The sequence below is a fragment of the Coffea arabica genome, chromosome 11e (genome assembly GCF_036785885.1).
Source record: "Coffea arabica cultivar ET-39 chromosome 11e, Coffea Arabica ET-39 HiFi, whole genome shotgun sequence".
Classification (NCBI taxonomy): domain Eukaryota; kingdom Viridiplantae; phylum Streptophyta; class Magnoliopsida; order Gentianales; family Rubiaceae; genus Coffea; species Coffea arabica.
Genome location: NC_092331.1, coordinates 36,033,967 through 36,106,055, shown reverse-complemented (window position 1 = coordinate 36,106,055; position 72,089 = coordinate 36,033,967). Strand labels below are relative to the sequence as shown.

The 72,089-nt window shown below is 37.0% G+C and overlaps 2 protein-coding genes and 2 long non-coding RNA genes across 7 annotated transcripts; 1 reads left to right on the top strand and 3 right to left on the bottom strand.

Moving 5' to 3' along the window:
- Positions 1–18,779: 18,779 nt before the first annotated feature.
- On the bottom strand, positions 18,780–21,289 carry LOC140021773 (uncharacterized). Its single transcript, XR_011825753.1, has 3 exons — positions 21,099–21,289; positions 19,680–19,738; positions 18,780–18,951 (listed from the first exon to the last, which is right to left on the bottom strand). It is a non-coding gene; the product is annotated as an uncharacterized lncRNA (long non-coding RNA).
- A 16,187-nt stretch (positions 21,290–37,476) lies between these two features.
- Positions 37,477–51,817, bottom strand: LOC113719335 (protein CLT1, chloroplastic-like). 4 transcript variants are annotated; one of them, XM_072072407.1, is made up of 12 exons: positions 51,715–51,783; positions 50,496–50,972; positions 47,116–47,261; positions 45,707–45,744; positions 44,112–44,227; positions 43,369–43,465; positions 43,246–43,281; positions 42,770–42,820; positions 42,566–42,689; positions 41,679–41,741; positions 39,895–40,020; positions 37,477–37,929 (listed from the first exon to the last, which is right to left on the bottom strand). In XM_072072407.1, exons 1-12 carry the CDS (start codon positions 51,753–51,755, stop codon positions 37,781–37,783), a joined length of 1,464 nt encoding a protein of 487 aa, XP_071928508.1. In that variant the 5' UTR covers positions 51,756–51,783; the 3' UTR covers positions 37,477–37,780. The 4 variants fall into 4 exon arrangements, with proteins under 4 accessions (XP_071928508.1, XP_071928509.1, XP_071928510.1 ...); XM_072072408.1 differs by lacking the exon at positions 43,246–43,281 and having other exon boundaries at positions 51,715–51,787; XM_072072409.1 differs by lacking the exon at positions 41,679–41,741 and having other exon boundaries at positions 51,715–51,770.
- Positions 51,818–59,540: 7,723 nt separating this feature from the next.
- LOC113737845 (uncharacterized) lies at positions 59,541–60,058 on the top strand. The gene is made up of 3 exons (XR_003459997.2): positions 59,541–59,629; positions 59,732–59,804; positions 59,911–60,058. It is a non-coding gene; the product is annotated as an uncharacterized lncRNA (long non-coding RNA).
- Positions 60,059–67,699: 7,641 nt separating this feature from the next.
- LOC113718213 (protein FAR1-RELATED SEQUENCE 5-like) lies at positions 67,700–69,070 on the bottom strand. Its single transcript, XM_027243129.2, has one exon. The coding sequence runs from the start codon at positions 69,068–69,070 to the stop codon at positions 67,700–67,702; it is 1,371 nt and encodes a 456-aa protein (XP_027098930.2).
- Between the last annotated feature and the right edge of the window lie 3,019 nt (positions 69,071–72,089).

Here is a 72,089-nt window from a genome sequence, read left to right as displayed (position 1 = left end):
GAAGTTCACTGGGACAGTTCGGCATTTGAGCGACATTTCCACCATGACCATGAGAGTTATCATTCCCTCAGGTTTCATCGATAGACCTACGAAATCAATCAAGGGAGTTCGGACGGGGATGAGCTGCTTGTCTGCCAGTTGCAATTCTTTAAAAGTCCTGTAATATAGCACGTCAATGGCACTCCCATTGTCTATGTACACCTTCTTTACTTTGTAGTTGCACGTTATAACCTCTATCACGATGGCCTCATGATTATTGGAAGCCAGGGGTACTGCATTCTTAGGTCTGTAAATGATCTCTTCATACATCTTTAATCATTTGTTTGGGTTCTCTCTACTAGGGAGTGGGTGGTTGCTCTGTCGAGCTGCATGACTATCTCCTCCGACAGGTTCTCCCGAGATGGTGTTGATTACCCCTGCTAAGTTCTGTACTTCCAATTCGGGAGTTCTGTCTCTAGCACCCCGAGATCGGTCCCGTGAGTAGTTCGCGCGTTCTCATTTGTACTCCCCTCTCCTCTGGTCAGTTTGTCCGTTTCGTATGAACTATCTTAGGTGTCCTCGTTTGATCAACTCTTCGATGTCCTTTTTGAGGTCACAACAGTCTTCGGTATCATGCCCCACGTCACGATGGTAAGCACAATACAAGCGTTGATCTTTTCTATTCTTATTACCAACCAATTTTTGGGTGGATCGAGAGAGACCTTCCTGGTCCATCACGGCGAGGACCTGAGCCTTGGTCGCTGTGAGGGAAGTCCATGCCCTCTCCCTTTCAAAGGACCTGTTCCTTGGCAAATGGTCGAAGGTATTCTTTCGTGCCCGACCTCCTCGCGCGTCCCCTGAGTCTACGTTCTTTCTTCGCCTTTCATCCCTCAGTCTTTCCTACACGCTTTTCAAGCGATTGGCTTCCTCTGCATTAGCCTTCTCGTGAGCTCAATCTAGCATTTTTCGAACTGACTTGGGAGGTTTTTCAATGAATTTGGTGTATAGTTTCTGCGTGAGCAATCCATTGATAAAGGCGGCCATGACAACTTTATCGTCCCGATCCCGAACCTGGAGAGACTCGTTGTTGAACCGCATCTTGTATTCACGCAGTGACTCCTCAGGCTTCTGCTGAATTGTCATCAGGTGAGCAGTGCTCTTAGAGAAGGCTCGCGACGAAACAAACAAGCTACAAACAGTCGCGCGAGGTAGCTAAAGGACAAAATTAACCTAGGGGTAATCCTTGGAACCATTGACGCGCACTTCCTTCCAGGAACATAGGAAAAGTTTTACACCTGATTGCATCAGCAGCTGTTTGTAGGCGCATTTGTGTCAAAAATGCGAACAGATGATCCTCCGGATCCGTGGTCGCGTCGTAGGATTTTATGCTTGGTATTTTGAACTTCGCGGGCAGCGAGTAGTTCTTGATGTTTGGCACGAAGGGGGAGGCAGAATATTTATTCGCCTCCGGATCTAACAACAGGTCCAGTTCGTCCCGTATCTAATACTCTTCTCCCCTTGGAGAGTACTCCCTCTGTGGGATTCCCCAAAAGGGCTCAGGATACTCTGTTCGGGAGTTCATGTGAGACGACTCCAAAATCTCCCTCTAATCGTGAGGTGACTCCTTTCGTGCCCGTTTCGACCGGGGGCAAGGGCTCCCGGTTCTGGACTGGGACGGTTCTACTATATCATTCTCCGGGACTTTAGGCTCCTGGTCGTGATGGTCTCCGGTCCGACCCTTCACGTAGTTCACAATCACCTCAAAGGTGGGTAGATTTCCCACTATCGCTTGTCGTAGCTGTTCAAGCGAGATCCACGAGAACTCCGTTCCCTCCTCTCCAGGGGTTGGACCCTGATGCAGATCACTACGATCGTTCCTCTTGGATTCACCAGCGTTTCTCTGAGATCTGGTCCTTGGCATGTTTTGCAAGAGAGAGATTGTGTTCCCACAGACGGCGCCAATTGATGCGACTGCCGAGAGCGCGGTCCGAACTGAGCGAACTGAGGGGAGCGAGTTGGTGTCAGCGAAGGGCAACCTGAACTGGCCTATAAAAGAATGAGCGGTGGGGCTAACTCCCCGTTGTGACTCCGACGGTCAAGTTAGTTATAGCTACGAGTAGAGTAATGGTATTGACTACTGTAGACGGCGTACCTTGTCTTTTCTTGTAATGCTATATTTATAAGGCTCTTGATAGTAGTTTCCTTATAGGATTATGAGCCCTACTAGAGAGGGAGTCCTCTTAGGGCTCCGTTTGCCGGCTCCGAAAGGGTCGGGAGCTGCGGCCCACTAGGCACATCCAGCTGGGAGGCGGCGGCCCTGTGCGAACTGTGACGACCCCACCTCCCCTAGGGCGTACCCTAGGGTTTAGCGAGTCGCCAGCCCAACTCTCGCCAGGACTCACTCACGTTTAACTCAAGAAAAGAACTTACAACCATAGAAAAGAAATAATACAACGATTCCAGGCTTAACATATACATTGATGCTCAAATCTAGCTACAAGGCTTATAACGCCCAAATATATCAAGGTGTTTACAATCCAGGTGCAACCAACCCTAGTCAAGCACTAGCGCGAGTACAATTGTAAAATCCAAAAAAAAAACTAGACTACGCTAGCCTGTACAAGTCTCACGCCTCGCTCGTGTCCCCTGTAAGGAAAACAAAACTAAAGGAATGAACTAAAAACCCAGTGAGGTTCCATACACATAATCAAGCAATTAAATCCCGGACATTAAACATGTAATAGCAACTAATCCAGAAAACATTTAACATATAAAAGCAATGATAACACACTCATTAAAAGGATACATGCACACGTGGAGCCATTCGTTCATTCATTCGCCAACCATTTTCCTTATTTCTCTAACATTAGAAAACATTTGCAAGTGAAAACTCCACCAATGTTCTTGACATTCATTCATTGATTTAATTTCCCGCCACTAGCCAATTCACTGGTCAGTCTCTACCATTCTTCGTGATCATACTCGAGTATACCAAACATTATCCCAGGGTCACCAGCTGCCCGACCGAGTCCGCTTCTGGCTCGAGTCGACTGGCAACGAAGGGCAAGGGCCCAGTTCAGCCAAAAGGCTTACATTCATGCACAAGTAGCATTTACTCATTTAATCATTGAAAATTTCACGTTCATTTAGGTCGAGTGCGATAAAGTATACACTCGCCTAGCAAAACTTCATTTTAGCAATCATTGAAAACATTTAACATTTAATCAAATATTCACAAATAGTCACATAGTCACTTGTTGTACAAACACACAAGGAACACTCACCAGTTTAAGCAAAATAACATCAAAAGTTTCCTTCCAGATTATGCACTTGATCACTGACAAACCCTAAGAATAACCAATCCCAAATTGAAGTGAGCAAAGGTAATTCAAAGTTTTCGAGAGAAAACTAACACATTTCATCTTAGTTGATACCAAATCTTGGTCAAAACAACTCATATACTAATAGTGAAATGCATTCAAGGATACATATGTAACTTAAGATCCAACTAACCCTAAACTCAAACCTTACATCTCACTAATATTCATAAAAGCAAGTAATAGAAATTTGGGCAGCATGCCCTTCGTATTTTACTATTTTTCAGCCATTTATGGCTTCATTATTTTCCTCAACTCAACCCAAATTCACACATAAGAAATCTTAACACAATAGCCCTTCAACTAGGCTCAATGTCATACAATTACAAGACAAGTCTAGCAATGCGACCGAAAACCAATTTTAAAGGCAAATAGCTAAACAGCAGATTTGATGTCTTATAGCATTTTGGTCACAACTGAAGCTACGCTTATCGGATTGGGGTACAATTTATGCTGTTTCGAAGCTAAGACATAGACCTACAAGTCTTATGGGGACATCAATAGCCAATTCATTCATTTTCAAGGTCAAAATGTGCAATCTCAGAGAAAATAGTACACTGCCTGCGCAATAGGGCATTTGGCAGTCAGGGGTAATTTTGTCATTTCACATGTTACAGTCCTCTAATTGTGGTGAAATTTTACAGGAAGTTATATAACTCCATTCCGTACAACTTTCATGTTTTGACCTAGACCTGATTCAGCCTCTGTCATACTCGACTATACAGGTCAGGAACAGGACAGATTGACCTACAATTTTTGGAATTTGATGATTCAATGCTTGAAAATCACATTTATGTCTTGAATCACTACCTTGAGTCCCTATCCAAGAATCACAACTGAAAATATCAAACCCTTGCTAAACATTCCATCATATCATGCAAAACTCACTAATTAACCATCATAAACCAAGATTAAGAGCTTCTATCCAAACTTTAGCAAGATTAAGAAGAGAAAAAGGAAAGGCAGCCATGATACCTTCCAATAATTATTTGTAAGTGTGAACCACACCCCATTCTTCTCAAACTTTTAGCACCCTAAGTCTTCCAAGCACTAAAAGGAAAGGTTAATCGGTTTGGCTTGGTTGTTTTCTCTCAAACTAAGATGATTCAAGGTAGAAGTTGGAGTTTTCTCACTTGGTGTTTTCTCTCTTCAAGCTCGGCCAAAATGTGCAGAAATGAAGAGGAAATGAAGTGAATTTGGTGATAAAAATGAAGGAAATTGGTTGGTCAAACAACCCTTGGATGGTTGCCACTACTCACTACAAGATTAAGTCTTTAATTTTTCTTCTTTTTCCTTTCTTTTTGGTCAACATTTTCGACCCTCTCTAGGATAATTAAGGGCTGATATTTCTGAAATATTAACAAGGATATTAAGGTAATAAAGTGGTGTTCAAGTGGTGCACTCATTCGGTAGCAAACGGTGCACGTCGGTTTAAGCCAATTTTCCTTATCTCGCCCTTACTAGTGTTTTAACTTGTGATTGACTAACTTATTAGTAGCACTTCAAACACATACTTTCTCTTATCTAAAACTCACTCTTAACCACCAAATTTAATACACACACCTCACCAATTAGTCATACCACAAAAATACACAAAAACCCTAATTTACACTAACTAAGAAACTAAAGATTAAACTCTTGATACTATGATTTATTGCAACTACGGAGGATGTAAATGAGTAGTAAATCTATTATAAAGTAATTTATTCAAAATAAAAGGGAATTTTAAGAAAATAAGAAGAATTTTGCGAGTTCTCACACTCTCTCCCCCTTAAGAAAATTTCGTTCTCGAAATTTTTAACTTCCATCTCCTCAGAAGACTCCGGAGTCTATTGCTTGTCCAAGGCATATACCCGTGCTGGTACTTTTGGTCGGCTCCCTCTTTCAGTAGCTTGTTTCGGTTTGGTTCTATCCAATTGTTGAACGATATTCCCTCGCGGCTGTTTCTTCGTGCAGTTGCTAATTTGATGATTGTTACTTCCACAAATCAAACACTTTTGCCCTTTCCTCCAACAATCATTCTCAGTATGATTTGCCTTCCCACAATATCCACAGGCCAAGTGAGAAGCCACTTTTTGGCCTTCGCGGGAAATTTTCTCTTGTCCTATTTGACTTCCTTTTGTAGGCCCTTCATCTAGTGCTCATAGTGTCCATGATGGGTGAGGTAAATGGTTCACTTTTTGAACTTTGGAAGGCATTACCTTTTCTCTAGGTTCCTCATGTATACTACTAGATGTACCCCTTTTTCGTGTTTGGAAAGCTTTTATTTGTGCCTTCGCATTCTCAATTCTTTGAGCTTTCTCAAGAGCTTCCGTAAAAGTATTAACTTGAACAGCCGCTAAAGCTTCCTGGATTTCCAAATTTAATCCTTGTATAAACCGTCTCACTCTCCTTCGCTCCGTAATCACTAATTCAGAAGCAAATTTAGACAGTTTAGCGAATTGTGTTTCATATTCGGCCACACTCTGGGTTCCCTGATACAACCTAATAAACTCATTCTCTCTCTTTTCTTGGACCAAAGGTGGGAGGTATTTCTCATTAAATTCCCTTATAAAATTTACCCATGTCCATGCAGTCTGTTCTCTCTCCCACTTTGCCATAATAACATTCTACCATGCCTGGGCCGGTCCCTCGAATTGAAATATAGCAAAGTTCACCTGTCTTTGCTCCGTGTAGTTCAAAGCTGCAAAGATATTAATCATAGCCTCTAACCACTGCTCAGCTGTCTCCGGATCAGGCCCTCCAAGGAATTTAGGAGGAACAAACTTTTGATACTGCTCCAGGGCCCTGTCCTCTCCTATCTCGGGGTTCCGGAGTTGATTCACTGACATTTGGCCTTGTTGGTCTACCATTCGCGCTAAGATATTGATCATTTGTTGTATCGTTGTCGCCCCTTGGTCCCCTGCTTCAACCTTCGGTCCACGATCTTGCTCAGCTGCTATTTCTCTTTCTTCTCTTGGTTCTTGAGCTTGCCTAGCCCTACGGCCACAACTAGCTCAACGTCCACTACTACGTCTCCCCACCATACACTTTTCTCTCTTTTATTTTTTTCCAATGGTGATATAGTACGTAAACAAAATAAATTGGCTAAAGTGGCAAGATAAAGATAATTTTAAACCATAAAACGAAGGATAAGGAAACATGCTTAGCACATCTATAACATACCAAATTCACAAAGATACATAGCAAGTTGAACAAAATCAAGTGCATCAAGTACTATACATGTAAGCATTGACATGTCACGAGCAAAATACATACAGTGGCAAAACAAGAAGAAAAACACGACATGCCATCCCAGCCACCCTAACTTACATCCTACAACATCAAGGTCTTACGTTTCTACCTTAGGTCATCACTAAACCAACTGATTTCACTTTTCTCTGGCTGATATTATCCCACACTCGGTTAAAATATTCTCCGTCTGATCTCTCACTTCTCTTACTACCCAAACTAAACGTCCATTCACCTCTTGCACTTGCTCTCGCAAAACATTAGACGGTTCTTGTGTGACGGCCCCACCTCCCCCTAGGGAGTACCCCAGGGTTCGGCGGGTCGCTTGCCCAGCTCTCGCCAGGACTCAGTCATTCACTACAGTCCTCAATTAAAATCGGAATAAATCACAAGAATAAATTGGGCAGCGATCCAAACTTAAAGCGTACATTGTCATCCCAAAAGAAAGTATAAAGATCGAATATACAAAGGTTCTCAATCCTTCATGCGTCCAGCCGGTGCCAAGCACTAGGGCGAGAACCATTACAAAAAACAAAAGAACTAGACTAGGCTAGTCTATGCTCTCATCCTGCTCGCCGTCCCCTGTTAAGGAAAACAAAACTAAAGGGGTGAGGTAAAAGCTCAGTGAGGTTCCGAACACATAGTCAGATAGTCAATTCAATACATTAAACATGGAGTATCAATAATTCAAGAAAAATTTACAATGGAAAGCGATAATAACACATTCATTAAAAAGGATACGGGCTCACATGGAGCTATTCATTCGTTCGTTCGTTCCCCTGACATTTCCCCTTATTCCTCCAATTATTTGAGAATTTCCTTTTTGAGAAGTAAAACCCTCGTGCCTTCGTTCGTTTATTCATCCCCTTCCGGACGTTGACCGGACACCACCCATCCGGACGTTTGCCGGACTCCACCTATCCGGACATGGCCGGACTACAAGGTAATACTCGAGTATACCAAATTCACCCAGGGTCACCATATCGCCCGACCGAGTCCGCTTCTGGCTCGAGTCGATCGGTAACGAAGGGCAGGGCCCAATTCAGTGAAAAGGCTTACATCATGCGCAACTAATGTTTCAATCATTAAATCATTGAAAATTTCACATTTCATTTAGGTCGAGCGCGATAAAGTACACACTCGCCTAGAAAATTCGTTTTGGAAATCATTGAAAACAGTTAACACGTCATCAAACAACAACAACAAGTCATGAAGTCATGGAGAATATAACAAACAAGAAACACTCACCTATGTATGCAAAACAACGGGTAAAATATCCTTCCGGATATTATCCTCAGTCACCGAGAAAACCTAAATTAAACGAGAAAGAATATTACAGATCATCTAGTACAACAATTAGGTACAATCAACGAAACTCGACAATTATTGAGTAGAACGGACAAAAAGATTTTAAAGTGAAATGAGGACATTTGGACCCGTGGACAAAATAACTAGGGTTTCATAGACCAATGGTAAGTATACCAATTCAAATAGAAACTTAGTCCTCGAGCGAAAATTTGGGCAGCATGCCCTTTGTATTTTCCTATTTTTCAGCCATTTATGGCTTCATCCTTTTACTCAATCAAACCCAAGGTTATCCATAACACAATTTCAGTTCAATAGCCATTCCATAGGCTCAAAACAATACAAGAACAAAATTAAGCTAATATCAAGTGCGGAAATGAAGTTTACAAAAGACAGTTTTGACATCATTTTGCGGTTTTGGCACCATTGGCACTACGATTATCGGATGGAGGTCCAATACACACTGTTTCGAAGCTAAGAGATAGAGATACAATGTTGAAGAAGGCCACTCAGTCCAGTTTCTAGTGCAACTAGGCCAAAAATGCAGGAGACTAAACCAGATCCGCAAAAATAGGTGAACAACCCGCATTCTGGTTAATAAACTGTAAGTCAGGCTACCTAAGTCCAAATCAAGTGATTCCAAAGCCATTCGAAAGCTAAGACATCAGGATACATTTCTTCAGAAGACCTCAACAACCAATTCAGAAGTATTCCCAACTAAAATAACCCATTACAGAAGCAATTCTCAAATTCGGGTAGAAACATGGCAGCAGGGGTAATTTGGTTGTTTCTCAGGTTACGTTACTCCGATTGAGCTGAAATTTTGTATAAACCTATAAAATACCATTCTATACAACTTTCATGTTTTATGTCAAGCTTAATTCGGCCTCTAACATGGTGAAATAAAACCGGACAGAAAGAGGGGAAATTTTTCCAGAAATCTGAAATTTTTTGGTTTCAATGATACTCTCTTCATTTCTTGCTTCACTTGCTACCAAAACCCCCTAAATAATCTTGGATACCACATATATTAACCATACACCAAGTTTGGGCAGAAATTCATCAAACCCTAACTCATGTACCCACAAGGAAAAACAATACCCAAGGCATGATAACAACCATTATACACCACAATTTTGAGTTGCTAAGCTAATTGGAACAAGATTAAGAGTAAAATTTGGGGAAACCATCATCCTTACCTTGCTTAGTGTCTTCCAAGAGCAACCCTAGCTTTCCCCTTCAAAAATTCACCAACACTTCACTAAACTAACACTCAAGGATAACTTTAATCGGTTTAGTTTTCTTTCTTCCTCACTTGGTGACTAGATTTCAAGAAGAAATGGTGAACTCTCTCTTGGGATTTTTCTCTCTCTCTCTCTCAGCCAAGACCAGAAAAAATGAAGAAGAAAGATGGCTGAAATGAAGGATAAAAAGGCAAGAAAAAAAATTAATCAAGGAGCCATGAGGTGGTGACACTTGGCACCACCAAAGCCATGCAAATTTTTCTCTCTCTCCCTTGCATTTTTGGCCACAAATTTCGGTCAAAGGCAGCTGGAAATGAGGGGATATTTTGCTCAAATATCAATGAGCTCATGTGGTAAGAAAGTGGTGGTCCAGTGGTGCATTCAATCGGTAGTGCGCGGTACTCGTCGGTTCACGCCGTTTTTCCTTAAAACACACGTACTCGGGTTTTTTCTTCCCAATCACTAACTTTTTATCATGGCTCCTAATCACATATTATTTCTCACCTAAAAGTCACTCTTAATCACCAAATTTGAATCCTTGCTCCGTACCGAAAAATCATCCGGCGAAAAATCACGAAAACCTTAGTTTGCTCCAATCCTGAAAACGTAGAGTGAAACCCTACTTTCTAGGTTCATTTGCACTTATTGGAGAATGATTGGGTAGTAGGGCTTTAATAAATGAATAATTTCTAAATAAAAAAGCATTTTTGAGAAAAGTATAAAAAATTTGCGAGTCCTCACATCTTGTTCCCCGCGGTGGAGATCTCACGTCCTTAGCATTACCTTCAACTCTTGAGTATTCGGGTACAAGAATCCGAAATAAGATAATTCACAACTCGAGCCAGCCGGTCCCAAGAATAAATCACCACATTTGAGATTCTTGCCCGACATACATATCTAATTTTCCCCAAGTATCAAAATAAATGGTTTATACATATCACATTCATGATTCACAACTTATGCTTTAAAATAGTACTTAAGCCTTACTCATTCACTGGTCCAAACTCACCCCGTGCAGAGACCACGTGAAGTAGTTCTAATACCACCTGTGACGACCCCACCTCCCCCTAGGGTATACCCTAGGGTTTAGCGAGTTGCCAGTCCAGTTCTCGCCAGGACTCACTCACGTTTAACTCGAGAAAAGAACTTACAACCATAGAAAAGAAATAAAACAACGATTCCAAGCTCAACATATACATTGATGCTCAAATCCAGCTACAAGACTTATACATGCCCAAATATATCAAGGTGTTTACAATCCAGGTGCAACCAACCCTAGTCGAGCACTAGCGCGAGTACAATTGCAAAATTCAAAAAAAAACTAGATTACGCTAACCTGTACAAGTCTCACACCTCGCTCGTATCCCCTGTAAGAAAAACAAAACTAAAGGAATGAGCTAAATGTGACGCCCCCACTTCTCCCAAGGGCAAACCCAAGGGTATCGGCGGAACGCCTGTCCAACTCTCGCCAGGACTCGATACAATACCATTTCAAACTTAAAGGGACAACAATTAAATACACAAGTTGAAGTAGAGAAAATAAGTCGCTTCCATGCATAGATATTCAATCTTACATCACAAGTTTCAAAGTATATCAACTTCCCCAAAATTTACAACTTTCAAAAGATGTCTAGTCAAGTACATTCCCAAAATTCTAGTCAAAAAAGCCATCAAGTAGGCTTTTCCATAATTCCTTCCAATTCAGCTCCTGTTAAGGAAAACAAATCTAACGGGGTGAGCGGATGCTCATGAGGCCAAGAAAAAAACAAAACATGCACATACGAACACATAGTTCCAGTAAAAAGTAACGATAACATCTGTACAAGAATTAAAGTAAGAAAGTTCAAGTAATTCACAATGTCTAATATAACACATATGGGAGCTCTCAGGAGCTAATTTCCATTTGCTTCGCCGGGTCTCGATCATATACCTCTGCGTGATGACACTCCGTCATCCGAGTAGGTATTTTTAGTCCGTAGAACTCCACTTTACTTCACGAATCCCGTTCACCATTACACCCCCTGTTCCGGGCCCGCTCATCATTTAGAAGGCGATACTACTTGAGTATGCCAAGCGAGATCTCTCAAATAGATCAAACTTTACGAATAATCTCATGGATCACCAAACTTCTCGACCAGGCCCATGCCGGCTCGAGTTACAAGGTTAGCCTATGAGTTTGGGCATCCCCCGAATATGAATACGAATACGAATATGAATACGAATATAAGTCGATGAGCAGCGCTCCATTCGACGATTCCAAATGCTTACCACAAATACGAATTATGAATACGAATCATAAGAATAGAAGTCGATGAGACAACGCTCCAATCGACGGTTTCAAGTATGATGCACATAGCCAAATTCGAATAAAATTTTCATTTGAAAGAGAACAAGTGCGATAAAGTACATACTCGATTCAAAATTTCCAATTTCACATAATTGATGCAAAATAATTAACGTATTTAATCACATAACATGCACTTGACACTCACCAATCAAAGTAAGGGAGTAAGTGCTCAAACAAGTGTTTAGGCGTCCGCTTCGAGATCCTCTTGAAGGTTCTCTTGAGCGCCTGAGCAAATAATAATTGCCTATCACATACTATTACTTATAAACCCCTTGTTAACAAGGAAGATTGTACACTTGTACAATATTAAGAAAATGTCATGAAAGAGAGCGTTAATTACTCGTAAATCAAGACTCAAAAGTGGGGTTTAATAACATAAAAGGAAAAAATGATTTCTTCCATGAAATCAAGTTTAAAACGGTCAATCAACTTCAAAGGATGGAGAAGAGTTTCTAAAAACTCATTTCCCATCAAGTCGGAAAATTTCAGTTTTAAGTGACAATCTTTGAAATTTCATATCTTTCACTCAGTACGTCCAAAATTAGAAAACTTTGTAGCGTTGGAATCTTGGTTCAAAGTAATAAAAGTTCATAGAAGACACTTTTCCAAGATTCTAAACAGAAGACATTCAAATCTCAGCTCAAAGTGGCTGACTTGAGCATACAAGACAGTTTCGATCATGTTTTTCGGCAAGCTTTGGAAATTCGGCAAAATTCACAGGAAGTGAACTAGCCTCTGAAATTTGTAAAACAATGAGAATTTTGATCAAGGTTTCAATTAAAAAAATGGAATTACATTCGGAGTTTTGAGTGTCAAGATATAGTAGCTCAAAGTTGGAAAATTTTCATTACTAAACAGTGAATTTTCCAGATTTGAAAGTAAACTTTGGGTCATTATTTGGGTATCGAAATGGTCTTGGAATAATACCAAATTTGGTACAATTCAACTTCCATATGAGGACTAATTCTCTATCAAATTTCATGTAAAAAATCGTACGGGAAGGTAGTTAACAAAACTACCAAAGTTCAAGAATTTCCCAAAGCAAATCTGCCTTCTTGTTTTCTTTTCCTTTTCAAACACTTTACCCTATAAAATCAGTCCCATTTTGGTTCATTTGTGAAACCAAGGTCCAAGAAATATTTCATAACCAATTGGCAGTTGGTTGACATCAAAATTTCAAAATAAAACATCTCACAAACAACCAAACCAGTCGGCCAGCAAAAAGTAGGGTTTTCCAGCTCAGATTCAGTTTAAAAAATGTACCATATCTCACTCAATACAACTCAGAATTGAGAATGGTTGATGGTGTTGGAAACTAGAATCATAAAGCTACATTTCATCAGAAGAAGTCATTTTGAAAATCAGTTCATAGGTAGTTTGAATTCAGGCAACAAGATGCATCTTACCACTGTCATTCGAACAGAACAAGAAACTTTGGTGAATCATTACGGATCACTCAGTTTGAACTAGATGGTGCATTTTATACCGTTGGAAAGCTACAAATGTCTAGTTTCAAATGCCATAAACTACACTCGATTTTGACTTTTGTACAGAGAGATATGTTCAATTAAAGAGATACTGTTCATCAGCCCAGAACACGTTTTCCAGTTTGCCTTTCATTTCGAAATTTCAACTTTTACTCAACCAAATCAATTGATTTTTGGTAGAAACTTTCTACACACACTATATAACATATATACATCAGTTTCACAATCATTTGAGCCCCCAAAATTTAAAATACAGGTATGGTAAAAACAAGACAGATTTGCCTAGCATTTCTGCGAATTTTTTTTCGATCTTTCCTTTGATTCTCTATCCACAATCATCTTAAACAACACTTAAACAACTCAAACCAAGCATTATATCATCATATCAGCCCATACAACCAAGGTGGGAATTCATAGAGCCCACTTCAACCATTCCAATTCAAATAATAACATCAATAATGAAGCTACAAGCTTCATAGCCAAGATTAAACCCACTAAAGCCAAGATTAAAAGATTGGATGATTACCTCCCAATCCTTGAGAGAAACCAGAAATTTTTACACCTCTAAAGCCCAAGAAATACCGTGAGATGATGCCTATCTCCTAGCTTAAGTGAATCTCCAAATGATATGGAAGTTGTGTGACGATTTGTGAAGGATTTGGAGCAAGAATTGAAGTGAAATTGTGAAGAGCTTTTCTTCTTGTTCCTTGCTAAGTTTTGGCCAGCTATGGTGAGTGAGGAGAGAGAGAGAGCTGATGAATGAAGCTTCTTGGAGAAGCTAGAGTGTTTGTGGTTAAAAGTTTGAGCAAAAGTCAACTACGAATAGTACTCTCGCGCGCACGTGTCATGTCTGTTTTCTCTCGGGTTTGTTTCACTTATGCACTAAACCTCTAATGTACTTCCTTTAACATTATAATTATGCACTCTTAGTAGTCTAGTATTAATTTCTTAAATCTCCATTGGGTCGATTTGATGCGAAAAACGCGAACTTCCAATTCGCATGTGATAAATCGAAACTTAAGAGAAATTCATGTAACGATAATATAACTCACTTATACTAGGGTAAATAATCCTAAAAATAACTATTTTTGAAATAAAAACATGAGTCCTCACAAGTATTAATTCCTCAAATTTCCAATTAGTTTGTACAGGCGCGACTTTCAGGAAACTTTCGACGTGCGCACGGTATAAGTTTAAATTTTAACTCACTTACATCTAATCTCTAAATCAACTTTTCTTAGTCTACTATTGATCATTCTTAATTCTCCAAAAATTATTGCACTCTCAAATCGAATTTTACCTCGAAAAATGTGTACTCGTTATTCCTTACTAAACGGGCCTCTGAAAAATAAAGTTTACTAATGAAACGTTTTAAAAACATAAGTAAGGTATTGTTCCATGTAAATGGATTTAAAACGGTTGAAATAAATTATTTGGAGAAAATGGGTGAATAAATAATTAAATAAGCCAGTAAAATAAGATAAAAATAAGAAAATTTTCGGGTCCTCACACTAAAAGCCCAGTGAGGTTCCATACACATAATCAAGCAATTAAATCCAAGACATTAAACATGTAATAGCAACTAATCCAGAAAACATTTAACATATAAAAGCAATGATAACTGTGGCAGCCCCACCTCACCCTAAGGTGAACCAGAGGGTTCGGCGGGCCGCCTGCCTAGCTCTCGCTAGGACTCACGCAAGGAAACCGACTAAACCCCTTCGACGAATAACTTAAACCAAAACAAAGTTCGCCACCCGAACAAGCCAAACCTTTAAACAACCAGAATACTATGGACACATTAACTTCAGAGATAACATTGCCATTGGACGTCTGAAAGTTCACTCTTAAGTACACCTCCAACCAGTTTAACACACAACTATATTTATACATTTCAAACCACAAAGTGAAATCATAAAATTCAAATACATTCATACAAATCAAAATAAAACTTAGGGTTTGCACTTTTCCAGCTTCAAGTGGCAACCCAAGACAAAAGATACATAGTCCGATTCAAAACAACATTCACAAAAACTAAAGGCAGACTTCAAGTCTCTCGAATGCCAAAACCTGTTCAGGAAAACAAATAACGTGGGGTGAGCTAAAGCTCAGTGGTGCCCCAAACATGCAATCATATAATTAATCGCAGTTGACCCTCCGTCAACTCTCACTATCTAAAGTCTATGTAGATTCTTTTTTTTTTCTTAACATGCTCCAACCAACTTACTCCCACCGGGCCCGTCCTTCACACGAGAGAGTTTGGTATTACTCGAGTATACCTTTTATAGCCTAGTCGAGGGATTCACCCAACGACGTCACACAAGTGGTTACCAAGTCAGGATAAGAGGCCCTCCCACCCTAAGGTGTGGTACATTCTCCTGCCTGGTAGTTGAGTTGACGAGTCCACGCTCCAGTCAACAATTGCAAGATTTTGGTACTTGAGTTAGGATAAGAGGCCCTCCCACCCTCAGGTGTGGTACATTCCCCCACTCAGTACTTAACTAGTGCAAGCAAGGTATTCGAGAAAACATTTCAAGCAATTCACCACTCGAGAGGCTAGTGCGATAAAGTACACACTGCCCTCTTCGATGGATCAGAAAAACCACATTCCAATTATCACATAACAGTCAAGAGAGCACTTTAACAAGATAAAACATAGAACAAGCAAGGACACTCACCAAAAGTTAAGCTCAAAAGTCGAGTTGGGAATCGAAGTCCACGTCCTCGCTAAACCCTAAAAGGCCAAGTTTTAAATCTATAAGTTTTACTATACAAGTTCTTGATTTATATGTAAAAGATTATCTGATATATAACTAGTTTATTTCCTCGAAATAAATCAACAATTCTCTTAAAATTAAAACTAGTAAAAGTGATAAAATATTTCGTATGGTTTCTTTAAAGATACATTTCTTTCTAGAGGTGCAACTAGAACTAATCTACTTCAAATAAGTTTTCTTGCCGAACAAGTTTTCTAAACCTTTTCATTTAAAGTTATTGAAATCTCGTGTTTTTGACAGTTTTCCTCTAAAACAACTAGTCAGGGACAATTTTATGAAAAATTTAGAGTTTGAAAGTTAGTGTAATTAATTCCTAAAAGTAATAAAGCTAGTTTAAGCGAAGGAAATAATTAACTAGTTAGCAAGGTTTTAAAAAGTCTCGACACCTGAATTTTAGCATTATCGTACTATACTCAATTTCTATAGCTTGATACTAGGACAAAATATTTCAACAAAGCTTGGTTTAAAAGTACCCGAATTCAAAGAACCAAAACGGACTTCACGATTCCTATTCATTTGCACATTATATTCCAATTTGCCAATATAGCAAAAATCACAATTCCAACATCAATTTCACTAGGGCTTCGTCAATCATTAGCCCTAGGTCGCAGCAAGTTCAATTCTAATCAAAATTAAACAAAGGAAGTCTAAGACGTCAAAACAATTCCAAACCACAAGTCATGGCTTTCCAAGTGCATTTCGGCCAAATCACTTAAACAATTCCACCAAAAATTTAACTCTTGTAAAGATTACTCAAATGGCCAAGAGCTTCATCAATCATTAGCTCTTGGCATCAAACAATCATTTCTTACTTTATTATTTAAACTATCAAAATCAAATTTGACCTTAATATATAAATTTAACATTCTTAATATTCATTTTTCCCTTTTATTTTCAAAACTTATTAACTTTATCATTTTCAAACCATGAAACATACCTATCTTCAAGTTTAACTTGTATACTCATTCAGTCCAATATACTTTCTCAATCCAATATTAATTATGGCTTATAGAAACTCCACTCCCTTTTTCAACTAAACTTTAAGTTATTTGTAATTTAACTTAATCCACAACCTTCACCTCTCACAATTTATAGTCTTTGAATTACTAAGAAAGCCAATTTTAAGCGATTAGAAGTCACTTCATGAATGCGGCTATAACAATTTACTTAAGAGTTTCTAAAATATCAAATAAGTTTTAACTCATTGCCATATGACCTATCTACCTAAATTCAGCAACAAAACTTCAAGTTTTCATCCAATAACTTCATTTTCCAATTGATTAAACTACAGAGTATCAACGAATATTATATGTGGAAGTTCACAGAATTGAAATTTGAAAGAAAAAATGGTCCTACGTTCATTCTCTTCCTCTCGGCTATCTCTCTCTCTCTCTAACAGATTGCATCAGCTTTCTTCATTTAATTCCACATGCCAAAGTTGATTATCAAACTACAGAGTACCATCAGCAGGAGCACAAGATTACAGCCAAGGAAATCAGAAGCAACACTGGTTCAACTCCTAATCTCCCTCTCTCGGCATAACTTCAGAATTTTTAGCAACAATCAACTTAACCCAATTTTTCTCCAACAAACTCTTCAGTTCATGTTCAAATCTTTCATGCATGTTCAAACCAAGCTAATATATAATATATATTACAGTTTAACATAGGAATTCAAGACCAAAAATCATGAAGACAGTTAAGAATCTGTCATTCTCTTTCTCGGGTAAGCTGGAAAATTTTGCAGTAGAAAACTTCCCTTGGTTTCCATCCAAAATCCAACTTTTCCCCAGATTTTCTTCAACTAAACCTCCCAAACATCAAAGACCCACGTATCACATGCAAAATCTACCATTAGTTTCCATTTTTTTTTTAATAACAACAGGCTGCAGCTCAGCCTGCAAGCTCTCGGTTTCCAACTTCAGTCCAGCTTCTATTTTTCTTCATTAATAGATTTTTCCTTCGGTTAAAACTCGTTATTCCCTCGCTAAGACTAACATGCATTCAATCTACTCTCTGATATCTAGTAATAAAAGGTGATTACAGAATTTCTCTACCTGTTTTCCCTTAAAGCTCAGCAAAAGCAGACTGTTCCTATGCTTAGCTTCCGGTTCCTCAAACTGCAACTACTTCCTTCCTTCCTCTCAGTGATAACTGGTCAGGGATGCACTAGCAACGTTTCCTCCTTCAATCACCCCCTTAGCACTCAATTTAGAGTAGTGGAAGGAGAAAGAAATGGTGAAGCTCTCAGTTTCTCTCTCTCAGTTGCTGCTGTCCAGAGTAGAAATTTAAAGCTCTCTCACGTTGTAACTTCCTATTATTCTCCCTCGGTCGATAACTCCTATACTGGTCACTCACTTCCTCTCATTTGGTGGGGAACAAACTCTGAGTTCTCCTCTCAATTTTGTTGCTAGTCAGACACTCCACAGCTTTGCTTCACTCGGTTTTCTTTTCCTTTGCTCAGACTACTAGCTGGCTGCATGGTAATTTTGAGATGGAGGAAGGCTAATTTGGTCTTTTAACATCTTGTCCGACCTTCCACTTAAGTCCTCATTCGTAAACTACTTCCAAAATTTTACCCCAAATGAAATTTGATAGCCTATTGGTATACTAATCTCGCAAAAATTCAATTATCGAGATTTTAACGTCCTAAATGCAGTTATAAGGGTTTTGACCTAAAACAATTTCGTCTTAATTCTAGGTTCCCGTTGATACTTAACAATTATAAACACTTAAAATTAGCTATCGGAATTCAAAGAATTAATATTAAAACAATAAAATACTCTACCTCAAGAAATATTAAGTTAACTTGGCAAAAATCAAATAATTCAATATTCTGCACAATTAAACTATTTGTAACCTAAAAATTATTTTTACCTACTTATTTAAGATTGTGACGACCCCACCTCCCCCTAAGGCGTACCAAAGGGTTCGGCGGACCGCCTGCCCAGCTCTCGCCAGGACTCACTCACTATCTCAATCGAGTCACGTACACACATTCATGAACCATAAATAACATTCCCAATTCAAGCTTATAATTTACATTAATAGAAATCGAAGTACGAAGTCTCAATACACCAAACTAGATCAAAACGAATACAATCCAAATACAACATGTTCCATCCGAGGAATAGCGTGAGTACAAGTCAAAATCAAACAGCTAGTCTATGCTAGACTTTACATATCTCACACCTCGCTCGTACCCCTGAAAGGAAAACAAATGGAGTGGAATGAGCTAAAAGCCCAGTGAGGTTCCAAATAGCAAATTGACCATTATTTATAAGTACGAGTTTTCGATATAGCAAAGTAACGAGCATAAAGTGTTCATAAATGTGAACAGTAACACGTCAAGTAGAAATCTTAAAATGAGCGAATGTAGAAAATTTTTCAAAAGAAACAATAATCCAATAAACAATAACTACTCCAAAGTATAAGGATACGGATGACTCTCAGGAGCCAAATTCCCATTACATTACTAGAAGCTTGATCCCGTAGTAGTTGACACTCCGTCAACTTTCAAGTAAGTAACCAATCCAGTAGAACACCACTTAAACGACTCTCCGTCCACCGTTCAACCCCCAGCTGGGCCCAAAATCCTCAAGAACACGGGTGGTAATACTCGAGTATACCGATTAGTCGAGGAGATATCACTCCACTCGACAATACAAGAGACCCAGGGTTCGTTACCCAATCGACCAAGCCCTTGCCGGCTCGACTAGAGTAACTCGCCACAGGGTTTCTGGAATTCCAGGAAGTGCGCGCATCATAAACAAGTATATCAAGTCAATTGCAACAATAAACAAGTATATCACGTAAGGGCAAGTGCGATAAAGTACACTCTTGCCCTTACAATTCACGTATATAACATGTAATCAGATTGGTCACGTATCAAGTTCAAGTATCAAGTTCAATTCGGTATTTGAAAGCACTCACCCAAAAGATATAGTGCTACTGGTCACTTTCAGGTTATACTCCGAGTTCGGAGTCCAAATCTGCGATAAAACTCAATTTGAGAACTTTGAAACATGACTAGAGTTCGAAACTTAGACGTTTCGTTCAATAAGAATCAAGAAATTGAAATTCACTTGGAGAATACTCGTGAGATACTCGCTCACTTTTTAAATGATAAAAATTTGTAACATTTATACTTGAAATGGTCATGCGAGTCGAAAGTACAAGGGAAAACGTACTTTGAGCAATCATTATTTCATTTCTCAAGGGTACAAGTTCGGCCAAGTCCTTACTTATATACCTCGAACAAGAAGACTCAAGTTCCCTAGATGGTTCAAGTACTATTCATATCAACTCGACCCAAGTCGCAAGTGTATTTATATAGTCCTCGAGCGTAAATTTGGGCAGCATGCCCTTTGTGTTTACCTAATTTTTCCAGCCATTTAGGCTTCATTATTTTTCTTCAACAACAGCCCAACAACATACATATCAGCAATTTATGTCAAGAGCCGTTCCATAGGCTCACAATATCATAACAACAAGAACCGCATCAAGTACAAGTGCAGAAATTCAATGTGGCACAAGACAGATTTGATGTATACAAGCGGAAATAACTTGTCCGAGGCTACGCTTATCGGATTAAGACGAAACCTATGCCGTTTCGAAGCTAAGACACAAAGCTACAACATTCATGAAGGTCACTTAGTCCATTTCCTAATGTAACTTAGTCAAAATCTCAGACTACTAAACCAGAAACCAATTCATCGGCTGTTTAAACGCATTATGCTGTAGCGGACCTAACTCAGTGTACACAAGTCCGAATCAGGTTTTCTTTGAGGCATTTTAAAGCTACTTCAGAACACTACAACTTTTATGTTTTGGCCCAGAGCTAAATCAGAATGGATCCTGATCAAAAATCGTGATAAACTGGACTGAACTGAAGAAACGGACTGCTGGGAAATTCTTAAAACAGTAGGGGTATTTTGGACTTTTCACGTTCTACGTTGCTCCGATTGAGCTGAAATTTTATAGGAACCTATAAAACATCATTGCCTACAACTTTCCTTCTTTGACCCAAGGCCAAATCGGCCTCTAACACATAGATACAAATTCGGACAGAAGTGATCAAGAATTTTCCAGAAATCTGGAATTTGTAGTTTCTAGTGAAATTTTCCCTAATTTCTCACTCCAATCACTCCCAAAACACCTTATAAAACCTCAATGGTAACATACAAGTATCACACATCAAGTTGGGCAGAAATTCCACAGCCCTAGTTCATCAATTAAATTGGGGAAAAACTTCTACACATGCTAGCATCCATGAATCCACCACCAATCAAGCTACTAAGCTTACTTTAACCATGATTGAAAGAGAAAGTTAGAGAGATATCATCCTCTTACCTTGATTTGAGTTCTCCAAGGGTAGCCCAAGCCTTCTCTTTCCAAAATTTCACCACCAAACACTAGCTAATCACTCAAGGAGAAGATTAATCGGTTTGGTTTGGTTTGATTCTTGCTTTATAGATGAATCCAAGAAGAAATGAAGAGGTTTCTCTCTTATTCTTCCTCTCTCCCTCTCTCGGCTCTTAGCAGCAGAAATGAAGGAAAAATGGGGCTTAACTTGTCTTATAAGAGAGTAAGAGAATTAGGACTAATGGTGTCCACAAATCTTGGCCAACACTTGGACTAATCTTGACCACAAAATTTTCTTTCTCTTGCCTTGCCTTTGAGCCACACATTCGGTCAAGCTATCATCATGAGGGGGAAGATATTTTGCTCAATTAGTAATGAGCTTATACAGTAAGAAAGTGGTGGTCAAGTGGTGCGTTCAAACGGTAGTGCGCGGGACCCGCCGGTTGGCGCCGTTTTTCTTAAAACTCACGTACTAGGGTTTTTACTTCCCATTCACTAACTTTATACCATTGCTACTAATCACATATTATTTCTCACTCAAAAGTCACTTTTAATCTCCAAATTTAATCCTTACTCTGTATCGAAAATTCATCCGGCGAAAAATCGCGAAAACCCTAATTTTGCTCCAAACTTGAAACCGAAGCGTAAAACCTTATTTTCTAGGTTTATTTACACTTATCATGGAATAATTGGATAGTAGGGCTTTAATAAATGATAATCTTCAAATAAAAAGAAATTTTTAAGAAAACGTGAGGAATTTTCCAATTCCAGTAATTAAAATTAGGGTTTTAATTAAAATATGAGACATTTAGGAAAACCGGTTAGTCACAAGTAAACTAGGGTTTTTGGCTACAATATTAGGGTTTCTAGTCTTTTAAACCAAAATAAGGTTTTAAATCAACCCAAAGAAATACACTTTAATATTTTCTTCACAAACAACCTCCTAATATTCGGGATGTTACAATGATAAACTAATAATAACATTTATTAAAAGTCTAAAATGCAAATGCAACAAGTATATATATATTTATATATATATATATATACATATATTTTCAAGGTTCTCACAATAACACACTCATTAAAAGGATACATGCTCACGTGGAGCCATTCGTTCATTCATTCGCCAACCATTTTCCTTATTCCTCCAACATTAGAAAACATTTGCAAGTGAAAACTCCTCCAATGTTCTTGACATTCATTCATTGATTTCATTTCCCGCCACTAGCCAATTCACTAGCCAGTCTCCACCATTCTTCGTGATCATACTCGAGTATACCAAACATTATCCCAAGTTCACCAGCCGCCCGACCGAGTCCGCTTCTGGCACGGTCGACTGGCAACGAAGGGCAAGGGCCCAGTTCAGCCAAAAGGCTTACATTCAGGCACAAGTAGCATTTACTCATTTAATCGTTGAAACTTACACGTTCATTTAGATCGAGTGCGATAAAGTACACACTCGCCTAGTAAAAATTCATTTTAGCAATCATTGAAAACATTTAACCAAATATTCACAAATAATCACATAGTCACTTATTGTATAAACACACAAGAAACACTCACCAGTTTAAGCAAAATAACGTCAAAAGTTTCCTTCCAGATTATGCCCTTGATCACCGACAAACCCTAAGAATAACTAATCCAAAATTGTAGTGAGCAAAGGTAATTCAAAGTTTTCGAGAGAAAACTAACACTTTTCATCTTAGTTGATACCAAATCTTGGTCAAAACAACTCATATACTAATAGTGAAATGCATTCAAGGATACATATGTAACTTAAGATCCAACTAACCCTAATCTCAAACCGTACATCTCACTAATATTCATAAAAGTAAGTAATAGAAATTTGGGCAGCATGCCCTTTGTATTTCGCTATTTTCCAGCCATTTATGGCTTTATTATTTTCCTCAACTCAGCCCATATTCACACATAAGCGATCTTAACACAATAGCCCTTCAACTAGGCTCAATGTCATACAATTACAAGACAAGTCTAGCAATGCGACCGAAAACCAATTTTAAAGGCAAATAGCTAAACAGCATATTTGACGTTTTATAGCATTTTGGTCACAACTGAAGCTATGCTTATTTGATTGGAGTACACTTTATGCCATTTCGAAGCTGAGACATAGACCTACAATTCTTATGAGGCATCAACAGCCAATTCGTTCATTTTCAAGGTCAAAATGTGCGATCTCAGAGGAAACAGTACACTGCCTGCGCAATAGGGCATTTGGCAGTCAGGGGTAATTTTGTCATTTCACATGATACAGTCCTCCGATTGTGCTGAAATTTTACAAGCAGTTATATAACTCCATTCCCTACAACTTTCATGTTTTGACCTAGACCTGATTAGCCTTTTTCATACTCGACTATACAGGTCAGGAACAGGACGGATTGGCCTACAATTTCTGGAATTTGATGATTCAATGCTTGAAAATCACATTTATGTCTTGAATCACAACCCCGAGTCCCTATCCAAGCTGATCAACATCATATACTAGATAAAAACAAGAATCACAACTGAAAATATCAAACCCTTGCTAAACATTCCACCATATCATGCAAAACTCACTAATTAACCATCATAAACCAAGATTAAGAGCTTCTATCCAAACATTAGCAAGATTAAGAAGAGAAAAAGGAAAGGCAACCATGATAGCTTCCAATAATTTCTTGTAAGTGCAAACCACATCCCATTCTTCCCAAACTTTCAGCATCCCAAGTCTTCCAAGTACTAAAAGGAAAGGTTAATCGGTTTGGCTTGGTTGTTTTCTCTCAAACTAAGATGATTCAAGGTGGAAGTTGGAGTTTTCTCACTTGGTGTTTTCTCTCTTCAAGCTTGGCAAAAATGTATAGAAATGAAGAGGAAATGAAGTGAATTTGGTGATAAAAATGAAGGAAATTGGTTGGTCAAACAACCCTTGGATGGTTGCCACTTGTCACTACAAGATTAAGTCTTTAATTTTTCTTCTTTTTCCTTTCTTTTTGGTCAACATTTTCGACCCTCTCTAGGATAATTAAGGGCTGATATTTCTGAAATATTAACAAGGATATTAAGGTAATAAAGTGTTGTTCAAGTGGTGCACTCATTCGGTAGCAAACGGTGCACGTCGGTTCAAGTCGATTTTCCTTATCTCGCCCATACTAGTGTTTTAACTTATGATTCACTAACTTATTAGTAGCACTTCTAATCACACACTTTCTCTTTTCTAAAACTCACTCTTAACCACCAAATTTAATACACACACCTCATCAATTAGTCACACCACCAAAATACACAAAAATCCTAATTTACATTAACTAAGAAACTAAAGATGAAACTCTTGATTCTATGATTTATTGCAACTATGGAGGATGTAAATGAGTAGTAAATCTATTATAAAGTAATTTAATTAAAATAAAAGGGAATTTTAAGAAAATAAGAAGAATTTTGCGAGTCCTCACACGAACTGGCATCAACACCTGTGCGAGCTGCCCTGGCCGAGCTGACAAGTCACCATGTCCGAACTGACACGTGGCTCTGGTGGATTGGCCCCACTACAGTCACCTTTTCCCTCTGGTCGCTTCCCGTGGTCATCTTCGAGAGCAGGGTCTTGGTGAGCCTCCTCCTCTCTCGTGAGACACATCGAGAAGAGAACTTTCTTGGAATGACCAGTATGAGTAGCAGGTGGCATATCTTTAGGAAGACGATGTTGAACTGTCGATTCCCATGACAACACTAATTTGTGTGGCACGGTTTTGGATCTTCCCGATTCGGTAAACATGCCTTAGCAAGAACAAGCAACTTGCAAGTGAGGATTCACCCTTGGTGCAACTCTGATTCTTGAATCAGTGACTGAAGTAGAGGAAAAGGGGCTCAAAGGTGGTAACGAATTATAGATGACAGCATCAATTATCTCTAGAAAGTGAAGAGAGGGATGTGAAGACCCAAAAATTTTCTTTTTTTTATCTTATTTTACTGGCTTATTTAATTATTTATCCAACTATTTTCTCCAAATAATTTATTTCAACCATTTTAAATCCATTTACATGGAACAAGGTCTCACTTATATTTTAAAAACGTCCCGTTAGTAAAATTTAATTTTCGGAGGCTCGTTTAGCGAGAAATAGCGAGTACATATTTTTCGAGGCAATATTCGATTCGAGAGTGCAATAATCTTAGAGAATTAAGAATGATTAATAGTAGATTAAGAAAAGTTAATTGAGGGATTAGATGTGAGTTAGTTAAAATTAAACTTTTACCGTGCGCGTGTCAATAGTTTCTCGAAAGTCGCACCACGCGACTAATTGGATATTTGAGGAATTAATTCTAGACTACTAAGAGTGAATAATTACAGTGTTAAAGGAAGTACCTTGGAGGATTAGTGCATGAGTGTATCAAACCCGAGAGAAAATAGTGGTACGAAACCCTTGCGCGACAACTATTCAATGTTGACCTTTTTGCACCTAACTTAAAGTAACTTTCCATCAATCTTCCCTCACAATTTTCATCACTCAAACCCTTCTCTCTCTCTCTCCATAGCCGGCCAAACCTCAAGGAGGAAGAAGAGAAAGAAAACTCCTCACTTCTAGCTTTCATCTTGCTCCATTTCTTCATCCAACTTTCACACCTCTTGGAAATCAACTCTAGCTTGAAGAAAGGCATCATCTTGTGGAGTTTCTTGGAGGATTTTTGGTGGGAAAAATCTGGTTTCATCAAGGTTTAGGAGGTAACCTTTCAACTCCTTTAATCTTTCCAATTTCTTCAAGAATCATGGTTAGTTTTGCATGGGTTTGAAACCCTAAGCAAGAAATAGGTTAGAGGACTTGAGGAAACCATTTACTTGCTTTAATCTCTAGGCTAGCGGTCTTGAGGAGGCTTGTAGGTAGCTGCCTTGAGGATTTGTTGCTTGGTTAATGTCGTTTGTGTGATGAATGAAAGGATTTCGGTTAGAAACTGGAGAGAAAGTTGGAAAATTTTGGAGAGTGTGATGGCCGAAAATTCTGTCCCTATTGTTCAGTTTTGATTTCAAAATTTTGATGCTTGGATGACTGTGAAATTTATGGATATATGTTGTATATTGTGTGTACAAAGTGCCTTCCAAAAATCGTTTAGTTTGGTTGCATAAAACTTGAGCTTTGGCAAGATTCAAATCTGGAAATCATTTAGCAGGGGTGCTCAGACAGTGCTCCTTTATGCGAATATAACATTTTGTACAAAAGTCAAAATTGAGGGCGTTAGCGGCATTCAAAACTAGACATTCATAACTTTCCAACGGTATAAAAATCTCCTGCTGGTTCGTTTTGAGTGAACCGCAGTGAGTCGGCAAAGTTAGCTGTTCTGTTTTGACTGTTCATACGAATGAAACTGGGAGCTGCGTTTTGTGGCTTGATTTTGTCCCACTTGTGAAAAGATTTTCAAAATGATGTCTTCTGATAAATTGTGGAATTTGAAACATAGTTTCCAACACCACCAACCATTCTCAATTTGAGTTTGTATAGAGTTAGATATGGCTTGATTTCAAAAACGCGACAAAGCTGGAAACTGGAAGCTTTTTCCTTTCTTGCTGGCCGAATGGTCAAACCTGTTTTGGGAGATTATATTTCGAAAATTTTAGAGTCATTTCACCATAAATTGCTTATTAAATGCTTCTGGAACCTTGGTTTCAAAAATGGAGTGAATTGGGATTGATTTCATTGGACAAAAACCTTTGGAAAGAAAGAAAGAGTGGGTTGGCAGATTTGCTTTGAAAATTTTACGAATTTTAGTCATTTTGTTAACTGCTTTCCCATGTGATTTTTTGCCTATAATTTGATAGAGAGGTATTCCACATATGGAATTTTAATTTTACCAAATTTGGTGTAATTTCAATACCATTTCGATATCCAAATGATGCCCCAAAGATTACTCTTCAAATCTGGAAATTTACCGATCAGTTTGCAAGATTCAGCTGACTTTGAACTGTTATATCTTGATGCTCAAAACTCCGAATTTAGTTTCGTTCATCATGGTTGAAACCTTGTTTGGAACTCTTATTGTGTTATGAATTTCAAGGACTGATTCACGTTCTGTAAATTTTGCTGAATTTCCAAATATCGACGAAAACCAAGACTGGTTCTGTCTTACCTTCTTGAATCAGCGACTTTGAGCTGAAAAATGAATGCTTTCTGTTTAGAATTTTGAAAAAGTGTCTTCTAGGAACTTTTAATACTTTGGATCTAGTTTCTAAAGGTATAAATTTTTCCATTTTTGGACCTGCCGAACTCAAAATCTGATTTTACCAAAGTTATCGCGCAAAGCTGAAAATTCATGATTTCTTGGGGAATGAGTTTTTGAGAACTTTTCATTGGCTTTCGATATTGATAGATCATTTTTAAACTCGATTTCATGGAGGATACTAGTTTCTCTTGTGACTTTAAATCCTCACTTTTGAATCTCGATTTTCGAGCGAATAAAGCTCCTTTAAGACGTTGTCTTAAGTTTTAAACGAATGAACTTTCGTCCTTAATTGATAGTGGTTTGTAAGTATTTGTGAGTGATAGATAATTGTTATTTCTTCAGGCGCTCAAGAGGATCTTGAAGAGAATCTCGGAGCCGACCACTAAAGATCTTATTTTGCACTTACTCATTAGTTTTGAATTAGTGAGTGTCAAGTGCATGAATAATTGCCAATTATGTGAATTGCCAATTATGTGAATTGCTTCTTATTAATTAAGTGATTTACAATTGTCGAGTCGAGTGTGTACTTTATCGCACTCATTCTCTTTTAATTGATTATATAATTGAATTGCTCATAATTGAATGTATGATTGTGGTTGAATTGCCGATTGGAGTGAATCTCATCGGCTTATAATTGTATTTGTCGATTGGAGTGAATCTCATCGACTCATAATAGAAATTGGGGGACGCCCAAATCTCAATTGGCCGACCTTGCGACTCGAGCCAGCATGGACTTGGTCGAGAAGCTCGGTGAACCATGAGATAATCAAAAGCTTGATCTATTAAGATATCTCACTAGGCATACTCGTAGAGTAGTGCCTTCTATAAAAGAAGAGCGGATCCGGGACAGGGGGTGTAACGGTGAACGGGAATGAAGAGTAAGTGGAGTTCTACGGACTTAACACCTACTCGGTTTTGACGGAGTGTCATCCCGTGGAGGTATTTGATCGAGCCTTGGCGAAGCAGGTGGAATCTAGCTCCTGAGAGCTCCTGTATCCTTATTAAGTGTGTTGATGTTATTCATGAGTTATTTGAATTTCGTTGTTTTATTTCTTGTACAAATGCCATTGTTACTTGAACTATGTGTTTGCATGTTTTCTTGATCTCACTGAGCACCAGCTCACCCCATTAACTTTGTTTTCCTTAACAGGAGCTTGGAATGGAAAGAATTTTTGGAGAAGCCGGTTTGATTACTTTTGATTAGTATTTTGGGTTGTATTTGTTTAGCTGACTTCTAGTGATTGTACTTTTGGGGAAAGCGATGTACTTTTGAGAACTTGTGTTGTAAGATTTGAATATTTATTTAAGGAAGCGACTTTTCTTCGTTTCGACTTTTATTATTTGGTTGTTATCCTTAAGTTTGAATTGAATTGTATTGAGTCTTGATGAGAGTTGGGCAGGCATTCCGCGAATACCCTTGGGTTCGCCCTTGGGAGAAATGGGGGCGTCACAAGGGATATATATAATAGAGAAGCTGTACCGTTTATTGATATCCGAACCATCTTTTTAGAGTCGGCCTACAGTTGTAGGTCAATGTTGGCGTGTCAAATAGACTAGTGAAGGGTCACATTAATCAGCTCACATCACATCAAATAAAGGTACATCCTAACCACAGGCTGATGGGACTTCCTGAGCTTCAAGATCAATTTCCTCAGTAAGAGGAGGACCTTGGCAAGCTTTTCGCATTGAGGCGTACATTTTGGGTCTCACAAGTTTAATGGTTATGACCTCTCAAACATAGAATTATTCTACAATATATATGTATGTAGATTCTAAATTTTGAAAATTGAGATAATCCAATTCTGATTAGTTGCAGCTTTGTCAACGTTAGAATTCAATCTTTCGATTGCTTATTTCACGACTTGTGGGAGAGGGATTCTATTCACCAAGAAAATGTCAGTGCCTGCAACATAAGGCATGAAATTGTGACAGGTGGATGTTATAGAAAATTGGGGCACTATTGACTTGGAAAAGTACCTTGACTTGAATGTCTTTCCTAGTCAAGTTGTAGATATTCTCGTGAGCTAGGGTTGACTTTAATAGTTTTTTTTTATCCTTTCATTCACGATTTAGGTTTCACGATAGGGTTCTCTATGGGTCCCGCTTAAGTTTAATGGGCGTAACTTCCGAGTGTTTCTAATCTAATTGTGTGTGTGTGTGAGAGTTTCTTCCATTTCGGAAAAAAAAAATTCACGATTTAGGGACTGTTTTCCACTTTCATATCCCCACTTTCTAGCGTATAATTTGGAAAGAGGAAAAATACAAGAAGATTGTGCCACTTGATAATATTTGTATGTTTATAGACAAATGAGTGCACAGGAGCAAAAGGTAAATGTTGGTTTGTGACAAATTTGAGTTTCATGACAAGGCTAATTAAGCTCCAAGAAAGCGCTTCATTGCTGTTGTAAGGCCCGAAGACAACCAATGAGACAGTTGATAAGAAAGCACAAGTGCTTGTGAGTAGAAGAGATAAACAAATTAAAGATCATAAACGTAACAATAAGTAAATAAAAAGGAAAGAGTTGCAAACCAATTAATTACCCAACTCCTCTTGAGCTTGTAGATTAATTGAGACAAGCTACTTCAAGTTGATGAATAATAATCACTCTTGTGTACAAAGGAAGGTTCACCTCCTCCTTGCCCCGAACTCCACTCGGTCAAGCCAGGACGTTTTACTATCCCTCAGGACAACCCTCACAGAGCTACACTCATGAAAGATTCACTCACAAATGAAAAGCTTACAATGAACCTAACACCACTAAGACTACAAATCTAGCTTTGGAGACTATTTTCTACCTAAAATATCTCTTGAGATCTTGTAAACAAAGTGTGCAAAAGTTGCTTTCTCGTTCAGAATCGTTTGTATTTGAAGGGGACCAAAAATGGGCTTCATTAATGCTTCCAACGGATAGAAGGCAGATGAAGAGTCAGCTAGCCGTTGGGGACGTCGGACGTCCGACAGATTAATCACCGTCCGATCCCATCGTCCGAAAATCAGCCAAGTTGTCGTTCGGACGTCCGATGGTATTTTATCGTCCGAGCTTCTGTGTCCGAACGTCGTCCAGAGAGTTATCAAATCTTCGTGGAATTTTTAGGACGTCCGATGAGATTAATGTGTGTCCGAAGCATGCGTCCGATCCTTCAGGACGTCCGATGCTTCCTTACGAGCGTCCGACAGAGTTTCCTTCTTGATGTTCTTCATCCTTTCGGACGTCCGATCCTGACTATTTGAGCGTCCGACAGCTTCAGCATACTTAGTCCCCTTTCAATTGCACTTGATCTTTGGAACTAATTTGCTTCATAACTGAATAGATCTTTTAAGAGACATTAGTAACATCCATTTGTTTTGTAAACATCAAAAGATAGGGATCAAGATCAACAATCTCTCCCTTTTTGATGATGACAAAACAATGGATGGAAAGAAACAAAAATAAGTATAAGCTCCCCCTCAATCATTGCAACCAAAACTTTTAAGAGCCAAACTCATAATCTCAGAATAACTCCCCCTTACACATTACATCCATTTCTCCCCCTTTTTGTCATCATAAGAGTAAAAATCAACTACTATAATCCAGCAACAATAACAGAGAATTCAATATTCCAAGAAAAAATAGAGAAATGACAGCAATCACAGCAAATCATCATGAGATCAGCATTAATCTTTTATCTCTCTTTTTGACATCATATAGATTCAGTAGTATTCAAAGATATCAGCGAAAACTCAGATCAAAGTATCAAAAGAAAAAATATTATGAACAAGAATCACTGCAATGATTAGACAAAACCTCCTACTTGTTAAAATTAGCATCATGTCTAACTATCCACATGCATTTCATGTCTCTTCTCATATTCTTTCTCACATAACAATCACTATTCATGTGACCTTTTTGACAACAAAAATTACACATAACCAAAGAGTTATTTACATGAACAGGTTTAATAAATCTTACTTGTCTTCTCCTATGGATAGCAAACTCATTTGAATTAGAATTCAACCTATTCTTTTGAAAACAGACTTGTTTCTTGTGTTTAAGCAACTCATTTAAACCATCCATTCTTCTTTTCAAATCACCTTGTTCCTTTTTGAACAAATCACAAAGTTTTGTTTTTCTATCAAGTTCAAAATGTAAAGCAGTCTCACTCTTTTTGAAGTAATCATTTTCAGCTTTCAACTTTTTATTTTGTTGAAAAAGATTTGCATTATCTCGAAGCAAAAAACCAATTTTCTGTTTTAACCCCTTGTTTCTAGCATAGGACTGTTTCAAACTATCATGCAATTTTATAATGAAAGATTCAATATCATCATCAGTTTCTTCATCACTTTCAACTTGAGAGTTATAAGATGTTACCTCATCATCTCCAATGGCCATTAGTGCCATTTGGGCCAACTCTTCTTTTTCTCTTTTTGAATTGCATTCATCCCATGTAATTTTGCAATCTCCTCTTGAACTTCTCTTGTTGAAGATCTTCTTGAAACATTTGATGTGAGGAGTTATATCATTGTCCACTTCCATGTTTTCATTACCCATGAAGGATGGGTTATCCCCCACTTGAGATGCTTTAAAAGCTATGCCACTCTTATACATTCTTGCATTTTCTTCCTCTTGCACTTTGAATTTCAGCTTTAATTCATAAGAGATTAGGGAATTCACAAGAGATTCAATGGATATAGAATTTAAATCCTTTGCCTCTTCTATAGCATTTATTTTGTTTTCACATTCTTTTGGCGAGGCATTCAAAATCTTTCTATTTTTCTCACCCAAAGAATATTCTTTTCCAAGCAATTTAAGATCTTGAATAATGTCACAAAATCTAGTACACATCTTATCAACATTTTCAAGAGGATGCATTTTGAAAAATTCATATTGAGAAACAAGCAAAGATTTCTTTTGTTCTTTAATATCTTAGTTACCTTCATGAAATTCACACAATTTATCCCAAATATCTTTAGCTGATTTACAACCTTTAATCCTACTAGATTCATTTACATCTAATGCATTGTACAATATATACATGGCCTTGGCATTCAAAGAAAGGTATCTCTTGTCTTTTTCATTCAATTCTTGTCTAGTCTTTAATCTACTCAAATTAGTGATAGAGTCAACTATTCTAACTTCATAAGGACCATCTTCTACCACATACCATAATTCAATATAAACGGATTGTAAGAAAATCATCATTCTTTGTTTCCACATGCTAAAATGAGAACCATTAAACATAGGTGGTCTATCAATAGATTGCCCTTCTAAAAAAGAAACATTTATGGTTGCCATGATCTTTACTCTAAGCGGTTAAGCTTAATCTCTAGGAGACCAAGCTCTGATACCAATTGTAAGGCCCGAAGACAACCAATGAGACAGTTGATAAGAAAGCACAAGTGCTTGTGAGTAGAAGAGATAAACAAATTAAAGATCATAAACGTAACAATAAGTAAATAAAAAGGAAAGAGTTGCAAACCAATTAACTACCCAACTCCTCTTGAGCTTGTAGATTAATTGAGACAAGCTACTTCAAGTTGATGAATAATAATCACTCTTGTGTACAAAGGAAGGTTCACCTCCTCCTTGTCCCGAACTCCACTCGGTCAAGCCAGGACGTTTTACTATCCCTCAGGACAACCCTCACAGAGCTACACTCATGAAAGATTCACTCACAAATGAAAAGCTTACAATGAACCTCACACCACTAAGACTACAAATCTAGCTTTGGAGACAATTTTCTAGCTAAAATATCTCTTGAGATCTTGTAAACAAAGTGTGCAAAAGTTGCTTTCTCGTTCAGAATCGTTTGTATTTGAAGGGGACCAAAAATGGGCTTCATTAATGCTTCCAACGGATAGAAGGCAGATGAAGAGTCAGCTAGCCGTTGGGGACGTCGGACGTCCGACAGATTAATCACCGTCCGATCCCATCGTCCGAAAATCAGCCAAGTTGTCGTTCGGACGTCCGATGGTATTTTATCGTCCGAGCTTCTGTGTCCGAACGTCGTCCAGAGAGTTATCAAATCTTCGTGGAATTTTTAGGACGTCCGATGAGATTGATGTGCGTCCGAAGCATGCGTCCGATCCTTCAGGACGTCCGATGCTTCCTTACGAGCGTCCGACAGAGTTTCTTTCTTGATGTTCTTCATCCTTTCGGACGTCCGATCCTGACTATTTGAGCGTCCGACAGCTTCAGCATACTTAGTCCCCTTTCAATTGCACTTGATCTTTGGAACTAATTTGCTTCATAACTGAATAGATCTTTTAAGAGACATTAGTAACATCCATTTGTTTTGTAAACATCAAAAGATAGGGATCAAGATCAACAGCTGTACGGTCTACAGTTGTGCAAGGACCGAGTTAGAGGGCCTTTGCTGGTGGAGGTAGATTCTAAGAGTTTGGTCCATCTTCTTAATGAGGGAGAGACGTCTCAATGGCCCCTATGCAATACGCTGCGATGCATAAGGGCTCTGCTTTCTTCACTTGTGGCGCGCGTTTCCCACGTTTTTAGAGAGGCGAACTCTACAGCAGATAAACTGGCAGCGTTTGGCATCGGAGGCCCTTTACACTTCCACCCAGGAACTCCTGACTGTAGTGCGGGCTTCATTGTGCTTAGATAGCCGGGAATTCACCTTCCTGTGATGGCAATCCACAGGGGATTAGCTCTCCCCTTGCGGTTGTACTTGAACAGAGGTCAAGTCTGGCCCCCCTCTAATTCGTTGTATTTCGTTTCGATATAAATAAATTGATAGTTTTTTTTAAAAAAAAAAAAAAAAAGCTCCAAGAACGAATTTGAGATCAAAGATTGAACAAAATATAAAACAAGAAATTTTTAAAGATAGCCAAAACGTTTAAATTTAACTAGACATATTACTATATCATCTTGATGAGTACGTGTTAACAAAAAATCAATTGGACTTTTCATTGTTGAATCAACGTCTAATATCTGTGCAACGTGCAAATGTTAAAATGTCTAATGAAATGTAAATAAGTTTAAGTCAGTAGTGAAATATATTGTGTGTTTGATTAAAATTTTGCACTCAATTTATGTAGAGCATAAAATGAACCATTAGTGATTTTGATATTTAAAATTAAATTAAAATTTTTATTCTTATTAATTTTCTAAGGGGGGAAGGATAATACTTTTGTTCTTTAATATTTGGATTGTAAAAAAAATTAGGGATTATTTCAGAATCTCCCCTAAGATTTCTAATAATATCACTCAGCTCCCTGGAGGTTTTTAAAATCTTACTTACCTCCCTTGAATTGGCATTTCTTCTAACATTTTAACCCCTTTGGAGGAAATACAAGAAAGATAAAACTTTTGTTCAAAAACTACCCTTATGTTATCATACTTATGAAATCTATGACAACAATAAAAAATAAAATAAGGCTAAATTTTTATAAGCTGTAAATTTCTCGATATAAATATTCATTTTAGTTGTATTGGATCAAAAGCAAAATTTATACCTTGAAAAATTTACACATATGAAGAGATTATTTTAGTTTTTAATACAACTTAAACTACATAATGAATTAAAACATATTTCCCTAAACAATTTCTTGACTTCCTTAATTATAACTTAACTGTGCACAAAATTTTTTAAAATATTAGTTACTCATCAAATCCTTCTAAGTGGTTGATCTTGATTATATTTAATTTATTCATGTCCTTTGTTATCCCACCACAACCCCAATGTAAAGAAATATAGACCATTATTAATTAGCAATTTGTTTTTTTAATTTACATTTTTTTGGTTTTAAAATTTTATTTTGTTTTGCCTTTTTGGTTAGATAGTTATTAAGAACAAGGTTAATGTTGTCAATTTGTGACCTTTGATAGAAATATTTAGTCTTGTTAAGTTGGTAAGGAAGGTAAGTGAGATTTTAAAAACTTTAGAAGAGTTGAGTGATATTATGACAAACCTTAGGGGAGGTTTTTGAAATTATCCCAAAAAATTAGTTCCTAATGTTTGAGTTATAACAAATATTGTTCACAATTCAATTTCAACCAAATTGACCCTATTGTTTCAGCCTAAGCGAATGTAACCATTAAAGTATTAGTTTTTGCCAAATTGATTGCTAATGTTGCTTAAACAATTTTATTAAACTCACAAAGATATAAAAAGTAATAGGAATTCAGAGTAATCATATATATTATTGAAAAATTATGAAGTTGTAAAAGGTACATAAATGTGAAATAAGCCTTCAATTTTGTGTTCTATTTAGTGTTTAATCTATAGGAATTTAATTGTCTTCGATTAGCCAAACTTGAATAATTTGCACTCAACATAAATTTTTGTGAAATTTGCCAAATTTGTACTTTTTTGCAGTGAATCCAGTCTTTTTGAATTTTTTATATATAGTACATTTATGAATTTTCCCAAATATTCACAACATCAGGGATTAATTTGGCTGAAATTGATTATTGTAAAGGACTACATTTGTTTCGGTCATCATATATTTGAACAACATCGCCAAAGATTGGAGACCAATTTGGTTTATATCCAAACAGCAAGAACTAAATTTTTATTTGTTTTCATTTGGTTTACAAATTACTGTATCCCAATATGTTTTCACAGGAGCACCTTGCACACACTTCATATGGAACGCTTAAAGAATAATTTGTACTTGCTCCAAAAAAAAGAAAAGAATAATTTGCTCTTAAAACATAGAGTGTGTGTATGTGAAATGTATATTTAGGCAGTGAATCCTCTCTTACAACTTTCCATATTATACTCTTGTTATACTATCTATTTGATTGACATTTGCCCTATGTAATAATGGATAAGAATCTTACTTTTAAAATATCTATTTTGGTGGGATACTTGTTACTTTAAGAAATTGTATAACATAGTATAATATAAAAATGTGTAACAAAGACCCCCAACCCGTACATTTATCAAATGTTAAAAAGTTTGTAGCTTCTAACATATTACATATATATTGGCAAAGATAATCATGCATCATCACTACTACTAAATACTAAGCCTAATATTTAACCACTATTAGATATGCCCAGTAGCAACATGACGAGCATAATTTCCTCAAGTGAAGTCACGCACGAAGCCTAGTTTTTATATTCTGTTGCTGTGTTTTTTTTTTCCCCTAACATGTCGAATAGAGGATAGTAGGAAATGTCCAACAGGTTAGTTAACAATACTTCTCTCACACCTCTCTTCCCAATTATGCTTTGCTCGTTGAGATCGTGTAGAGCTCTTAACCATAATTTCAAGAAAAAGAAGTTATAGATAGAGATTGTTTTCAATTGATTATTTTAATTAATTATAGATTCTGATTTTGAAAAATAAGTTTTTGTGACACTTTCTTTTACTTTTGTACTTAGATTATAAATTTTTTTAATAGTTAAAAAAAGCTAAAATTTATAATCAATCAAAGAGTAGTTTTGCTGGTTCGGATTTTTCTTTATAAACTATAATCACTTTCCATAGTCAGATTTTGTAAAATTTAAAACAAATGAGAAGAATATGCTAGTAATAAGGTATAAGATAATGTTTAAGTTGAACAATAATAGAAACTGGAGGTGGCGATTATAAATTTTATGCCAACAATTGTATATTAAAAAAAATTGCCAGGTATTATAGGTATTGTTTGGGAGGCGAGTATCAAATTTCTCAAGTCCGCAAACATCCGTCAAAGAAGGATGCAAAAGAAGCAGGAAAAATGTGTTGTCTAAACACTTTGAGGTTGGATTCCAAGGACTGGTAGTAAACAAATTACTGATTTTACATTACCAAATGCAAATTCAGCCAATGTAGCTGTAAACGGCTTGAAAAAATGCATCCCTAAAATTGTAATCAAGGAAAAAATACCACAGAAATTTTAGCCCCAAAATTCTATTCAAGCAATAATACCACTGAAAATTCAGTGAAAATGGAAACGCTAGATCCATTGAACATACTAAAGCCTTAATGTCACAAAATTTAATTATCTATTATGCCCTGATGTACCACAGAGTAATTGTAAAAAAAATGTAGATTGCGTGCACAGATTAGCTACATAAACTAATCGAAATGTATCTTCTAAATTAAAAGAGGCTCCAAGTGCACTCTGTCAAAATTTACGGAAAGTACATGAAGGCAACATTGTCCTGCGATAAAGGAACCTGTCATTTCAATATGGTATGTTACTGAAGAGGCATCATCAATTAAACAAGAATGTTAATAGTGCAAAAGGAAAAGCATCCCTTTATAAACGCTCATTTTCCCCACATTCGTCGTACAACTACAAACCAAATGCCAACACAACGACACAATAGGTTAAGCTTAAATAAGAAAATGACGTACAACTGCAGCACAGCAAAAAAAATTAGTAATTTGAATGGATGTCCTAGGCCAAGCGTTCAAGAATCGAGCCAACCGCTTTGCCGATGAAAGTAAATAATGTGGTTGTATAACAACATACTCTACTGCTAAGAACCTTTCCAATGCGCCAAGCTTTAATAATATATCTTGGGTCATCGAAGATGTCATTTTGTGGGACGGATAGATGGCTTGCAACAATAAATAAACATGCCCGCAACAAGGGTAATAGCACCTGCTATAAAGCCAGGTGGAAGGGAGGCTGCAGCATCAAGATATGGCAGCGGCAATGTGAACAGAAACACAGATATGGGCACTGCAAAAAGGGAAAAAATTGGTTGCACAACTGTAAATATTTTAAAAAAAAAAGGGAAAGTAATTAAGTGCCCTGGACAAGAGGATGAACTACCAAGTCATATCTGAACAAAATCTAAACAATTGTGTAAAGAAAACATTACATTGAAAAATATGAGAAAACCCCAAAAGATATCAAGCATAAGTGCGTGCTCTTTAAGCAAACATATATGATACTCATCTGGAGGTTTATACATGGGTAATAGGAAGGGAAAAGATGCATTCAGGAATCATTATCTTCTCCTGTGATTATAACACTACAGCAGGGAATAAACGCAACAAGCTCTTAATTAACTTTTTAGTGGTCTTCATTATGAGGACAAGCCACCATTCACGCAAAAGAGACCGAAGAGACAATCTGGTTGAAATTAAGGTTCATATTTGCCGATTGAATGCCCAAGAAACTAGAGATAAAACAAGAACATACAATTTGACATGGTGTGATTCAACAGAACTTTCATGCAATTGTAGTTCATAATGCCAAAACCATGTACAAATATTTATTGCATATAACGGTAAATAACCGCATGCATTCTTGTGTCCTACTATTTGTCATTCGACTAATGTAAGCTATTTCCTGATTATCAGATCAAAACAAAGCCTGCACTATTGCAACTAAATTTACGAAGTTAAATGAAATTGTCAACTTTTACATCCATTTTGCTCATCAGACTTAATTGCTTGTTCAAATCTATCTTTTGATCTGATCTTCCGTTATAATTTATCAAACACTATGGTTATTGTTTGTCCTTGTTTTATAAAATTTTGCTGCCTTTCCATCAGACAATGAAAATCCAAATCCTCTAAACCTAGCCAAATACCATAATTTCCAATGATCAGTAAGTTGAAATCCATAATCTGAAAACCATAATTCAGTCAATAGATGGATATGCACAACCTAATCCTCTCAAGCCTAGGCATTGGTAAACAAAAACCTCAGACATCAAGAAAAGTAGTCTTAAACTTCTATCTATGAATGCGCCTAAACACTTGTGGCATGCATGAAGTTGAACTAACTCCAATTCGAGCTGGGCTGCTACCACCTAGCTACTGAGGCCAGGATCCTTCTCGTACTTCATCAAAACTAGGATCGAGCTCAAAATATGGCACAAATCAACTCCTAAATTCACCTAACCCACTCTTTTGAAAGCTGCTGAAAGGGACAAGTGGCTTGAGATTCTCTAACACATTGTCTGTACTTTTCTCTCTGTAACAGAAATGAAACAGATTTATCTTTATTTTTTTTTAAATACACACAAGTAAATCTTAATAGCATCTTCTCCTGGTGTAATTGGGATTTAGATCATGAATCTCTGCCTGACAAATAAATTAACGAGCATGCCAGCATGTCTTCAATTCCATCAGCTACTTTAGAAGAAGATGGTTGACATGTACAGTGGGTTGGAGAATGATATACACTATTAGAGTATCCCAAGCTGGTCAGTCCAAAGCCAACAAGCATCCCATGGCATCGAGTATTTAGCTACAAATTCTTAGAAGCTTAAATTCATCTAATTCATTTTTGATTAGTTGATATTGTGGGAACCCAACCACAATTTTGGCTTGCATATCCTAGCAACATTGTTAAACAAAATTCACAAAACTTGGTAAACAAACAAGCTTGGTAGCTCTTTAGATCGTACTCATTGTAACAGATTTGACCGATTGCAATAAACATGACTTGCATATTGTGTCTACATCATTCAAAACATGACTTGGTTGATATCATGACGTGCATATCGTCTCAACAATGTTAAACAACTTGTGAAAACTTGTTTACAGAAAACATGACTTGGTTGAAACAATCACTTGCATTTTGTGTCAACACCATTAAACAAGTTTCAAAAACTTGGTAAATTAACTAGCTTGGTAGCTCCTTAGCTGTTACCACGCACAAGATGTTTGACTAAGACCAAAAATAATATACCTGAAACTGTGGATGCAAGACAAGATACAACTGCAGATGAGATCTTCAGGAGGTGCAATAATGATACATTGTAACCCATGTTGACAATGACAAAGAGAAGTGGCAGTAGGGGTGCACCATCACATCCTGCCATAAGTCAAAAAACAGATAAAACTAGCTATCCATTTTCTGGAGCATAATGCAATCAAGCGAAAAAAGGGAAAAGAAAAAAAGTGAAGTGAAGGAACCGAGGAGGGTTAAAAAATAGAGAGATTACAAAACGCAAACACTATGTGTCATTTTTTGAGTTGTTATTCACTTATATGCCAACTAGGTAATGCATTCGTATGTAAATCCTGTACAAATGGTTGGTTTTCTGCCCTTTAGCCTGCAAGTTTTAACATTCAATTTAGTTAATCAATAGTTGAAACACTAGAAATCAAGCTTCAGCATTTCCTACTCATCATCTTACCGATTCAATAAGAACTACTCAAATTAATTCTATCCTTCATGCTAAAATAAATGAATCAACTAAATCAGAAGCATCATGCTAATGCTCTCTCCATGCCTTGACCCAGTTTAACCATGTCCCTGCTTACAAGTTGATTTAGAGTGTCATCACCAGTAAAATAATTAAATTGACAAGGTCTTATATTGGCATTTTTTCCTCGTCCAAGGTCTGACCATGCTTTTATTTGATGGCCTCAGGTAGTATGCCAACTCGCATACATAAAAATGCACGTAAGCACAAAAACAACTTATGAACATCTAGGCATTTAGTTTGTTAATATATCATTCTATAACTAAGATCATTACAGCTAAATATTATTAAGCAACTTATCTACCAGTTTAGTTTTGGTAGATCTTTTGTAGTAATAAAAAAGTTGCAAAGTGTCGATTGAGCAAACAATTGTTAAGAAAGGTTACAGGGTGTATTCTTTGTCAAATCTAGAAAAAGTGATGAATGAAAAAATAAAAAAATGAAAAATAAAGGAAAAAGGATTATATAAAATCACGCATGTTAATTAATGCATATTGCTTTTTTTTTTTTTTTTAAGAGAGGGCACCGGGGGGGGGGGGGGGGGGGGGCGGGATTCTATGGTCCAAGCTCAGAGGAATCAGTTGACATCCAAATTACATATTATCTCAGTCCCACTAACCTTGCATCCCAAATGTCATTCATTCTATCTTATATGTACCGTATGTGGACAAATGGAAATTTGACTACCCAAAGACTTCTCTTAAACTCAATGCCAAACCTAAATGTGACGAAATCTTTGGGACCAAAGGAGAGGCATAAAACAAGAGCACATATTGTCTTCCTTTTCTTATTCTATCTCTTCTTTAAAAAGCTAAATCTATGCTTAGCAATATGAATTCTTCAGATAGGCTTGATGAATCATATAAAGAGAGCCAACTTTTAACAGCAGGTAATCAGGTGTTTGGTAGTTAAAAATAGTCTGTGGAAGGCAAAGGATACAAAATTTCTATCAAATCATAGGCTTGCAAATAAATAATTCATAAATCTTCTTCAACTTCAGCTTGGGCTTCAGCAGGCCCAGTGGAATTGGGTAAATTTAGTGGACTTGCCACTGGGCAAGCTTAATGTTCTCTGGACTGGGCAATAGAACTTTGGGTCAGATAAAGGAACTCTGAAAGTTAGAATTTTAGGGTCACGAACTTTTAATGTTCCTCAATTGTTTTGAGACTCTAAAGGACAGAGTAGAATAAGAAATAAAAAAGGTATCATATGTACCATAAAGTGATCAAACTGCACATAACAGATAAAGAAACCATGAGAATACCTTCATTAAAGAAACTTTGGCACGAAAAGGTTTGTAACTGAAGAAAAGTCAGAAATTGCCGCACTATCGCCTCTCATTAAGTTTAGGACATGTAAAACACAGGAACAATAATTAATTTGATGTAATCAGTCAGTCAAGACGTGGAATTTAATAGAATTGAAGAGTCTCAGACAATATACATTGAGAATTAGGACATCCCCTCAAGTAAATGTAAGTCATTGGGAATGCAAAAGTGAGAAACAACTACAGATCTGAGACCTTCATTTGTTAATTCTAGAAACTTTGAGATACTTTGGAGAATCTCGGATAATATACACAGGTATGATCATGGATCTTGCAATTTAAAATCCAGGGGGCGGTGTGTGGGCAAGGGCATAGTGTCCAAGAATAATCAATGGTTTCATTTAAAGATTAAATTTGGAACTTCAAAATTCATCAAATAGAAGAATGGATTTCATCAAAATGTCCTGATCATTCCCAAAATTTCCAATATATTTATTAAATTTTGGAACTCTATATCTATCAACATCTTCAACAATTTAAAAAAATGTCAAATGTGTTACATTTCACTTCTAATCTTGTTTATGACGATAATGGTCGTGCATCTCTCTTGACTAACTGGCACTTTAAATTTAACCTTTAGCATCTTTTAAGGCTCGAAAATATGTAGTTGAATTACTTCATGACAAACGTAGCCCAAATAACACAAACACATACAGAGAGAGAGAGCAAGCAAGCAAGCAATATGGGAACAAGTAAATATCCATGCATGATATAAAGAGTCACAGAAAGAAGTACAAGGAGCTAGTTGAACAACAATTATAATTTAATAAAAGGTATCATATTTGTTGAGAAGGGATGCTGATAACAAGATTAAAAAAACTTACCACCTAATCCAGTGCCAATGTTCAGAAAGCAGGCTGCACCATCTTTAACATATAATGGAAGTTGATCAAATGGAATACCCCATAACTTCGACAAGAAAGGGAGAAGAAGGCAAATAAAAACTGCCTGCATAAATTATAAGAATGTTTTTACGCTTCTACTATAAATTGACAACCTTTAACAGCCCAATACATGCAAATGCTCACCTGAAATGCAGATCCAAAGGAGTTCACAACAAAGAGATCCACTGATCCTCCCTACAAGTAGTATGGAATGACTCCACTATTAGGTTATCTCAAGTTTATTGTCATACCCGCCCAAATAAACAGATTACATATGGGTGACTAACACTTACTTTCTAGAGTTTTATAATACGTCTTGCTGTTAGAGCATTAAACTGCACAAAATGACCATTTTCATTTGCCACAGAATATTTTACTTAAATAGAAGCACCCAATGCTATTATAGGGAGCGATAGAGAGAGAGAGAGAGAGACGCACCATGATATAATGTTTATTTGATAATGAATCCATACTGACAAAACTGAATATATTAACATTGACGCTTGCTAAAATAATGATTAAAAGTCAATTTCATTGTGTTGAATAATTGGATTACTGTTCAAAGAAAGTGTATAACAAGACTACAAGCACAAAAGCATTAATGCTCTCAGAGTAATTACCTTTAACCTCTTAGCAGATTCTAAAAAAATTATTTCCTACAAATAAAAACCGCAGCCTGTAAGAGAAAGGTAGACAACCATCAACATAAGGCAAGTTTAACAACCATAAAGCAAGTTATCAACCTTCAAGACTGTATCAGCAGCTTGAAACAAAAAAGAAAGAATCATCAAAAGGCTCCAAAATATACCAGCTTCCATCAAGGAACCGGCACTCGATCCACTGCAAAAGAAGGAGAAATGGGGGGGAAAACTTTTTCCATTAGTCACAGGAATAAGTTGATCAAGTAAAGTTAGGTATACATTATTACAGCATGAACAAAGCTATACTACAGAAACTGATTGCAGAGAGCAAAAGAACTGCATGACTCCTCTCACTGCACATAGTATGTAATTGATACGCTAGGCTGCAAATAAATATCATTAAATAATTATAATCTTCTGAAAATTTTGAGATCAGAATCTGGTGTGTTCATATCTTAAAGTCATCCAGCTATGTCCAAAGAACTGGAAAAAAAATACATTCAGAACATCGTTTCATGTACCATTTTTCCTGGAATTCAAGCAGAGACTTAATTGTCATATAACACAAAATTCCATAAACAGTATTTCAATCATGTTGGGCAACAGAGAACTGAAAGCCCAGAAATTTGAACCAAAAGAAACATTTTTACGACAGAGTTTTCACCCTGCTCTAAAGGAATATATGTGAGTAACACTTACCATTCAAGACCGCATTTACATTTCAAAAAAGGATCTATTAAAACTTTAAACATCTACATCTTACAATTCAAGCTCCAGATGCTAAAAGGGGTTAACCAACTTTCCAGTTAACATATATTCTACAAATGGATAACCATGCTGCTTACCTTGCAACAGTTATTATCACACCAGCAGCTACAAGAGAGCACCCGAGTAATTGGTTGAATCTATATCTTCTACCAAGAAAAATGAAGGACAAGAGAAGTTGCCAGACAAGAAAGCTCTGCAAATTTATGAATGGATAATGAGGTTAGATTCCAATTTCTATGCTGCTCATATTACCAAAGACACAAGTTTCACCTTAAAATTACTTTATCAACTTTTTAATCCACTATTATGGATAATTGAAAGAATTATTGCTAATTCGCAATTTTGAGGGCAAATGATTACTGCAGGTCCTGCAAACAGCTAAAGAAAGAAACTCAAACCAATAGCTTTCACGTTTCTCAGAATCTTTTTGCAGATTTTAGATTGAGTACAGAATTAGTTACTTGTTTATTTGTCTGCAAATTCTTACACCATCTTCAATCAGTTTTAATCCATGGCTTGCCATAGGAAGACAATGAATTCAATGTTCTAAATAGGAACTGGCAACAATGAATATGGCTAGTTTACAAAGTATTTTCTCTAGGTAACACAATGGCTAAGAAATAGCATAAAATGCTCTATTTACTAATTCAGGTGTCAATAGAGCATAAGACCTAGGAAAATGAATTTCTGGAGTACAAGAAAATATTAAATGGCTAACCTGCCCACAAATATAAACAAGTCTGCCTCTAAGTGGTTCATATCAAATAAATTTACTGTATCACCTTACATCATGTATAACTGGATCAGATAACAAAAGTAACTTTAATTCTTTCTTTAATGCATGATCTCTGGCACCATGCAGTCAAATCCTGAAGCTGTCATGGATAAGCTTGATATATTTTCAGTCATAATGTAGATACTAGACAGGAAATGTGTCCTTTTAGTTGCATGATATACTTATTATTAAAAAAACAAACATGAAATGCTTGCTGTCATATTTAACATCTTACAAATGAAGCACAAAAGCGAGATAAGACATATTATGTCATTCTTTTAATTTTAAACATTTGTTCTTGGACATGCTCAAAGTTGCATTAATGAAAGTGCTTAGAGTTTTGATTGTTGCTCAAAGATGTTTGATTTACTTTCCACCAATTCACCTCTTTACTTGCCACTTTTTAACATTTCAGCTTTAACCGTGTTATATATGTTTCTGTACTTTCAAAACTCACTCCTTTTCATTGCGTATCATTACTACTTCATGTTGTCTCTGTTAGTTGACTTTGCCTTCACTAGAAGATGAAATGTGAGGACAATTAAGCAGGATAATGAATGATTGGGAGGAGGAAAATAAGAAAAATAAAAATAAAATTAACCAGAGATACAAGGTAATCATTTCACTTACTCTTTTCTTTTTCCTTTTATTTTAGTTACTACCAATCAATGAATTTACCTACACTTTAGCTTTATCGACATTCTCTTGTGACAAGCATCCAGTGGCATGGTAGGAAGCAATTCTTGTAAATTTAATATACATCAATTGGAAGGGGATAAATGTTAGGGTAAAAAGTATCTCATCAAAACTTCAGTACAAGGGGTAGGATGCAATCTACTTTTAGTACAGTAGAGAAATAATACAACAGGGGAAAGATACATTGTCAATTATATGTACCTGGGATAATATGGGAATGGCTGCCCCAGAAAGAATAGCTGTTTCAAATAAAATAAAAAGGTTCAATTAACACTTGCACATTACTGTGGCTGTTTAATCAAATGAAAGTATAGCAGAGTAAAATTGAAAACTTTCAGAAGAGCACATGAACTACAAATTCTAGCTCAGTTTACTTCACACAAATTACCAATGCTTAAAGATTAAATTTATTAAGACATACATCAAAGATTCCAACAATACACTAAAATAAAAAGGTTCAATTAACACTTGCACATTACCATGTATGTTTAATCAAATGAAAGTATAGCAGAGTAATTGAAAACTTTCAGAAGAGCACATGAATACAAATTCCTAGCTCAGTTTACTTCACACAAATTACCAATTCTTGAAGATTAAATTTACTAAGACATACATCAAAGATTCCAACAATATGATCTAAACAAGTGTAGGAAGGCTATGTTAGATGAATTTTGCACCATAAATGTAAAAGTATATACATAGCAGAAAGCAAAATTGCAGTTTTATTTTTCTTGTTAGCAAACAATCTTCTTGTGAACTACTACTTCAAAAGACTCCAACAATGGTGCTTTACCAATGATGTAATTTTGAGAGGCGAATCATGAAATTACCCAAAAAAAAAAAAAGCTGAGGAGGAGGACTTTCGGAATTACCCCTCAAAAAGGCTTATCATAAGTACTATCACCAGAGAATTTTCTTGCCTACTGTTTTACCAGTTAAATGCACATGCTAAACAAACAACCCAGGTAGTTCAAAAAGCCAACACTTATGACCTACTTTGCCTTTAGTCCTTTGGTAGTCCACTTTGTCACTGACCGTTCAATTCAATAATCAATTACAAAGAATACAGAAACAGAGTTATTTCTACGATTCTTGATGTAGAAGTGGCATCGAATATGCTTAAAACGGAGTCATATAACATAAAACCTCGTTTGGTTAGAATTGAGCATATGATGAGATACCATATTAGCAATGTCTGCACTGTTGATCAGTGCTTCACGATTTTCTTCTTTAGTTTCTTCTTTATAAGCTGCTTGTACAAGGGTAAGTCAAAATGCTGCAGTTCTGTACTGTCAGAATCAGAAAAGAGAACAAACTGAGTCCTCAAAACATTTACAAGGTTTTAAATTTTCCAACTCGAGTCAAAACAATGGATGATGCCGTATTTTCATGGTTTCTTTTCACTACATTGTCTCACTGACTAACTAGTACAACACACCTATTAGTCAAGGAAGGAAGCAATTTAATTTCTCCAAGTAATTTCTTCGTAAGAAAAAGTAAGACTACACTCAAACAAAAGTATCTGGAGGTGAAGAGCTTTCATTAATTGATTTTACAGAGCAAATAAAATAGGAAGGAAGAAAGATACATATACAATACGTACACCATACCTCCAGCTGCCATTCCACATACAGCACCAAGAGCCTCTAGCAAACCAACAGCGAGATAAGGAGCTTTTGGTAAAGCAAGCATTTGGACTGTAACTTTACCAGCACGAAATCGGAGAAACAAAATAGAGAAGTATACAATCACATACCTGTTATGCAAATGAAACAAAGAAAGTTTAGCTGTCTAATACAAGGTCAACAATAAACAGGTTAAACATCCTTCGCAGATCATTGATTTTACAATTCTCCTAAAAATGGAGTGTGACCTAAAAATTGAAAATATACTTAACTTATGGATACATAAGAACCAGCCCTATTATCATGTTTCTTAGAACATTTAAATATCAACTGACTAGGAAAGACATACAATAACATAAGGGAAAACCAACCAGAAGGGCAGCATATGCACCAATTTACCTCAATTGAATAAGAAGATGGCTTCCATTGCCAAATTTGAGACATCCATGTGAAAATGGAACAACCTTACAAGTCAATCCACATTTCAGCTCTCTTTGGAACTTACAGAAAAGAGAGAAAAGATAATGTAGTTCCTCACTAATTGCTATACAAACTCTGAAGTGGTATCAAAATTTACATGTCCAAAGACTAGTGACAATTTTCGTACTTCTTCTGTCATCTTAACTTATTCTTTATCCTAAAATATCATAATCATCGCTCTTCTAGACTTCCATAATTTGTCTCAAACTGACCTTACTTGTAACTCTTGTTCACAAAATGGAACAGGAAAACTTTGATGTGAACAGGGCACCTACAGTATTATAGGTGAAATAAATAACATGTTAACGAGGCTCAATGTTATTCAACATATCAATCATTTGGAATAAAGGGAGGACTACTGCCATTTGTGAACTTGGAGTTTTGAGCCAACAGCATATGTAGCTTAGTAAATGGAGAAGTCCTCAATGCGATGGATGGAAAACACTAAAGATTTTCATTACTAACTTTACTTTAATATGATGAACAACCTAATTTGATAGTGGCTCTAGTTTCAAGCATGCAATAGTCCTACTCTACACCAAACCATCACCCCGTCAAACAAAACTCTATTCCTTTCTTTTAGCTGGCTATTAGTAGAACAGAAACAAGAAACTCCATTGTCAAATCTTATCGGGATTGATTCCTTGAGACTATTATGACTATATTCTAATGGTGATAGATGATACCAAGATGCTAACGGAAGTTATTTTATTATCACAATGAAGGCAAGCTTGAGAGGCTAAGACCTCAAACTCTCTCAGAAGGGAAAGCCTTACAGGAGAGACCTATCAATGGTGATGAAAAGGCAGAAAATAAGACTCAAGAATCTGATCTAAGGGGTCACTAAGAGAATCATTTGGAGCTTGAGTAGTTATGAAAAAGTTGTCTGACAATAGCATGCCATCACTAACAGAAGTAAACAATAGTATAAAGAAATTCCAATATGAAAGCTCTTTTACTCTAAGACTTGCTTGTTCAAGTAGATTATTTTCAGGATTTACCACTTATTTTTATCCTAAACGTGGCTGACAATAGTGTTGGGGCATACTGAGAGTAACTAAATTTTTTCTTAAATCCTTGTCAATGTTGAACTTTAATATCTATATCTTAAGCTGATTGGAAAGGATAAGCTAATGCAAAAGAATGACCAAGGAAGCAGGACAAGTAGAAAAATATAGAGAGACAAGTTAGGATATTGTGCTTCTAATCCAACATCGTCTGCACAGAACTGAACTAAGAGAGAAGAAATCCCGTGGTGCTGTCACCAAGTTATTGTATCATAGTCTATAACACAAAAGTAGGCATAATCCAAATATTAAAGGCTGGACATGTAATTAAAGGAAAAGCATCGCTTTTGTAATGAGTGTTCATAACTTAAAAGTTTTCTTTCCAAACCATGAAGCAAAGATGATAAAAAGACAATCTGCTAAATTTAATTACTAGAACCAGGAGAGGACTCTAACGTGATTGATCCACCTGTAGACAAACTTTCTTTCTCCTTCTGACATTTAACACTACCGAGTGCTCAGTAGACTATTCATATAAGAAAAACATATATTTACTTGTACCTGTTAAGCATACTGAGTATGAATAGCATATGTCTCGTGTGACAATAATTTTTTTCTCAAACAATAGTTTAAGTTCTTGCACATACTGATAAAGCGAAAGGAGAAATACATTCTGCCCTAAAGGTAAAGTCAAAAAGAAAACAATCTCGATATTACAACTCACAAAGGAATGATAGTTATAATCTTTCCAAAGTTATCCACTATTATGCAGATTTCCCAAAAGTATTTCAGTTGTTTGATTTAGAAAAACCAGACAAACAAATATTTAACGTCCTCATCTTAGCATGCCATGTCATTCCAAAATAATATTAAAGGTCAGCAATATTATTTGATGCTTGAACGGCCAGAGTAATATCTATATTTGACATAGACAACCACAAACAGACATTCATACATATGCAAGTACTTGTACGTTCATATTTGTAACTGTGGATATCTTGCACTTAATTTATCAAATTAATAGATGCTTATATAGCGAAAGATTAAATGTTTAGGCTTTTGAGCTCTCAAACCAAATAGTTAGCAGATAAGCAGGCAAGTAGACCTGATATATTGGGCAACGAGGAGAAAGATTTTTTTTCTTTTTTTACCAATATTGGCTGCTAGGACATGGTTAAATTTTCAAACTAGCTGATTATGCATGGAATGTCAACTGCATCACTTGGTGGTAGAATCATGCAACAATTGAAAGTCTCTGACACTAACGTGCCTGTTCTTAACTCTAAGTGCAAGCATTTATGGCCACTAAAATATAAGTGTGTGGGAAATGACAAATTGTGATGGATGTCAACAAATTTTACTTTCACACTATTGGAATATAGTAATTGATAAAATCCCAAAAAGGAAAACCTCAGCCATATTTAATGAAGCAAAAATTAATAGTTAACAATGTAGAAAAGAGTTTCTTCCCAGGATATACAGCGAGTTGTCTTGAAGATGGATGAAACAATTTTACAATTTTCTTTCCTTCTATTCCAGACAAGTATATATCATGCTGATACACATAATGCGAACAAAACTTTAGTATACTTTTAAACTAAACTAATTGACAAAATCCCCAGAAGAAAAACCTCAGCTGTATTCAGTAATCAAGCAAAAAATAACAGTCAACAAAGAAGAAAAAATTTTCTTCCTAGGATAAACAATGAGTTGCCTTGAAGGCGGATAAACAATTTTACAATTTTTTTTCACTCTATTCCACACAAGTATATATCATGCTGATACACCTAATACAAACAAAACAGAAATATACTTTTGAACTAAACCAAGCTGTAACATTAATCATCAATTCTAAAGGAAGAGAGATCATAGAAGTACCCAAAAGTGGCCAATTGAGCTAAAAAGAAGGGATACTGCTTAAGAGGAACCAAAGCAAGCTTATAGAGAACTCGATTTCCTACACCCAGCACCACTGTAGCTACAGCTGCAACCACAACTTTCACCATCCCATCCTTTTTCTCATTAGCAAACTTTTCTTCTTCCTTACTCCCCTTCTCCACCTCCTCAACTGGATAAGAACAACAACGCTTCCCATTTTTATGTATTTCACCATCAGCAGCTCCAATATCCGGTCCAGTTCCTCCACTGCCTACTGCCTCAATCACCCATTGCCTCGATGTCAGAACAATCTTACGCTGTATATAATGTTGATGAATTGTTGGGAAACGTGACAATTGGCACAGATGAATGGGAATTTGTGGAGATGAAATATGATGGGTTGCAATTGTTGACACGGCACGGCAAGCCATCAGTCGGCAACAAGCCGACATAGTGTCAATCAAAAGAGACTGGCACCTGCGTGGTTGAACCCTAAGTTTTAATGCCAATATCACACAAACAAAAAAAGTTTCTATTGCTTCGAATTTTAAATCCAATTGGAAAAAGGACACGATATGGAGACATGCATATATGGGATGCATTTGTTTAATGGGATTGAAAGGACAGAATGGTTATTTGATTCCATTTCCCATTAACTTATGGTTGGAACATGTTCATGTGGCATTAGTTGCCACTATTCATATGTTTGGAACATATTCATGTGATATTTCTGTTTGAGGTGCATTTGCTTAATGGGAATCGGAAGGACAGAATGGTTATTTGATTCCATTTCCCACTTATGTTTGGAACATATTCATGTGGTATTAGTTGCCTGTACATTGAAATGACAAACCTTTCAAAATATCCATGTCATTTAAGGTAGCATCTAAAATACTTTTCACAATTAACCCATTAGAATTTGCTATATGTGACAGCTGGGCATAAATCTTCACTCCTATTTAGGGCAAAACTTTCTCAAACAAGCTCTTTCCTCTGGGTAAACAAATTTGTCAATCGAAATGTTAAATTCCGATTATTCCCAGCAATCCTACTTCTAGATACAAAATATCCATATTGCATCCAAGTTCTTGAGAAAAAAAAACTTGGCTGTAGCACCATCAAATTCATTACACTCAACATAACTATCAAACAAATTCAAATTAAGTGCTCTCCATGCTATCAAACCAAAAACATCTAAATTCCCAATCAGATATAGCACCTTGTATATTTAACAGACGTCCCTCTTAATTCCTGAACCATGAAATTTTAGGTGCACATCTTGAACCATACAAGTAGCAGTCTTCCTGTTAAGCACGCACAACCCATTATGCCATATCACGATTGTTTCATTAGACTACTGCATGGTACATCAATTATGAATCCATAACAACTTGATTTATATCTCCAAATTGCAATTACAATAGGAACAAGAAATTCATTGCTGGCAGGTAAATAAATCTTCCTTAAATCAACTAAATAAGTATTCAAAAAATAATTAAACGAGATTAAACAAAGTTCAGAGCTGATTCATGCATTTAATTACTTTAACAAATTATATAGTTTTTGTCAAACTGAAGGACAAAGAAACTGCAGCATAACAGAACTAGCAGAAAATTGGCACCGGATATTACAACACAAAATCTCATTGGTCTAAAATTTAAAAAACTAAACAATGAGCACATTAAAGCTCACAAAAAGAAAGGTAAGGCCAGAAATAAACCACGTCAAAAGGCTTCAGTTTGGCCCAAAACGACGTCGTTTTATTAAGTGAGACAGTCAAAAAAATGGTTATGCTCTGCTGACTGTAACGGCAAGAAACGGAACGTTATGACCACTAGTAAGCAAAGTCCCGCCCAAAGCCAAAGCTCGAAAATGAAAAGGCGCACTTGGACTCCCACCCAAACCAGACGAAGCAGTTGCTTGCGAAAAGCCACGAAGGGAGAAATAAGAGGGGAAAATACGAGATTGGCAACACTCTCCGGCGTGACATTGCGAAAAGCTGTGGAAGTGCAACATTGGATACGGAAAAAAATAGCAAGGAGAAGCAAGAAGTGGTGGAGTGGTGGACAAATTTCTGGTGATTCGGATTTATTATAAGAAGAAGAAAGGTGAACCCAAGGTTGAAGAGGGGAAGATCGTAGGCGCGGGAGTAGTGAACGACCGAAAATCAGTCAGGTATTCAAATTTTTGGGAGTCCTACGATGATGTAGTAACGTGTGTGAATTGACATGCTTGTTGAAGGACCTTACTTGTGGATGTTGTTGGCGTACAGTATGATGATCGCTTAGAGGGATATCACGTGAGCACAATTTTGTGTATAGTAATGAGTAAGTGCAGCATGATAGGAGTATTATGTGTTAGTTTTTGAGCATGACAGAGTGAGAGTGGGAAAGAAGGGGGAAATCGTGCGGCACAACTGCTTGAGAAAATGTGTGCATGGGTTCGATAGTTAGTATTGAAAAAATGGATGCAGATTATAATTGAAAAAATGTTATCATGAAATTGGGATGGCGTTTTTGGGTCTTGAATGGTGTAAGTTTATTGTATTAGTTCGTGTGCACGAACACAGTGTTGGATAATTGTTACATGTTGTGGTTGAACAGGTACATAGAAATAATAGAGTTCAAATGTTTTGTACTGAGTTGTGCGTCTCATACTTGCTAATGAAAATGTTATTTTGAAATTGAGATGTCGTATTTGGGTCTTGAATGGTGTAAGTTTATTGTATTAGTTCGTGTGCAGGAACACAGTGTTGGATAATTGTTACATGTTGTGGTTGGATAGGTACATAGAAGTTTCTAGGTTGGAAGTGAATGAGTACGAGAGTAGGTTATAAGTTGGCAATGTGAGACAGACGGAATAACAAATCATGAGGTTTAGCATAGTTAGTGTGGAATAACGGTTAAGAATCTTACTAGTTATTGTAGGTGCACATCATGTTGGATAGTCATTACACGCAGTCATTTAATAGTGACACTAGGAGAAGTGCACTGTAAAATTGGATGAACAATGACGTAAAATTGTTTAACGGGTTTGTTGCTTCATTCATATTGTTGAAGAGGGTGATAAATAAAGGAGAATGTGATTGAATTGAACTTGATAGGCAGGGGAATAGATTATGAAATGACTAAATGAGGGATAATTAACCAGAAAATTTGGTATTGAGACAAACAAATTGTGAAAAGGAAGATTACTTGTACAATAATTGTTGTGGTTGGACATCATCTTTGATAGTTGTTACACGTAATAGATCAGAAGTTACAATAATAGAACTGGTCTATAGAATTTCATGAAGATACTATAAATTTGGATGGCCCCTTATTCTACTGCATTGGTATTGTACAGTAGCATAATAAATAGAAGAAGAAATTGATGGATGAAGTACAATCTGATAGGTAGAACAACAGATTATGTAGATTAGTGGCAGTTGGAATAAATAACAAACTGTGAAGAATGAGTTACTGAGTGTGAGAAAAAATGTTACAGGTTGTACTATAACTAGCGTGACTAATATTTGATGCTCATATATTATGTTTAGCAGTACTTCATGATATGTTATGACTGTGGCTGGAAAAAAAATTTTGGAACTGAAGTGCAATATGTTTGTTAAAAACATTAGTTTACAATGGCAAGAACGCGAGCAGGAAGCACACTTCAGGAAGCAGACAGAGAAGAACTCGCCGAAACAAGTGGTGGTACAGAACACGGTGCAGCACCCACTTCATCGAATAGGTAAGTGGCCAGTGCTTGCGTAAGGTCTTGGCAGGTTAGACTTGGCATCATTATTCAGCATTACAATGTTGACTGTTCAGGGGCAGGATGGGAAGGAAAAGAAGCAGTAAAAGGAATGATCGTTTAGGTGGGGAGGAAGAACTGATTACAGCGGGAACAAGCGAGGTCGCAGAACCAGTCCCACCATTGAATCCATGGATGAAGTTCAGGTAAGATTATTGAATATGAGGGAAAAATAATGGTACTAAATAGCACATATAACTTTGGAGTTTTGAATGTGGACAGGAAAGAGTATCAACACACGGTTTCGGCGAAGGGTGTTAAGCTGACCGAGGTATGCTGTCCTAGCAAAATAAACTGAAGAATCATTGAACTGATGGGGTGCCTAAGGGAAAAATAGTGAAACGAGCAATTATTTTGTGTTTAGTCTAACGTGTTTTTTGATTTTATTTATTCAATGCAGTACAATGACATTGCCCGGGCAGCATATAATAAGTTGAGTGAGGAAGAAATGAGGAAGCGAAAGGAGGAATATTTGAAAGAGAAAGAAGAGTATGAGAAAGAAATGGAACGTCTAGGAAAGCCGATATTGCGAAAAGCACGGGTTCAAATCAAGGTAAATACACGGCATGATTCATCAAACATTTAATGAAACTTATATTAGTCTAATGCATATATCTAAAAAATGGTGTAGAATCAGAAGTACACTATCCGATGCTCGCCAAAGCAGATGTCAAGTTTAGTTTCACGAATCGATGAAACTAAGAAGCAGCAGATTAGAGACATAGGATTTGGAGGGCTGCTAGACATACAGTGTCACTGGATTCCTAGTGGCATAGCTACCTGGCTTGTTGACAACTTTAATCCGACATTGAGCAGTTTAAATGTACATGGAGATGGTGTGCTACCTTTAACGTCAAAGGATATCAGTTTAATCCTGGGGATCCCGAACGAAGGTCCCGTTCCAGTTGAAGACACCGATACAACCGAGGTTGGGGGAACTGGACCAAGTCGTAGGACATACAAATGGAATGAGCTCCCAAATGAGTTGGTAGCCATGAATGCAGGGGAAGAATTCTTAAGACTATTCGTGGCATTTTCTTGTGGATGTCTACTGGCTCCAACCACTAGAGCCGAGCACAAAATAAAGGTTTGGAACTGTACGCAATTGGTTGATAGGGTAGCCAGATTGAACTGGGCTGAGTATGTGAGGATCGTACTATGCAATAAGGTGCTAGAGGTGCAAAAGAAAAGTGAAAAGCAGCACCAATACGTTGGCGGTTGTATCTTCGTTCTGCTGGTAAGATTAGATAGTTGTAGTCATGACGAAAATATGCTCTAATTGTTACACAGTGCACCAGAGAGTCAATTAGTTTTGCGTGCCTTCATAACTACTGTCTGTATTTCCACATTTTATCAAATTCAGTGCGATGGATTGATTAGATTATGCTCAAATGAATGCGTCTACGATGATGTTTTAACAGTGTGGTCAAGTTTATCTACAGTTGAATTAATTACTGTATTGTATTGCAGATTCATTATCTTGATCGGGTACAAATACTGAAGCATAAAGTGTCGAGGACTACTCCGCGAGCTAAGGCATGGACAGATGCTCTGATCTCTGAAAGGGATGCACTTGAGATTAAAAATCTTGGAGCTTATGGAAAAGGAAAACTGGTAAAATGTTATATATTATTGATCTCATTTCATATAAAAGGTAGTGGTCTATGTATTGCGTGGCTTTTCTATTGAAATGGTTGGTTTAATTTGTTGTTAAAGATTGGACAATATGATCCGGAAGATAATGAATATGATGGGCAGAGTACTGAACTACCCCCTGATTTGGTAGGAATGCTGATGAACAGCGGGCACGCCGATATCGGTGTAAGTGGGTCTGTTCCATGATTTAATGAAATTTGTTGTTTGATTAGACGTAATTACTGCATATTGTAAGCAACGTTATTGGTTATTGATAGGCCTATCAACTTCATTCATGTTGTAGTATCATGTTAATATGTGATACCAATCCCAATATTACATCCCTGTCTAGAGAGTTATTAAAAATTAAGTCACATGAATGGAAATACAGAAATATAGTGATCTCTTGGCCAATCATGTTATAAATGTATGAAGTTTCAATGATCCCGGGTGACCATTTTATTTTTTAGTATATAAGTTACAGTTATAGAACCTATGGCCGCAATTCAAATGTTAAATTAAGAACCTTTGCGTAAATGTACTATTGTATATGCCTGTATTGTATGAAATTGTTGAGAGCATGTGGCTCATTTATGGATTGATAATTTCATCATCTAACTGCAGGCTGAGCTAAATGAGCTGTATAACATTGCTGTTAGTAGCCAACGAAGGATATTGAAGATTGCAGAAATCCTCTCCTCTCAGCCGAGAGCAAAAGCTTCCACTTCTGGGACTGAAGCATTGGACAAAGGAAAAAAACCTGTACAGGAGGACTATACAATGCACAAGAGTCCTGATACCGAAGAAGAGCCGGAATTTCAATCTGCCGAAGAAGGGGCAGACGACGAGGATGATGATGCTGAAGAAATTGATGCGGAAGGGTCTGATGAAGACGAGCATAATGCAGCGCAGGCCGAGAAAGACGATGCCAATACGAGGACAAATATTGAAGGTATCCAAGATCCAGAGCTGAATGAAGATGTAATGGACGTGGAGAATCCAATTCCTACCTCATCAGTCGTACCCGATAACATCAGTCGCGGATTGGAACAAGGGACCACCATGACAACAACTGCGCAAGGAAGCATTATACAGCTTCAAGAGCAAGAGCAGGAGCAATACAGGTCAAACGTCATAGAACCTGCCGAAGAGGGTCAATGTACGGTGCAACCACCTTTGCACGCCAGTGCATCGACGTCACATCTGCTTGAGCAAGAAATGCCACGAAAGTTGCGATCATATGGTCGAAAGCGGAAAGGTTGGTATACTGTTATTATTCATAAGGTTGTAATTCATGTAGTATGACTGTAACATCTATTATCATATACGGTAACTGTGTTTATACCATCATGATGCTACGTACACGGGTCTGAACTCTGGCTTGTCATCATCGAAAACTTGTTAAGCATACTGTCATACCCTGTCCGATATGAAACACATATGAAGTTGATGTAACAAACGTAATTAGGCATATTATGAAAGTATGACTTTATTCATGTTAAGAAGTTAGTGTGTTTCGAAAAATGTTAGTTACATTGCAGTGGAAAAATGTTACAAAATAGTTATTGAAAAGTTACAGTGTGTTTAAAAATTGTTACCAAAAAATGTGGAAACTTATAGATTAAAAATTAGTATGTTTGAAGAATGTTTACAGTGTGCTTGAAGTTTGTCACGAAATAGTAACCTGAAAGTTACAGTTTGCTCTATTGAATACACAACTCCATATTCGCGGATCGTTAGTCACGGAATTTATTTTACATTATTGTACAATAGTTACCGGAAAGCTATTTCATAATTAATGCAGGTGATGTAATTGAAGAATTTTAGTTACGAAGTGTTTGTAACTTGTTACATGAGTGATTATTTAGACGAAAGTTGAATGTTATTGGAGACTGTTAGTCATTATAATTAATAGATAAGTTACAGTTTCCAAAATTCAAACATAACTCCATATTAAATGATTGCTGTTTAAATGTGTGTTTGTAGGTTGATACTCACTTATTTATTGGTCAAAGTGCATTTGAAAACTCTTAGAAACAGTTAGTTTAGCATACTGTTATGGTGTGATTGAAGTCTGTTACAAATTAGTTATTGAGAAGTTAGTGTGTTTGAAAATTTATCACAACTGTTTGAAAAGTGTTAGTTACAGTGTGTTTGAAGAGTTGTACAAATAGTTCTTAGGACAGTTACATTGCATTTGAAAAATAATCGATTGGTGTTTGATGACTGCTAATTGCATTGTGTCTGAAGAATGAAGCAAAATACCTTATAATTTGTTAGACGACAACAAATGAATGTCATATGAAATGCATGTTATTTGTCTTTTGTAGGAGGCCTTGACGTTGAGGTGAAGCACAAGTCTACACGTGCAACAAAGAAGAGCACTGTTCTGCGGTCAGCAGAGTTCATTCTACCAGCACCTGTGACAGTTAGCCTATACGAAAAAAATGTGGCTGCATATGCATGGGATCCGGACCAAAATCCCAAGTAAGATTCTTGACAAAACTATTAATTCGATCTTGTGATCCATTCACTACAATAAGTACGCGTGTGGTTCATAAGAAGATGGCATAGAAAAACAGATTGAATATGGATGAGATTGGAGTTCATATACATTAGTCAGATTTTCGTGTTTTGGAGTAGGAGTAATAATTATTAGTAAATCGTTTAATTGTGTCCTGGATGTGATAGGGACATACTTGTTCAAATGTATCAATTTTCGCTGACTCGGCTTGACTTGAAGACAATGGAAAATGGCATGCATGTGTCTAATCGGGTCAGTAGTTCATTACTTTTAGTCAAAAAGTTTGATTATGTATCTATTGATTGGAATAGTCATACGTAAACTCACCCAAGCAACACTCAATTATATGTTTTGATCACCATTTGCCATTGATTAGGTGATTGATATGTTTGCCCGTCTCATGAATTGGGGTGGAAGAACTGCCAAAATTAGGAAGCTTGAACGCTACATCGTAGAACCTGTTGCAGTTGTGAGTTTGAAATTTGGACTGCATCCTACAGTTGTGTTAAAGATGCTCATCATCATATCTGAATTGGTATTACGATCCAACGCACCATTATTAATGTCTTCTATGCACCTTTCACTCGGCTATGTTATTGGTTGCAGGAAGGAATTTTAAAAATGGGAAAATTCGACAAGCTCTCTGATGCCAGCTTATCTGCTAAGCTTCTAAAGCTCTTCAAGGTTCGCAATAACAATACGGGGGTTGATCCTGCAAATTGTGATTGGGTATGCAATTATCAGTTTTAATCCAAAACTTCTTATGTGACTGTTAAACATTCAAAACATAGTCATACTCGGTTATGTAGAATGACCTGTCTGACCTTTTTCATACCTCATTTGGCGCAGATACTTGTGCCAGTATGCATAGAGGGGTCTTGGTTTGTCTACAGCTTTGGTGTCTCAGAGAAAGAAGTGCACGTGCTAGACCCTGATAGCAGTCAAGCAAAGAGCAAAGACATTAGTGTACTGAATCGACTGGTATGTTGGACAAATTGCTAAATGCATTACACGACATGACAGTGACACATTAGTGGATTGTAATCAGTTTTACATAATCTTTGGTGATATAGAAACGTTCACTGGGTTTGGTCGTGGCGGCAAAGTTTGGCAAGGAAATTGACTTCTCCAGTTTCGGATTTTCTGTTGCCGATGTCCCTCATCACTCACCCAACAAAGTGTAAATAGTTTGACTTCTCCCGTCATTATTGTTAGAGCGTGTACTAAGTTTTTTGTCCAACATATATACCATAACTGACTAATGAGAAGACAACGTGACCAGGTGTGACAGTGGTGTTTTCGTTATGACATTCCTAGAGCATTGGAGCGGAAGGTTGGCTGTTCGGCTTACAGAGGTATTACAATTGATATCCCTTTTCTCCCTACAATCCATCTGAAATTGATTTAATGCTTGTTACCTCGGCACTCAACTATGCTAATTCCTACCTCTTGTGCTGATAGGAAAATGTTGGCAAGTATCGAGTGCTGTACACAGCTCGATTGTGTAACTCAGCGGAGAACTCAAAGTTTCCGGACAGCTTCGCAAACCTGCAAGTACCTAAACGGGCGCAGTTGAATGTTGGTAATGCCTGATTTATAAGTATTCATGACTGGGAGAGAAGGAAATTCACAAAATTGCATTTGACGTGCTTTTGTATATTATTACATGTGTATTACAGCTTTTGGATTGCTGTAACTAATTTTATTATGGAGTCTACTCAGAAGGACCTTTCTTTTGAGACAGTAGTTTTGTTTTTCTGGAGACATTAGCATCAATACTGATTAGCAATTTGTATCGTGGTGCTGTTTATTTATCATTTGTGGCCATAAATTCTGAATTTAATTCAGATTTTCTATTGACACTAGAATAATGTCAGTAATAACATTAACGGAGCATTAATTGGTTCAATTGTGTCGTGAATCTATGGTTCAAAGATGCTCGTCGTGACTCTGTGCCAACTATACTAGAACCTACATTGAACAATGTGTAACTATAGAACAAGCGCCCAATTAGTTTGTTGCAAAATTAGTTATTGAAAAGTTACAGTTTGAAAATTAATACAAAACTTCATATATAACTGCTGGTAGTTACAAAGTGTTTGTAGGTTGTTAGTCAAGAATTATTGGGAAGTTACAGTGTTTTGTATGACTGTAACAAAATAGTTATTTGGGAAGTTACAGTTTGAAAATTAATACAAAACTTCATATTTGAAAACTGTTAGTTACGATGTGTTTGTACGTTGTTACAAAATAGTTTTGGGAAAGTTATAGTGTGTTCGTAGAATGTTACAGAATAGTTAGTTGGGAAGTTGCAGTTTGAAAATTAATATAAAACTCCATATTTGAAAACTGTTAATTACAAAGTGTTTGTAGGTTGTTACAAAATAGTTTTTTAAAAGTTACAGTGTGCTCGCTAACTATTACAAAATAGTTAGTTGGAAAGTTGCAGTTTGAAAATTAATACAAAAGTCCATATTTGAAGTCTGTTGGTTACGAAGTGTTTGTAAATTGTTACAAAATAGTTATTGGGAAGTTACAGTATGTTCGAAAACCGTTACAAAACAGTTACTCGCAAGGGGATAGTTTGAAAATTTTTACAAAACTCCATATTTGAAAATTGTTAGTTACGAAGTATTTGTAGGTTGTTACAAAATAGTTATTGGGAAGTTGAATGTTATTAAAGACTATTACAAAATGCTTCAATGGGAAGTTAGAGTGTGAAAATTAATACAAAACTCCATGTTTGATGATTGCATGCTACAGTGTGCTTATAGGTTGTTACAAAATAGTTATTGTGACAAATGACGAATGGCATTCAAATAAAATAGTTTATTTGAAGACACTCGAAAATGGCATGCATGTGTCGAATCGGGTCAGTAGTTTATTACATTTATTCAAAAAGTTTGATTATCAATTTATTTATTGGATTAGTGATACGTAAACCCAATTGTAACAGTCAATTACATGTTTTGGGTTTTGTGTATGTCTTCAAAAAACATGTTACTTATTCTATACTTACTAATTCTCCAGAATTTAGTTACTAGCTTATATCGTTTCTTGCCACATATTAACTCCCACCTATGTGTACGTCCGTGTTAGCTCATGATCGACACACAACCATTAATTCAACAGAAGGTTAAAACACTAAAGCTTATGTGACCCAAAAGGAGTTTTAGATCGTTCAAATGTCTTCATCGAGCAATTTTGGTGGCGGATCTACTGAGTTAAGGTACCAATATCGGTACTGCCACTGCGGAAAAAGGGCTGGGCTGAAGATCGTGGAGTCACAGAAACCAACGAAGGGGTTGCTGTACTTCTATTGTGAAGGAAAAACTTGTGCTTTTTTCGCTTGGTGTCATCCAATAGGGAGGAATCATGAGCAAGTTCAGGCTAACTACTGCCCTCCCTCACCGAATCGACAAGCAATAAGTAGAGAAAGCTCCTTCGACAGTCCCGGAACAGTGCAAAATGAACCAAACTCTTTCCCGTATCATGTGCATCGAATCGAACAAGATATTCGACAAATGAAAACCTTCATGATGATATCGGTAGCGGTCGCCTTTCTGTTGCTCCTAATAGCAATTTTTCGCTGACAGCACTTTCAATTTTTCGCCCCATATGATATAAACTTCGCCTGTAGTTTGTCGGAGATGTATCCTTCATAGGCAAAGTTACACTGACATCCTTGTACTGTTGACTTTCCATTTTGGCAGGTGATCTAGAAGATAGAGTAAACAGTAGATGCAGTCGTATAGTTGTATGAAACTGGTGAAGTCACACTATTAGTTTTTTGTGGAGTTATATGATTGCTCTTTTATCTGAAATCACCTGTGTTGTTCAATTGTTTTGTGTTAATGACTCCAACTAATTGAAACTATTAATTGTATAATGATGCACAAATGGTTACCTTAATTGTAAATTGTTACAATTCGTACGTTCTTACTTACAGCTTTGTTCGTCCTAAGTTACAACATTCAGTGAATTAGTTGTAAAATTGAAAATCTTTAATAAAGCATCAGGAGCAGAAGGAGGTGCTTATTCAGGTACTATCACATTGTGGGTCATTGAATGACCAAGGCCATTCAGTTTTACACATCTGACTCTGGGCCAAAAAACTGACATTCATTGTGAGATTTTGTGCACAATATTTTGCGTATTACTGTGTATGCACAGTGTCGAAATTAAGGTCACTAATGTGTAACTCAGTATTCACATCGGTACCCTTAATGTTGCAATACAGGTCTTACCATGATAAAAATTGCCCAATTGGTATTTTATTTTCTGATGCTGATTAGTGACACGACGTAACACTTATTATTTTATGTATCGATACTAAAAATATAGTTCAACAAATTTTGTCCATACGATTGACAAACTGTTCATATATTGTTACAATTCGTAAGTTATTATTTACCTCTTTGTTCGTTCTGAGTTACAACATACATAAAATTTCTGGTCGAATTTGAAATCTCCTATAGAGCATTGGAGCAGAAGGAGGTACGAACCGCTCATAGAGGTAGTAAATTTGGGTCATACACTGACCAAGGTCATAGAGTGTTACACATCTGACTCTTGGCCAAGAAACTGTTGCATAATTTGGGCTGTCATACCTCCCTGTGACAGTGTAACTGTGCATGCACACAGTGAAATGTACATGAATCTAAGGTGTAACTCTGTATCCACGTGACTCTTAAAAGTTGGTGGACAGGACCAAAACATGATAAAAGCTGCAAACATGTGTTGAAGTCTGTAAACGATTGGCAACAGCACGTAACACGTATATTCACTGTCGGTACAACAAATCTGGCCTGGAAACGTAACAAAACTTATCCGACATGGTTCAGGCACTGCATGTGGGTCTACAGTCTCTTCTCCCGTGATGTACTAGTTGCCCTCATATGCGTTCGTGAAGATCTCACTATTTTAATGAGATGTTCGAGAAAGTCTCGCTACGCAATGTTTTGGGGTTCGAAACGATCATCGTAACTATTCTCAATACATACTTAATAAAGTGTCTAAGAAATTTAATGTGTCAGTGGGAGGAATTATCGTTTCTGCCACGGGTAATAGCACAAACAAGAGAAGAGGAAAGGTTCATCGAATATTAACTAGTTGTATTATCACTAGTTGTAATATCGGGGAATATCTAGTTGGAATATTATTCAGTTTTAAATAGAGCAGACGAAAAGCTGCTGATTGCAAATTCATTAGTTATAATAAATTGTAACATACACCTAACCGGTTGTAACGCAATCCGTACATAGTGAAACGTACACGTCACTGATGTGTAACTGTTTATCCACATGACCCTTGATATTGGTGTATAGGTCATTTCATGAGCCAGGTGCATAATTTGTTTTAATGTGTGAACAGATTTGACACAATTCAATGGCATGCATCGAACTCTACAGCTTCCACTGCCACGACAAAATTGTTTGGTCTGGAATGCGTTGTCCAGTGATATTTTACTACATTGTGAGGGTCCTGCGGACTATAAAAGGGCGCGGTTGCAGTAGTATATCCCTCAACAACAAAGATTTTTCCGTCCACCTTTCACTACTACACAAACATTTTTCATTTTCAATAACTTCACACTTCCTATTTCATTCTACTGAAGGGTGGCAATGAACCCGTGCATGAAATTTATTATTAGTATTCTTCAACCCTCCTCTAACCTCAATTGCAGTGTCATCAATAGAGGGTTCACACAGAAATCAAGCTCTTGGGTGCCAAATAGCAGCCAGTAGGTTGCATGATGTTCGAGAAGATCTCGCTAATTTAATGAGATGTTCGAGAAGGCCTCGCTACATCAATTGTTTTGGGGTTCGAATCGACCATCTCTATGTTCTCAATAGACACTTACTAAAGTGTCTAAGAAATTTTATGTGTTAGAGGGGAGGACTTTTTGTTTGTGCCAAGCGCAATTGCACAGACGAGAGAAGAGGAAAGGTTCATCAGATATTAACTAGTTGTAGTATCACTAGTTGTAATATCAGGGAATTTCTAGTTGTAATATCAGTAGTTTTAACTAGATAAGACGAAAAACTGCCGATTGCAAATTCATTAGTTGTAATGAATTGTAACAAATACATAACTGGTTGTAACTGAACATGTACATGGAGTAACCAAAATTTGTTGCATCTTAATATTAGTTACCCTACTTTCAAATTACGTGTCCCAACGAAGTATCATGTTCTTCTGCGAAACTGTTACTTATTATGTGGTCATGTGGAACCAAGCCAAGCCGCCAATTGTAAGTTCATTTCTGTACTGAAGGAGTAATACCTATTGAAATGCCTGTAATACTATCTGTAATACTCATCATAAATACAATTGTAAACAAATTGTCTAAATTTTAACATATAGGCAAATGACAAGATTTCATCCACACACTATACATTTGACTAAACGTTGAGTCTATTCTCTCGTTAATAGGTGGTTGCCATGCCTTCATGTACTCACCCAGGAGTACTATCCCGTGGAGAACAACATGAAATGACATCGCAAGCAGTTGGTCAAGTTTCCAGAAGAAACCATTTACTATGCATGGTCTCAAATAGGTGCTATGTTAAAAATTTCTACCTCTTTTTTTATTCCACCTAATTCTTTATCAGTAGATCCTTCCTTTCATCCAACCAAAAAGCAGTAGGTATTAGCATAGTCATGCAATCCACAAACGAAGGATCTCATACAAGCTCACCATCAAATGTTCGGAAAAAAAGACGGAAAGTATCGTTGGATCCAACAAATGCCATAAGCAAGTATGAAACACCAGATGGGAGGATTTTATATGGTACCAAACGCAAGTTCAGGAACGCTCCACTTAACACCAACAACTCTCTGGGACTAGCTGGTCACATTTTAAAAATACCGTCAACGATCATCTACCGTCTGGCTATTTCGTTATGGACCATGAACCCATATGGGAGCCTGTTCGTGAGCGAAGAATGGAATTAGAGGTATTTTTTCGTTGGCATGGCATCCGCGTCCCGAGAACAAGGTCAGCGGATCTTGTTATAGGACCACAAACCAATGATGCAAGCGTATTACATAGACTACAGCGAGAAGTTATGCAGATGGAGCGTAGGCTTCACAGGTTCCACGAGATCCAGGCCGCAAAAAGACATGGTATTGGAAAACATTTTGACGATCAACACATTTTAGCAGATCCCATGCTTATATCGGACCCGGACCTATCTGACTTTACTGAATCAAGCGACGATGACTTTCAAAGGTACATACCCCACTGTCTAATGCATGACGGTGTTCCCAGGTGTTGTATGGGATACAACTGATAACAAGGGATGTAATCCAATATTCATCAGGGTAGCGATAAAACTATACTCTTTATAATCTCTAGTCAAACAAATTGTTTACCATATTTGGATATTAATCATGCCTGTTAAACAGTCGTAACTAGTTGTAACGCAACAGTAACATATCCCTTACTGGTTGTAATCCATTGTGTACTGTTCGTTCATCCTTTTTGTGACATTGTACAACTTCGTTTTAACGTTACAAATTAATTCTCCAAGGAATTATTTTCTTATGCGCACCTATTACCAACATGTGGTCGTGACCTGGCTTGACCATAATTCAATTAACCTAAAAACTTGTAATACCAATTGATGTGCCTGTGATACATCATGTCAATGGTGCGCTAAATTCGTCAAACGATACAAAACAAATGGCCTAAATGATAATATTTTAATAAAAATAGCCCAATAATAATTCAAATTTAGCATCGTAACAAAATCAAGACAATTTATACTTTAGACTGTGTTATCTTATACATCGTACCTTTGGCGGTGCGATCTATGCCAATAAATATGTTATTAAGGTATGCAATTGAATGTAATAGAATGGTATACATATCACGACAGCCATTCAACTGTTATAATCGATTTAGTGAAAAATATCCGATCACAAAAAACACGTTCAATTCTATTGTAAAATTGTTATTTCAATTTTCTACCAACTTTATAATTTCCTAACAATTTTATATAACCCAATACAAACTATTGATGATTACTACCACTAGATGCGATTACAATTGTAATCCACTTGTTTAAATTTGAAAAGAGTAAAATATCAATGGTGCCCGTACAACCTCGTCAATAAGTTGTAACACCTTATTAACTGCTTGTAACGTACATATGCAGTATTCCCAAGTTGGGACAACCACTTAATGTCTCGTTCAAAAAATATAGTTACATATCATTCATCAACCTCATTCTCGGGGGAGGCGACGTCAACGCGAAGTTGCAATCCCTGGGTGTTATTTCTTTCCTGAAATGCGTAACGATGGTAAATCAGCAAATATTATTAATGAAATGGATACGATTAATGATATACGATGTCCAAGTCTCCAATTAATAACATTACATAAATATGTGCTGTAACGATAAAAGTTTGTCACCTGAGGTGATGGTGCAAATACATGATATGCATCAACATCACAGTGTGTTGAAATTGCCCCACGCTCCTCCTACATTATATAATATAAGTAATCGACTGTCAACAAATCATTACCAGTGCCTATATTACTCACTTGTAAAGTTAAATTGGACTAGACATTATAACAAAAATGATATATCAGACCATTAAGACATTTCTGACGGAGTTATGCTTGGAAAAAATGGAAAATCTGGGATGCATCCATTCTGTAGGGACACTTGCAGGAGGCCCCTGATTAGCCAAACAGTGGACCTTGGAATAATAAAAAATAATAAGTTATTAAAGTGAGCATACGTTAACTACATAATTTGCATGATTTGACAGCCTTCGGGTGCCCACCATTAAATTAAAGAAAAAAAGGTAGCTCTACTACATGAACAAGAAGGTTTTAATTTAACTACTAAATGTATGCATACCGTTTGACTTTCATCGATATCGGGAGCAACAGCATTTGGAGGGCCATTCACTGTCTGACTCATTGAATGCGTCTACAAGTTTCGTATGGGCCAAATCATTGTATAAGACAAACAAAATACGTATATCAGGAGGGATGACGGCCGTAACAACATTATCACACAATGTAACATCAATGTAACTATTTATGCTGTTAGAAACATCCAAATAAAAGCAAGAGTCATGTCCATTTTATACTAACCGAAACAGAGTCAGTAGATGAACGGCATCCCATAAACATGTATTCCTCAAATGAAACCGATGTCGGCTCCGATTCTGAGACCTACAGTATTGACCCGACAATAATATTATTTCATAATGAATCTTACCTAAACTTTAGTTAATAGTATAACAATAACTTAGTTTTAGCATAAATGTTCCCCGAGTACCAAAATTTGATCCATACCGTAGTCTGTGTAGTCCTTGATAATCTAGATTTTCTTTTTACTTTGTCAAATTTATCGACCCAACTTCGCATCACTCTACTTTTCTTCCCACCGCCTCGTTTTTTAATGCCTCTTGCGACTACTGCCTCCCCCATTTCATTCACAATTTCAATTTTATCCCGTTCCTCCATATTCAGATTTTTTTGATTTTGCAAAGGTTGCTCTTCGCTTTCTGAGAGGAGGAGCTCAACTCTCTTTGCCAAATCGGATATGACAGTGATTGTTACTTTGCTGGTGTCCTCCGACATTGCTGCTCGAGTTGCGACCTTAATCATGGCTGGAGCGAGCTCCCGATAACGAGTTGAAATCATTATTTTAGGATCAGCCACAACTTCCCGTCTTCGCCAATCAAAACAGTCTCCAGCCCGAGCTCTTTTTGTCCATCGCCTCTTAATGTATTCAGGAGGAATTATTTTTATGCCCATAGTATCAAACACCTTCAACGCGTGCCCACATAAAATGCCTTCATTTTCGTATTTTTTGCAACTACAACGTACACTTAGATCATTCCGATTGAATACCACTATTCTTTCAGGTCCTCCATCATACCTCATGACCGCAAACTCCACAATCATCGCTGCATCTTGTTGTCTCAATATAACCATAGCTGTTGACTCGCCATATTTATTTTGGAATGCAACAAATACGGTTGGTGAATACGTCTCTGATGCATGCACAAGCATAGGTGTTTTCCTTAACCCGACCATGGGGAGCTTTTGCCTCATTTCATATTCTGCGATCAGTTCATTATGTCTCTTTTCATCAACCACCCGATTGAAATGTCTAAAGAACTGCACAAGGTCATGATCCAGTTTCAAATGATTTTTAATTGCTGCATTTAGGCTTTCGCTAAGTTGGGTGCTTCGCATTCCCGCGGTCCATCTTTCTTTCATCATGCACCTTGCCCATTTATCACGAATTCTATACAACCCGGAGAGCCATTCATTATTTTCAAGATTGTGTTTCTTCACCATCGCCTCCCACACCCTATTGAATTGTTCCACTTCTTCAAACTCATACATGCATGCACCAAACATGTATGGAAGATCACTATTTTCCTTGTAGTGATTGCCAAGATGTTTCATAAAATTACGCCTTATGTGAAACGTACATAGACCGTGAAATGTTTCAGGCATAACAACTGAAAGAGCGGCTGCCATGGCATGATCTTGGTCGGTTAGTATGGTACTTGGACGCTTTCCGCACATTGCTTCTAGAAATGTACCAAACACCCACTTGAAAGAATCTATAGTCTCATCATACATAAGGGCAACACCGAATATCACAATTTGCCTATGTTGGTTAAAACCCACAAACACTCCAAGTGGCCGGTATTCTTTATTTGTTTTGTAGGTTGTGTCGAATGTGACTACGTCTCAAAAAAAATTTGTAGTCAATTAACATTCCTGCATCAGCCCAAAAGATATTCGTTATCTGCTCTTCATAGTCCAACTGTACGGCATGAAAAAACGATGGATTCTCGAGTGTTTGCTCTTGAAAATAATTCAGCATGCTACCTGCTTCTCCATATTTCAAACTCCTTTCCCGTCGAGTACGAAGATATCGTTTCAGGTCTTCCCGAGTATATCCCACATGGCGAGGAACTGTTCAATGGAATCCGGCCAGTTCTTGGCCGGATATCTGGCCGGATTTGCAAGGGAGTTTGAAAAAATTTTGGGTTGCTACTGCCTCCAATCTGGCCAGGAATCCGGCCGGATTGTGACGTGGCAGTCATTGTTCACTTTTAATTTCATTTTCGTTCTTCGTTATTCGCGGTCGTCGAATCGTTTAAGCACTGTAATATTATTCGGAACGTTTTAGCGTGTGTATGTTCGGCTTAGTAGTCCTGGCGAGAGTTGGGCAGGTTGTCCGCCGAACCCTTTGGTTCGCCTTAGGGGGAGGTAGGGCTGTCACAGGTTAATTAATTGATTACCTTTCTAGCTTGGACCATATTTACCGAATCCAAGAATAATATAGGTTAGAGTTTGGCAATCAAATTAATAAGAGACGGAAGACTTTTGGTTTTCATCATTACTAGACTTAAAGGCACTTCGAAGTAGAGCTATACATTAAATAAACTGCGGCTGGAAAACTAGGAATAAGAGGCAGAGCGACCTTGAACTCTACCATGAACTTGTGCAATAGGATATGCTACAATTCTGAAAATTAAAACTGTAAGTTTAAACATATCCTTTAAAATTAAAACTATTCGGAACATAGTTTATAATTGCTAATATTTGTTGTACAAAAGAATTAAAATTAAATTGATTAGATCTTGTCATTTGATTAATGATTATAATCTTTTTTCTTCTTTTTTTTTAAAGAAATAAAATTTTATTCAAAGGAGGGTTAACGTACATGAAGGGCGGCTGGCATTCCGCCAGTAAGCCTAGGCCAAACGTACATAAGGCATCTGTACCCTATCTAGGCAGGCTAACCCCCGTATATGGTCGGGTGTCAGGGTAGCAGGAATTAACACTGTGACGATGACGTTTTGATGCAACTAAGTAGCATATAAGAATAAGTAACATGGTGTCGTTTAGCTAATCATTTAGTGGGACGATGTCGTTTAGCCAATTAGTTGAGTCGGTGTAGGAGCACATGCTCCATAACAGAATTAGTTACGTGGAAGTTATTTCATCCGACTTGTATAAATATGATTGGGCCAAGGATCCATGTAAGAAAGATATTAACTGAATTTTCCCCCTCCTCTCTCTCTCTCTCTTCTCTTTCTTTCTCCTTCTTCACACGCTCCCCTCTGCAATTTCTTCTCATTAAGCTCATCCGAGCTTGATTTTTCCCCAAATTCCTCGATTATGCAAATAGGATCCTGACAAGTGGTTTCAGAGCTTGTCGAATCCTTGGATCTGGAAGTAATGGCGGAGAACAGGTCAAGAAACAAGATTCCAAGCTTCAAGAGGTGCTTGAAGGTCTGCAATCTTCGCACCACCAACAAAAACAAATACGCAATGAATTGTGGGCGGAATTAGAGGAAAACAATAAGAAAATGGAAGGATTAATGGCAGGAATGAAGCAAGAAATCAGTGCACAAATGAGACTGATGATGGAAAGAGAGAAAGGGAGTTCAGAAGCTGGTAGAACCCTAAGTGATCATGTGAGGACCCATAATTTTATTATTTCAAAATATTATTAAATTGGTCATTTTAAAAATATTTCGTACTTGAGTTACCCAAAAAATTACTAAAGTACATGAATTTCTCGAAAATAAATTTTACCGATTGGTTCTTTAAGCAAATATTATTTTAATGCCCAAATTTTAGACTACTAGTAATGTACTATTAATGTACTAGGGAAATTACCTTAGAGGTTTAGTGCACAAAAGTTGCAAACGAGCGCGAAAATTGGACACGCGAAGACCCTAAACGGACCTAGCATGAGTTGACACTTAGACTTAACCATTAAGTCACCAATATTCTCCACTTTCATTACAAAATCTGATTGCACTCTCTCTCCTCTCTTCACTCTCTCTGTTTGGCCGAAAATAGGAAGAAAAAAAGGGAAGAAAAATCTAGCTAAAATCCTTACAAAATTACTTCAATCCACTTCCAAATTTCATCATCCATTAGAGGGCTTTGATCCTAGCTTGGAAGAGGGGGCTGTTCATCGGTTTTCTTGGAGGAATTTCGGTCAAAATTTCTGCCCTAAAGCTGTCCAACTAAGTTCTTGAGGTAACTCACTCACCCACACTTCAATCTTGTAAAATTATAGCTCAAATGGAGCAAAGGTAGCATGGGTTTGCAACCTATGGCAGAATTTTGGTTGATTGGTTGAGTAATTATTTTATTGCAATTTCATGACATGCTGGACGGCTTGAGGATGCTTATTGGTGGCTGATTTGATGAATTAACATGTTGTGGTTGCTGATATTGTGCTATGTTACATGTATATAGAATGATTGATGGAATGAAGTTGGAAGAAAGTTAGAAATTTGGAGAAGGTGCTGTCCGAAATTTCAAGGACTTGCTGCCCTGTTTTGCTTTGATATTTTCATGTATAATTTGGCTACAAATGTGAGTGATATATGTTGTGTTATGTGTGTGGTGGTTGTCTAAAAAAAAATTTTTAAATTAGCCAATTTGGTTGGATAAATTTTGAGTTATGAGCAAAGAGGCAAAACTGGACTAGGTCCAGAAATTTTCTGACTAGTGATCTTGTGGAGATCATAACGTTTTTCTCGATGATCAAAATTGAGTGCCGTTTCCGGAATTTGAAAGTAGACTCTTAGAGCTTTAAAATGGTACCAAGCTAATTTTCTAGTTCGTC

Coding starts and splice junctions, on each gene's coding strand:
- LOC113719335 (XM_072072407.1), bottom strand. CDS start 51,755: ATGGTTCAGGAATTAAGAGGGACGTCTGTTAAATATACAAG. Junction 47,262..50,495: donor GCTCAATTGGCCACTTTTGG/GTACTTCTATGA, acceptor TTTGCATAACAG/GTATGTGATTGTATACTTCT. Junction 45,745..47,115: donor ATGTGGAATGGCAGCTGGAG/GTATGGTGTACG, acceptor TATTTGAAACAG/CTATTCTTTCTGGGGCAGCC.
- LOC113718213 (XM_027243129.2), bottom strand. CDS start 69,070: ATGTATGATGAGACTATAGATTCTTTCAAGTGGGTGTTTGGTACATTT.